The sequence below is a fragment of the Panthera uncia genome, chromosome D2 (genome assembly GCF_023721935.1).
Source record: "Panthera uncia isolate 11264 chromosome D2, Puncia_PCG_1.0, whole genome shotgun sequence".
Lineage (NCBI taxonomy): Eukaryota > Metazoa > Chordata > Mammalia > Carnivora > Felidae > Panthera > Panthera uncia.
Genome location: NC_064818.1, coordinates 65,395,528 through 65,466,997, shown reverse-complemented (window position 1 = coordinate 65,466,997; position 71,470 = coordinate 65,395,528). Strand labels below are relative to the sequence as shown.

The following is a 71,470-nucleotide window of genomic DNA, read 5'->3' as shown; positions in this document are numbered from 1 at the left end:
GAGAGGCATTAAATAACTCATCACATCGTAAGCAGGGAGTTTCTAGGTAAAGGTCAAGTGAGTTTCTATTTCCCTTCTCCCTGCACCAGGAGGGGGTTTTCTTCGAAAGGGCAGCTGTCTCCGGGGCACAGCGCCTGCTCTGTGGACGTGAGTCAGCCCAGGGATGGGAAGAGCACTCCGCCCTGAGGGACCAGCGATGACAGGACCCCTGGACTGTCCCAGGAAACTGGGCAGCTGCTTCATCCACTTCCCCGACCCCGAGGGTGCAAGAAAAGAAAACACTGAGAGCAGCCCTTCTTCAAAGAAGAAACTCTCCCTTGCTTCCTTCAGGGCAAATGTCAGCTCTCCCCCCCACCCTCCCCACCAGGAACTTCTCATTGTTCCCCACGAAATGCTGAGAAACCAAATCTCTTCTCTTGAAAGCCTTTCAGGAGCATTATGGTTTTTTCCTCCCAGGGACACAGTCAGGCACTGAGCTAAACGCTGTCCGTGCAGGCCTTCCTTGAAACCGGGCCACAGCCAGTTAGGATCCCCATCTTCCAGAGGCTCAGAGGTAGTAAGGGGCTTGCCCTAGGTCACCCTGCTGGTTAGGGGTGGAGTGGAGACCTGACCCCAGAACGCTGTGCCCCGAGAGCCTGTGCCCCTAGCTGCCCACCACACTGCCACGAGACACCTCCCTCTGTGACTTCTCTTTCAGCTTTGCAGGTGGCGGATGACCTCAGTCACTGGCAGGAGTTAGGACTTGCAAGCAGGACATAGAGTCTGGACAGGGCCTCCTTGCCCCTTGCCATGTGTAGCCGGTGGTCTTCACACGCTGCCCTCCTCTGTGTCCACAGGCTGTGGAGCCGATGGCAGAATCGGTGTGCTGACCACCTGTGCTGAGTCTCACTCCCTTGCACTTACGTCTAAGGGTGAATATGCTTCCAGGACCCACAGAAAGCTATTACCTCATTTTGTCTTAAAAAAAAAAAAAAGAAAGAAAAGTTTCAAGAGCTAGAGGACAAGAGAACCAGTATAAGTACTATATCAGGAGGGAAACCGAGGCACAGGACATGTGGCTGACTTTGCCCACACGGGTTAGCGGGCTCTCTAGCAGGATTCTTCCTCCCTGTTGAACAAAAGCCTGTCTTCTTTTGTCTGTTTTCAAAAGTGTTCTTGGCGCAGAACTGTAAGTTCAGTAATACTAAAGTGTTAAAGATGAATGAGGACCACTACTTACTGCTTCTGCTTTTAGCTTTCAACTAGTAAGTGCTTATTGTATACAGGAGTTTATGGTGTTATCATGAGAAGGTAAGTGGGACCCAAAGCCCACAGGAGCCAGCGCCCTCCAATGGTACAATTTCAAACGTCAGACGGGACGGTGGCTTCTAGGCCGTGGGGTCATCGCCACACGCAGGCCTCACAGCTTAGACCTCACCGGAGACTCAGAAGCAGCAGAAAACTTGGGTGTGGTCTGGCTGCCAGGGGATAATTCTGAGCAGGCTTGGTGAGCCAGCCCACCTTCCTCCGTTGCTCTGGCCCCTGCCCTGTCTAGAGCGACCTTTCCAGATGCCCTGATCCTTGAGGAAATGGTCCTCCTCTAGAACTGCCAGCTTCGGAGCCCTCGGCCTGCTGAGCCCTGCCTCTGGGCCTGGCTGCTGCAGAGGCCTACGGTGTCCCGGCCTGCGTACAAGCTGCTGTCTCTGGACCTTGGCTCACCTTGATAAAGGTGTGAGCAGCCTGGGAGGAAAAGAAAAGCACAGAAGATGGGCCCCTGAGGTGTGGCCACAAGGAGCGGCCAGAGAGAAGAAGGAGGTGTGAGCACAGCCAGCAGTGGGGAGGGGAGCCCTGGCTGTGCCCTGGGGGGTCCACTGGCCCAGGAGGGCGAGGAGAGGGCTCAGGGCCAACAGCCTCCGTGCAGGGAGCCTCATCCTTCCCCAGTTTCCTGCATCAGCGCTGGCTCTGCCCAGCCCACACCCGCTCCCTTGGGCTCCTCGTGCAGTCGTGGTACTATTCACAAGCTGACTTCTGTTTTCTTTTCAAAGCCAAAAAAGACATCAAGCTGTCAAAAAAGAGGCTTTTCCAACATTCTGGCTGGTTGGGGGTGCTCGGAGAGAGTCTTTTGTTTCTTTGTGCCGTGGGGAAATGACCAAACGCAGGATTGAAATTCACCCTTGAGGTGGAAAAGTGGGGTCCTCCCTCAGGGGTGTCAAAAAGACACAGTTCCCTAAACAGGGAACAGGTCACCCCCACAGGCCCTGCATCATTTCCCCTAAAGAAGAGGACAGCTTTGAGTCACAGCCACAAACATGTCATTGTACATTGAGCACCTGTGTGGGAGGGAGGTGTGGGGGGCAGGGAAGAGCCAGGAGGCCACCAGCAAGAAGGGCTAACATCTATTAAGTGCTCACTGCTTTTCAGGAAGTCTGTTGAACCTTTGTATCAACCATCTCATTTAATCCTTCGACACAAAGAAGGTATTGTCATCTTCCCATTTTATGGAGGAGGAAGCTGAGGCTCGGAGGTCCTATAGCTGTGAGCAGCAGAGCTCGGATTTGGATTCTGGTCTGACTTCAGAGTCTGAGTTCCTAGCCATGGAACCAGGATTCTCACAGTGGAGTCCGGAAACCACCTGCCTGGGGATTTCCCAGGATGCTTGATAAAAATGCAGTGTCCTGAGTCCTGCCCCGGTTTACTGGATCAGAACCTCAGGGAATAGAGCCTGGAGGCTGTGACTTTGACAATCTTTCCATCAGGCATTCTGATACATGTGAAGTCTGAAACCCCCTGTGTGCTGGGCTCCAATGTCCACTCAGTGGGGACATGGGGGTGGGGGGTGGGAGGTAAGAAGGTCCCGAGCAGCAGAGGGTCCTGCATGATGCACCAAGCAGTTTGGGGTTAGTTCAGTGACAGGAACATCTGTTGGAGAGCCCCCCAGCCCCTGGGGGCTGTCTTCTCTCTGCACCTGCATTCGCTGGGGCCTAGCTGGTTAACTCCCAGCCCCAGGCCTGAGCTTTGCGGGTCTGCAGGAGGAGAGACCTGCATGGTGTTCCCATTATTTTCGCCCAAGTTCTTGCCAGGACTGTGGCCAACTCATCTCAAGGATAATTCAGCTTCCAACCCCCCTAAATCCTTCCATTACGAGACGCTGCCCCCAGAAGGCTCCTTTCTCTCGCTTCCTGCAAACCTCACCTCCACCAGCCTGTGCCATCTGTCCTACTCTTCCAAAGAGGTCACTAGTCCAGGATGATCTTCTCTAGAATGACAATTACCAGAGTTAGAGACAGTGATTTCCTGGTGGGGTTGTTCGGTGGTACAGCCATCTTCTGAAGCTTGGTTAGAAACAGAGACAGGAGGGGTGCCTGGGTGGCTTAGTCGGTTGAGTGTCCAACTCTTGATTTTGGCTCAGGTCATGATCTCACAGTCGTGAGTTCGAGCCCTGCATCAGGCTCTGCATGGGCATGGAGGCTGCTTGGGATTCCCTCTCTCCCTCTCCCTCTGTCCTTCTCCCCCCGCCCCCCGCAAAAAAGGAAAAGAAATAAAGAGGGGAGGCATGTGGCCAATGCTAAGTCACATATGCTAAGCCAGGCAGGCCTTCCTGACTCACAGAGGCGGCAGCATGTGACAGGAACACAGTGAAACAGAACGATCTGTCCTGGCCTGGGAATGCCAGCAGGTAGGGGAGGGAGAGGCTGCTGCTAATACCCGGGGGTCACATGCCCGTCCACAGACTCCATAACCTGCTCCTGCCCCTCACATCACCCTGGGAAATGTGTGGGACCTACTTCCTCTGAACCCTCGTGACTCAGCTGGTCTCCGCAGCTGCTCTGGATGTTATTTTTAACCCGACTTCACCTGGGTGGGGTGGGGACCAGATTTGCCTGGACGATTCCACCAGTGGGGCAGCAGAGAAAGATGACAACCCCCCCCCTTCTAGCACTTGGAAGAACCTCCGCCCTGGAAGCAGCTGCCATGCAGCCCACCTGCAAACTGACCGGCCTCCCTGCCCAGCCGTGTTTTGTCCTGGAGCGGCTCCTGGCACCCCTCGGGTAGGTACATCCAGGCCAGGGTGGACAGCAACCCCACAGGCTGCAGAACGACCAGAGATGGAGGCTGCTGGGCAGGCCAGCAGCGGCCCGGACCTCTTTCCTTCTGCCACCTGAGCCTCCTCCCCGTCCTCCCTCTGTGCCGCCTCCTCTGCACGTCCTCCAGGAGAAGGGCAGCACAGATGGACAAGCACTCCGTCTGTTTGACGATGGCTGGTCCAGACAGCAAGTCCTCCTCCTTCTCCATCTGGCTTCGTCGCCGAACTTTCTGCTGAACGCCTTCCAACCCTATCGGCAGCTGTCCTGCCGGGAGGAGCCCGTGCCAGGGAGAACAGAATAATTGCCTCTCATGTTGTGCATGCAGAGCCTTCATTAACACATCCCCAGCGTGGCATTTGCAGCCCTCTGTCACAGCAGCCCCATTGAGTAGCGCACAATTCATCACCCCCAGACTCTGTGCTGTCTTGAAAGAGCCAATTAGTCCTGTGTTTCTGCGTGTTGCTTTGGCACATTCAGAAAGTCATGTCATTGCTGCTGTTGTTACTTAAGGAGAGGAGGTTTCTCTGCGGCCTCGCTCACTCAGTGGTGCATAGAAGGGACCTGGCTTAGTCACTCTCCGTCTTTCTTTTTTGGCACAAGGAAGCAATATTGGTAATGCACAGAGGACATGGAAGGAGGAGCATGGGGCGAAGGGGGTCGGGAGACTTGGCTGTTAGCAACGGCTCTGCCAGTGGTTAGGTATGTCATCTGGAGCAAAACATTTCCAAACGTCACTTTCTTCACGTATAAAATAAGGCATTGGCATTGGCTCATGGCATCTTAGAGCTCCCCTAGTCTACCTCTCATTTTACGGAGAGGTAAACGGAGGCACCGATTGGCCATTCGACTCACCCACAGTCATGTTAAGACTTGAGACCTCAGTTCAGGCTTTCTGTCTCCTGAACTGGGCTGGGGCTGGATGAAAAAAAGAAGCATTTAGGAGAGCAAAGACACGATGAAGGGATTCCATCCTTTGTACATGTAGGCAGCTACAGAAGGATGACGTTTCCTTCACATCAAAGATTCCAGGGCTTAAAGGAGCGGTTCTCATCTAGGGACCATTTTCCCCATAGGGGACATTGGGCAAATTTCTGGAGACATTTTGGGGGACAGGGTGAAGGGACATCTAGTGGGTAGAGTCCAGGATGCCACCAGCACAGGACAGGGAATGATCTGGCCCAAAATGTCATTAGTGCTGAGACTGAAGCCCCAGCTGGACACCCGCTCCTTTCTCTATTGCCACCTGCCCCGGGGTTTTAAAAATTCTCGCTTCCTTGTTTTTAGCCTCAAAGGAACTACCTTTTTCTGATTTTGCTCTTGATGCTTATTTTTAAAAATAATGACTTTCCTGCATGTAAAAATCATCCATGCTCCTTTTAGAGAATTTAGAGTATTCAGGAAGGTACAAGAAAAATATAAGTCAATCCCACCACATAGAGGTAAATAGTAAGCATGTTCTGATACTTGGTATTTTTTCCATATTACCCGAGATTCACTGAGCACACTCTGATTTCTCCTCTCTTGTGGCTTTTCTCAACAATCCTCTTTGCCCTCTCTCCAACCCCCACTGTTGAAATCATATTCAAACCTCCTCTGGGAAGCACGGTGTGCCACTTAGGACCCCACCCAAGCCGGAAGTGAATTCTCCTGTCTCTACACATCTCACAAACATTGATTTTGACATTTTGAGTTTTGTTATTCTTGCTGTTGCTGTTTGGTATTTCAGTTCTCTGTAAATGCCTTGAGGGTGGGGACTAAATTTTAGTCTACTGAGTGTATGTCCCCTTCCCATTTGTGCGTGCGCACACACACACACACACACACACACACACAATGTGGTCCAAGAATATCACCTAACATGGATCTGTCCTCTTTCTTCTCCTGACATCACCGTCCTCTTACTTCCAGACTAAATAACCATCCTTGGTTCTTAGTCACCGAGAACATTTCAATCAGTGGCTTTTGTTGCTCCATCATTTGGAATTATTCTGGAGCTCTTCTTTCCAACTGCATGAATCTTGGAGACATTTAGTATTGTAATAAAAATCCAGAGCTCTAACGTAAGGAGTCCCTACTATGTTTCAGGCATTGGGATAGATGCTTGTGTAAATTTCTGATTCCACCTAAGCCATGGAAGAGGTATTGTTGACACCTTTTTACAAATGTATATGCTAAGGCTTAGCAAGGCATTATAGTTTGCCCAAGGTCACCTGGCTGCCCAGAGGAGGCACTGGGATTTAACCCAGGGCCACTCGGCTCCACAGCTATGGGCACCTTCTCGAGGTTTCTCAAGTCCTATGCAATAGGCCTGCTCCTGCCCGCCTCTGTTTTTACAGGGAGAGGCGGCAGGTGGGTGCATCAGTGCCTGTGGTCTGGGTGGTGGCTCCAGGCAAGGCGTCTCCCTAAAGAGAAGTTATGCAGCCCAACCCAGCTCCTTGGCCGTGGGAACCTCGGGCTGGTGGCAAGGTGAGCTGCTAGGGAGCCTGGTGGACAGCTCGAGTGCAATCCGAGCTCCCAGGAGGCTGAGCTGGTGGCATCCGGAAGTCTAGCATTTCCTGATGCTTTGTGCTAAGTGCACTACACAGGAGGCTGGCGATGGGTGGCTTGCCCTGCAGACACCTGTCTGCTGGAGGGCTGGTGTCCACTTTCCCTTTGTCAGGGGGCTGACCAGCTAGTCCGAGCAGGGGAGGTCTGGGGTTGAGCTCTATCAGAGGGTGGCACACCTCTCCCTCCCTGGCCATCCCCTCCTCCTTCTCAGCCCTCCTCTCAAGCTTCCGGTTGTTTCTGCTACTTCTGAGGGTTTCTTTGCTTTCATGGTATGGCAGACCAAGTACAGGCTCGAGATCAGGGTGGGCTTTTCGGCCAACAAAGTGAGCTTGTATAAATCACTTGTCTTCTTGGGGCCTCAGCTTCTCCATCTATAAAATGGAAAGAATGATGCCTAGCTTCAGCAGGCTGGAATGAAGATTAATTGGATGACAAAGACAAACTGCTGTGTTGTACACGCTCAAAAATCTCTCTCTTCCTTTCTGGTATACAGCAGAGGGTGGTGGGAGGGTGGCTGGAATACGCGTGGGAAAGGAAAGTGGGTTGGATTGGGGAGGTTGGGAGGGACAGGCAAGGAGTGGCCCATTCCCTCCTGTTTGTTTTTCCACCTGGAGCCCCTGTGGAGGGGAATCCCTCTGTGGCTGCTGGTAGCCTTGCTCAGTCACTGGCACTGATGAAACCTCCTGTTTAAACCTCCGTGTGGGCTCAGAATCAGCTTCACTCCATTCCCAAGAGACAGGGGAGCACAGTGGTGAGAGGAACAATCTCCAGGCGGCCTGGCACACAGGCTCTGCCACCGTGTGGCCTCAAGCAAGTTGTTTAATTTTAGAGCCTCAGTTTTCTTAGCTGTAAAATGGGGATATCAATACCTGATTGGGTTGCCTGGGATAATTAAATTCGATCCTACATGGGTTGTGCTTGGCTGAGCCTTGTGCATAGGACGTGCTTTAATAGGCTAGCTATTATTGTTCGTTTTGGAGGTTGTTGTGATCACTCGTAGCCACAGACTGTGCCCTTTCCTGGGGCTGCCTGAGTTGGAGACATGCTCACTGGGAGAGGGTGACTGGTTCACCAGAGCACCCCTGGCCCACACCTGGCAAGCCGTGTCATCCGCTGGATGATGGGTGAGCCAGCTGGGTCAGCCTCGTGGCTGAGGACCGGCAGCCCAGGTGTCAGCAGAGGCTGCATTCCAGCGACGTTCCTCCTTGGCAGAAACTTCAAAACCAGAGGAAGATATTACTCAGACAGATTCGGAAGGCATTCCAGGATGTCAAACCCAAGGCTTATGATCCAGAGCAGCTGATGACAATATGGAGCGCTATGAGAAGCCTGGACTATTGCCTGGCCTCCTCGAAGCAGAGGGCATGTGGGGAAAGAGGGGCCCCAGGATGGAGGCTGACCATGACCCCACTCCACGTCAGGCTTTGCACAAAGCCTCTGAAGACGGAATTCTGGTTCCTGCCCGCAAGAATGGGCCTCCTGAAGCTCTGACTTCTTCCTCCAGCTCCTCCTCCTCCCTCTTAGGAGAAGTCACCTGTGGTGGTGGTGGTGGTGGTGGTGGGGGCTCAGCTGACCTTTCTGGCCCTCATCGTCCTGTCCTGGGACAATGAGAATTCCTGGGGCCTCCGTGTTGTGATGGGCAGGTGGGCGGAGGCTGGATCCTTCATTTGGGGACTTTGGTCCCTGTTGTGGGCCGGACCCCATGCTAGGTTTCCTGTCCCCAGCTGAGAAGGACCCCACGGGAGCTCACAGTGCAAGGGGAGGGGGGCAGGCATGTGAACACGGCAGAAAAAGTCCACGAGCTGACAGAATGGCATCACGCCCACAGGCACCGAGCCACGCCAAGCAGGTGGGACGTGGTTGCTGAAGCGTGGCCCAGAGACACAGCACCTGGGAGGGCGGTAGGTCTGGGGAAGAAACAGGGGAGTGGCACGCAAAAGCAGGATGAGCCACGGGCCTCTGCGGCTGCTGAACATGACGGTGACGGGGAACTGGCAGGACCCAGAGGGGAGACAGTGAAGCCAGAGGAAGAGGAAGGGCCCAGAAAGAAGGGAACGTGGAGGGACGCGCTGAATATGCCCTGGGCACCTTAGCCAGACACCCTGCTGAGGAGCGTTCCTTTAATCCTGCAAACATCTCTCCAAGCTGGGTATTAGAGTCCCCCCTCCCCAAACAGGAAGGTGAGGCCCAGAGGGCATCTGTGACTCAACCCGGTTCTGGGGCTGCAAGTCTCCAACCATCCCCCGGCCCTGCCTGCCTATCCCTGGGCCAAGCAGGAGGAGAGACCTGTGCCTTTGCGGCGCGAGCGCAGCCTTGCAGAGACTCCCCTGCAGGGTGACACGATGCAGACGGACGCCGCCTCACATGACTTGTACATATTTTCATGGATTTGCTTATTTTAACTCAGCCCAGAACTTCAAGGGAGCATCATTCCTGGAGGATTTGTTCATCGATGTGTCACGGTCTAGCGACTGAGGCCATGGGCGAGAAGGAAAGGGGCAGGTTCAGAGGCCCAAACATCCGTCCCCTACGCGTCTTGTCAAGGTGGGGAGCGGGGAGCTCTGCGGCCCTTGGCTGCCCTTCGTCTGGGGTGGGAGAAGGGCTGGCGGGAGGTAAGCCACGGCAGGAAAGTGCTTCGGCAGCTCGGCCCTACGGCAGCACCGGTGGTGCACCATATTCCCAGGTCGTCCGGCCACCCCAGGCGCAGGCGGCTGCAGGGTGCTGCCCCCTGTCCCACGCTGGGTACACCCCACAGAACACGCAAGTCGCTGTCACTGTAAGGATGGGGAGGCAGGGGCGCAGAGCAAGTGCTACTTGCCAGGCAGCTTGAGAGCAGTGTTCCTCCAGTGACCTACTGGAGGTCACAGCGTCTCACACCCGTCACTCAGTCCGGACAGCGACAGCGACAGCGGTGCTTGGGCCTCTTAGCCAAGTCTTTATTTGTTTGAAGCCCGATTCTTCTCAGGGGGTGTTTTTGTCTCCTCCCCCCCGCCCCCGCCTTTTCTTTAGACTTCGGGGGCTGGGGCGGGAGACCGAAGGTGGAGATGTGCTGTTTTGCACAACCAACTTGCCTGCACATCATCCAAACACCGAGTTCCGTTCACAGAGGAAGTGAGAGGTGTCCGATTCGGTCACGCAGAACGCAGCTGGGCTGCCTGAAACCCAACGCAGCGGCTGCTCTGAAGGAGGTGTCGTCCCCGTCCCGGTAAGGGGCTGAGTCACAGCAGACGCCACTCCCACGTCAAAAATACCGGGCCATTGTCCCGGGGAGTTCGGCCCCTCACGCAGGTCATTTCCGATCCACTCCCTGGAATCACATTAAAGGAAAGAGAAGGAAAGGAAAAGAAGCAGAAACCAGGATTGGCGAAGCAGGCCGAGGAAGAGGAGAGCTGGACAGTCAGATCCGCCCCCAAGGGTGGGACCCCACCACGCCCTGGGTCCTCTTAGCCTGGGTCACACTGGGGGCCCAGGAGCCAATCTCGGTTGTGTGGCACCCAAAGACTTAAAGTTTGGGGGCATTGCTTACTAAAAAGAATACAAAATTCTGAAAACAAAGTACAAAAGTGAGTATTTATTTAGATGGGAGGGCCGGGGAGCACGGGAAACTGCTGACACTCCACAGATTCGGGTCTGTGTCCTCAGAGACCTCCTTCGCTAGGTTACCAGAAATGCAGACGTAGAAACGCTTCCTGTTTGTAACCTGCACGTCTTCCCTGCCTGGAACCCTCCCAGCCTCTCCCCGGTCTGGGGGCCCCAGAAGCCAGTGTCTTGTCAGCTTTACAGTAAGCGCACCTCTGATGAGACCTCAGTCGACAATCTGAGGATTTTAAGAGCTGTGGGCGCACAGACCTCCCCCAGCACAGGTGTTCCTGACCGTTTTGGGTGTCCTGGTTTCCTTTGCGAATTAAATGACAGCTGTGGACCTTCCCCAGAAAAATGCATAATACTCACGCCCACTAAATTTTGCATCTAATTCCAGGGATTCTTGGACCCCCTTAAAGCTTACCCCAGGTAGGGATCCCCTGACCTAGTGCAACCCATCCATTCAACAGGTGGGGCAATGAATTCCCAGAGTGGGGAGTGACTTGCTCAAAGGTCACACACAGTCAGTGGGGGGCGGGGGACAGAGTCAGGACTCAAATCCAACTCCCCCCCCCCAACTCCATCCCCTCCTGCACTGTCACAGCCTTGCTCCCAGGGCTGGACGGAGAATGGGGCCTCCAGGGAAGTGTCCTTTCCTTGTCTTTGGTGTCTATCCTAGACATGTATTTTTGCCCAGTGTAGTTCAGACAGGGCAGGAGTGATGGCGTTGAAACAAACACGGACAGGAGGAAAAATGTTGTGTGGTCTGGGTTTAAACGCAGTGAGGAATTGAAAGTTGGGAGAGAGGGAGAAACAGTAAGTAAACAACTCCTGAATCTCCCGAGAGAGCACCGTCTGTGCTGCTATGTTTGGTGCCTGGAGACCCGAGCCCTGGGGGGAGGTCCCAGCAGGAGTCACATCAGACTGGGCCCTGCCTGAGCCCCATCCCCTTCCTGTGCTGCTCTCTCCCCTTGTACTCAACTTGGGTCATCGGTGGCTTCTTGGTGGCCTGAGCTCTGTGCTTTGCAGGGGTGGTTTCTTCCCCCTGCGTCACTCTCCTCTCTGCCAGTCACCACTGACACTTCCTCTGAGCCCCCAGCTAACTTAGGTCTCTCAGCACCTCCCCTCTCTGCACCTGGTTCTCCTCTTTCAGAGCACATAGTGGCCTTTACGGTTCTGTATTTATCTGCTTCGGGGCTGTGTCCCCCCCCCCCCCCCCCAACCAGTCATTAAGCTCTGAGGGCACAGGGTCTGGACCCTGGGCACAGCATATGAAGGCTCTCCGTAATCACATGCTGATTTCAATGGTGGTGGTGCATCTGCCGTTTGGACCTGGGCATCTGCAACAGATGCCTGTGGGGCAGCTCATTCCTGAGATCCTGACCAAGCCGGCACGCAGCTGGAAGCTTCAGCTCCAGGCACAAAGGGAACAAGAGCAGGCAGTCAGTACCGTGAGTGGTGCCCAGCTCCTCACAGCAGAGGCACCAGCCAAGCAGAGGCGCACGGGGGAGCTGACATACAAGCCAGGCTCTGTGTGTCTCCAAAGTGGGTCCTGGTCCTCTGCCTTTTGCTCAAGGGGCCCACCTGTTCTAACACTGAGGGTCCCCTGATCCTCAGCCAGCCAGCTCACCCACAGTTGTGCCAAGGACCGTCAGCAGAGGTCATGGGCAGATGGCTGGGAATGACATCCCCTGAGGGCTTCACCGCTCTGGGAATGATTAAGGAACTCAGAAACAGTTTTCTCTCCTGCCTTCTGGGCTCGCCTCCAGATAATGGAGCTATCTTGAGAGGGCAGCCTGTTATTCATACTCAAGTATTTTTTCTTTCATTCCATTTCGTTTGGGGTTGAGTGTATTTTGAGTGTATTTTTTTTTTTTTTCAACTTGACACCTATGAGTCCATGACTGATGCTGTGTGTGATACTTCCCAAGGGCTGGGAGTCTTGACCAATTCTTTCTTCTTCTCAGTATGGGGCTGTGGGGTGAGGAGGGGAGGGATTCATGTGACAGAGAGGCACTGAGGCCCAAACTGGTCTTCTTCTACCAGTCTTGCTGCCTGGAGAGCAGGGGTTGTGGGGGGAGAGGGCGGGTACTGACTCTAGACAGTTTCTCTTCCCACTCCCATCTCCCCACCCATTGGGGGCTGAACGGCAGGAGGCCAGGGACAGATGCATTCACCTCTGCAGATGGGAACCTGCTCCAGTGTGCCCCTTGCTTGCTCTTAAACATACCCCAACAGAGCAACTTTCTCCTTCCCCCCATCTCTGATGAAATAATCGGTATGAAAATTTGTGTCTCCTGATAAGATGCCAGATACTTCCATTTTCTTGCACCAATCACCTTTGCAGGGGGTGAGAAATAAGCCACAATAGGATGTTTAGGCCGCTGAGCAAAGCTGATTGGTGCGGATGGGTCGGGGTGCAGTGTTGGAGCTAGCTGACTTGCCATCCTTCTCCAGTTAATCACGATGCAGCTTGCAGCGGAGTCCTGAAGCTTTGGTGGATGTAAGACATCCTCAAGGCCAAGATGACTAGTCTCTGGGCGTCACGACAGGGCCTGCAGCCTCCCTCCTTTCCTTACTCAGCTGGTGACTCTGTCTTTGATCACTGCATCATGGCTTTAGCACTTTGTCTTTGTTCCGGAAAAACCTTTACATTTGCCCTGTCATAGCTTCCCTGACCTCCCCAGGCCAATGCATCAAGAGAGAGTCACCATAGTGTTTCTGCTCCTAGGTGAGTGGCAAGGTGTGTAGGCTGTCAGGAAAATTGTCAGATATGCCCAAGCAGAAAGAAACAGCGGGCTCTTACTGAGCACCAGGCCTACATCACGGTGGGGCTCCATACATTCTTGTCAAATGAATTAAGGATTCCTAAGGGTGTGGGAAGCAATATGGGGGAGGTTTTACACACGGCTTCTGGCAGGTACTACCCAGCACTGAGCCCTAGTTCTGCCCCCATGCTAGCTGGGCATGCTTGGGCATGCTACTTGATCTCTCTGTCCTATTTCCTCATCTATAAAATGGGGATTATGGTGATGATGATGATGATGATGATGATGATGACAATAATAACTGTTGTTAGGTGTAAAGCAGTTAAAATACTGCCTGGCTCATAACAGGTACCAGATAAGTGTTTGCTATTATTATTAAGACTAGAAATGTAGTTATTCCAAGGAATTGAATGTTACTTTTGGTTTTTAAATTTTTTTTTTAAAGTTTATTTATTTTGGGGGGGTAAGGGGCAGAGAAAGAGGGAGAGAGGAATCCTAAGCAGGTGTCCCGAATATTACTTTAACCAGAAGCTATGGATTTCCTTATCTTGCAGGCAATCTCTGCCCCCGCAAGCTCCTCCCCCACACATGGAACCATATATTGCAAGGGCCGGCAAGCTTCTTCTGTAAAGGGTCAAACAGTAGTTTAGACTTCACAGGTCACACAGTTTATGTCACAACTACTCACCTGTGCTGTTGTAGCATAGAACCAGCCATAGACAATATGTAAATGAATAAGCAAGGCTGTGTTCTAACAAAACTTTATTTACAAAAATAGAAGGCAGGCCAGATTTAGCCCATAGACCACAAATTGCCAACCCCCAATCTACTGGGATTCTATCATTTTACAAGAAACTGTAAAATGAATTCTACCTTTTCTAAGAAAACTGCCTGGATCCCTGCTATGAGATTTCACCTTCCTCTCCCTGAATTTCCAAAACATTGGGTCTGAAGGGAGCTTACTATCATGGAAAGAATAAGTAGGAAATCTGGGTTTAAGCTCTGCCCTACTGCATGACTTTGAGTAAGCGAGGCACTTAATATCTGTGAAGCCTCAGTTTACTCACCTGCAAAACAGGTATAAAATATGTAAATATAATATAAATAATATTAAAATATAAAACATAAAATATTTTGCACACCTTACAGTGTGGCGTGAAGACCAAATAGTGCGCATGGATGTGATTTGCAAACGGTAAAACACTACATAATGGAAGCGGGTCTGCATGTGTCCCTTATGCTTAGGACAGTGCTGCACCAGATCCCAGCAGTGGTATTAAGTACAGATTTTTATAACACACATATTGGTATGTGTCTATATCTGTATTGATCTTCTCAGGCAGATGGAGAACTCAGGGGACACAGGCCCAGGAGAGAGAGGACAGCATTCTTGGGTAGAAGCTACAGAATGCTTGTCAACTTGAGATATAGGTTGGGGTCGAGTGCAGCAGGTCTAGATTGCCATGACAGGCTGGAAAGGGAGGAAGGCTTCTAAAGGCATCTATGGCTAGAAACCTGTATTAGCGTCTTGGGGCTGATGCAACAAATTACCACAAGCTTGGTGGCTTAAAGCAACAGAAATATATTTTCTCACAGCGCTGGAAGCCAGAAGTCTGAAATCCACGTGTTCGCAGGGCCGTGCTCCTTTCAAAGGTTGTAGGGAAGAATTTGTTTCTTGCTTCTTCTGGTTTCTCGTGGTTGCTGACATTCCTTGGCTTATAGACACATTACTCCAATCTTTGCTTCCATCTTCACATTGCCTTCCATGCTTCTTTGTCTCTTATTTCTCCTGTCTCTTATAAGGATGCTTGTTACTTGATTTAGAACCTGCCTGGATAATCCAGGATGATCTTACCTCAAGATCCTTAATTACATCTGCAAAGGGTTTTTTTTGTTTTTTTTTTTTTTTTTTTTTTTTTTTTCCTAAATGAGGTCACACTCATAAGCTCCAAGGAGTTCAATGTGACATATCTTTTAGGGTCACCATTCAACCCACTATAGAATCTTATTATTTTCACTCAACTTTTTATCTGAAGTATTTCCCATGTCATTGAACAGTCTTCCAAAAACATTATTTTGATGGCTGATAAGATCCCATAATGTGGGTATAGCAAAATTAGTTCATTTCCTCTTGCTAGACGTTTATATTGCTCATGATTTTCCACTGGCATAATAAGGATGCAGTGCATGGGCCTTGGAGTCAGATTCTGATTCTTTCATTTACCAAGGATGTAATAATAGTCAAGTTCCATAAAATTTTCTGGCCTCAGTGTCTCATTTGTGAAATGAAGATCATAATAGTTATCTCATGGGGTGACTCAGAGGATCATAGGAATGAATGTATATAAAGTGGCCAGCAGTCGAGGTTTGGCACATACAAGTGCTTAGCAGTTTAGTAAATTGCAGACACTTTTGTTTTATTCATATTGATGGCATGTCAGTTAATTTACTTAGGATGGATTTATAGAAGTACGATTCCCAAGTCAAGGGATGTAGACATTTTTAAGACTCTTGGTTCACATTGTCAAATTGCATTCCAGAAAAAGCATCTGCAAAGACACTCAGCCTTACCTAATCCTACACGGTAACTACTCTCTCTGGACTGTGATGGCTGGCTAAATCAATGGACAAGAATTTTACAAGCACCTGTTATGGACCCAGGGTTAAGGGACCCACAGGGATAAGGTGGTCAGGGGATGCTTCAAGAAGGAGCGTCTTCCCAGAAGTGGACCTTGAAAAAGGAGCAAGTACTAGAGGAGAAGTAGTAGTCGGGCATGGAGGCTTGCACCTCACTGCTCTCAGGTGTCTCATGAAGGGCAGAAGTGGAAAAGGCTGGGGAGACTCCACTGTGAAAGACTAGGACAGTCTTGAGCACTGGCCTGGCAAGGGAGGTCACATTTTTTTTTTCTTTTGCTTTAGAAAACTAGAAATTCATAAAAATTTTTGAGCAGGGAAAGGCTAATGAAAGGCATTTAAAAAGAGTACAAGGGTCTAGATGGATTAAGCCTGGAGCCAAAAGGCCAGCCACAATTGGAGCTATAAATCTTATCCTGTGTCAGAAGCAAGATATGGTAGCATGACTTGGTGGCAGGGCTCACGCTACTTAGCACATGGAGTTCTGAGCCTCCAGCCACCATCTCCTCCAAATGTCCAACACCGAATCTTCAAGAAGCTCCAAGCTTCTTTGAGCGGCTGCCATTATTTCCTGGGGCTCTGGGATGAATGGCTCCTAGTTGCTATGGTTCTGGGAGGTATTAACCTGATATTTTATTATTAACTGTCCAGGCCGTAAGTGTCTTTGAACCAGTGACTCTTCCAGGAATTTCTTCTCTTCCACTATGATGTCCTCCCCAGGGGAGGGAAAATACTTGATGACTGACCAGCTCTATGTCCCCTTTGGTGATTAATATGCCTCTCTGGTCAGGATAGGGGTATGCAGGAGGAGGAGACCTCCTCACACTTTGGGCCTGACCACACTGACATACTCTAGTCCATGGTGGCAGGAACTGAAGGAGGGAAAAGTATATGAAGGACCCGGAAGGGACTGTGGGGAGACTTCTGTGTAAGCAGAGAACACTTCTTCCAACCCAACAACTCATAGTTCAGGCTGCTATAACAGATTACCATGGACTAGGGGGCTTAAACAACACATGTTTATTTCTCAAGTTTCTAGAGGCTAGAAACTCAAAAGCAGAGGCCAGCATGGTCAGGTTCTGGTGAAAACCCTTTTCCATGCTGCAAACATCCAACTTCCCATTGAATCCTCACATGGTGGAAAGAGAGTGAGCTAGCACTCTGGGATCTCTTTTACAAGGGCACTGATCCTATTCATGCACCCCTTGTGGTATGCCCTTGGACCCTGTGTCTGTGTGGTCTTTCCCCTGAAATTCTCCTCCCTGCCATCTCAGTCTTTTCATTCGTTCACTCTCATGACCTAATTACTTCACAAAAGCCCCACCTCCTAAAACCATCACATTGGGGGTTAGGATTTCAACATATGAATTTGGGTGAGGAGACACAAACATGCTATCCTTTAACACCAACCATGAGGCACACTCCTGTGTCACAGGCTCAGGGGGTAGAAGTAAGAGGTTGGTTCATTTAAAGTCTTCACAGAACACAGAAAAAGCTGTTTCTCTAATCTCTTCCCATTTTTGTAAATGGGACCTCACAACACACTCCCTACCCAGACAGGCACAGCGGCTGTCCTGGGACACAGATAGGCCCATCAGAGGCTGCCACCTGGTGACCCATGCCCTGGGGTTTTCCTGGGCTTCAGTGCAGGGGGAAAGAGTGACATCCACTGACCCTGAGCTCAGGGAGCCTGGTGAGTCATCACAGTTAGAGGGGTTTGACCCCCTCAGAATGCAGAGTTGGCACAGGGCCACCAATGAGGGGCTGGGGTCAGAGCAGGCTCAGCACCCAGAAAGGAGCCCCTCCCCCACTATGTTAGGCTTCCAAAAGGTGGTCTGTCCTTCTTGAAGGTGATTTGCACCAATGGAGATGGTTTCGATTTGCTATTACTTGGCACATCCCTCTTTTATTTAAAAATAGCAAAGTTCCTGAATGGGTCAGAAAATCTATAGATGCATTTAAACCTCAAACAAAAACAATTCAGGTAAAACCAGAAACATTTAGAAAAACTTTTCCTGGGAAGACTGCTCACCCTATACCATTAAATAGAAGTGCTGCTGAAGGCCAGAGTTGAGATACAAAAAAGAGAGAACCCAAGGAAGATGTCACTAAATGGCTTTCATTCCAAGAGGGAATAGAGTGAGGGGTTTGCACAGAGCAGGGAAGGTGAGGAAAGCTTACCAGAGGGAATGCAAAAGGGGACTTACTGGGGTCAAGTAAAAGGGCCCACAGAAGCTGGGAAATCCTCTTCAGTAGGCTGTTGGGGCCCAGTGCTAGGGAAAGAACCTGTTCCGAGGTGACTTCGGGAAGCCAGCACATTCTCGGAGGCTGGGACTTATGAATGAACGAGACTCCCCATGGTACTGTCATGTGCCCCTTGCAGTATTCCCTTGGACCCTGTGTCTGTGCGGTCTTTCCCCTGAAATTCGTCTCCCTGCCATCTCAGTCTTTTCATTCATTCACGCACTCACTGATCAACATGTAATGAGCACTCAAATTGTGCTCCTTTGGAGCTGGAGATAAACTATGAACACAACAAACTGAATAACTGTCCTCCCTGAGCTCATGTTTGGGAGGTGGTGGAGTTGGGCAGGTGTTGGGGTGAGGGAGGAACACAGGTAATTACTGCAAGACAATCAAGGCAAATGCCGTGAAGCAGAAATACAGGGTGTTTGGGGCTCAGTCAGTTAAGTGTCCGACTTCGGCTCAGGTCATGATCTCATGGTTGTGGGTTCAAGCCCCGCATCGGACTGTCTTGCTGTCAGCAGGGAGCCCACTTCGGATCTTCTGTGCCCCTCTCTCTCTGCCCATGGCCCGCTGTGCTCTCTCAAAAATAAATAGTTTTTTTAAAAGTTTTTTAAAAAGACATACAAGCATGTGATGGGATCCATCTTAGTCTGGGGCTGTCAGGAAGCCTCAGGGCTTTCCTGAGGAATTCACATTTGGGCCGAGCTCTGGAGGTAGAGTGTGAGTTAACTAGGAGGGAGCTGGAAGTCATGGCTGGAAGAGGAGACAAAGTGTGTGCAGACTCAGAGGAGGGTTGCTTATTTGGGGACATGGAACACAGACTGGGAGAGTGGGAGTCTGTGTGTGGCTCAGGGAAGCAGGAGAAGCATGGGAGGGGGCATACACTCAAGACTGACTCATTCCTCAGTGACTGCTTATTTTAGAAAGAGAAAGGAGAGAATTAAGGTGATAAGAGTGAAAGGGTTAATGTGTTACCCACTAGCTGAAGGTCATTCAGAGGCCTGTGAAAGGCAACAGGGAGTAGTAGGGACTGTGGAAAACTCCAGGATTATATACATACACATATATACACATAGACTGTACTCAAAGGCATTTACATTTAAAATATGTTAAAACCTGTTACTGGCCAAACAAAGCAAAATCTGAGGGTCAGCACAGTTTTGGGTGCACGTTGGCTGGAAATAAGGAATGTGGAGGAGGGAGCTGGGAACTGCTTGTCCAAGAGCTAGAAAAAGAGCCAAAAGAGCCCCTCTGGTCCTGTGACTCCCCTGTGGCTGTCAGATGGTCTTCTCTGTGCCCACGCTCCTTGTGGCCCCTCCGGCTTGCCTCCCAGGGCTCACCTATTCCACAGTGACCCCATTCTCTCCAGAAGCAGGGTCGAGGGTGGGATAGTACCATTGACTTATGAATGGTGGGGTGGGGAAAGGGCTCCGAGCAGCTATCCGTAGCTCAGGAGGGCCTGGCTATGGGTTACAAGCCCTACTGGGTTCCCCTGGGCTTAGTGAGACTGGCAAGCTACGGCATGAAGATTTGAGGGTGAGGTAGAGAAGGGAAAAAAAACAGATGATGCAGAAAGGAGCTGTTGTAGCAGATGTATCACCTGAGAAGATAAGACCAGAGAACTTACACACTTATCAGTTATTCTACCATTAATTTCCTAGCCCAATTTTGGGTCATTTGAATCTCATAATTGGCTCTTTCAAAACTTGAAGGCAGGGAGCTTATTTGGCAACCTCCTCCACTTTCCTTTTGTGACAGGAGAAGCATGGCTGAGCTTATTTTAAATGTAATCACGTTTGATCAAAAAACCCCCCACAATGATTGGTTTTCCCCTTCTTTGCTCTGATTTCAATGACCTTGCATGTATTGGGGTTTTTTTCTGCATTTAATCTCTTCTCAGGTGTGCAGAGGGAAGATGCTCAGCCTTTGTGTTTGCTTTCCCTACAATTCTGATTAAGAACTACTTTAATGTTGCTAGACCTTTGTGAGGCAAACCTCTTTACAAGACAGGAGGAAGAGCTATCTCACTGAAAAAGAAACACTTTTAAAGGCCATTTCAATATGCAAACATTTCTCTCACCACACACATGCATCTAATTGCTTGTTTCTAAAACAAAATGCAGAGACATTCCCTGAAGGAAACTCAGCTGAGCCAGAATTTTGAAATGACAGGTTCATGAACAGCAAGTCGCTAAATGCAGTGAAAATTTGTGGCTTCTTGATGGCCCAATGTTCATTTCACTTAATGCCAGAATAGCACTGAGTTTATGTTCAGGGATTTACTTTTTCTCAGTCCATAGGATTCTAGTGGAGTTGACTTTGTCTTAAGTCCCCCCAAATTGTTACATCTGGGCTGAGACAACCAGAGAATCAGATTCTCTGGCTGGTTCAGCGATGGCCACCTGACCAAAGACTGGCCAATTAGGGTCAAGAAGACTCAATTTGGGACAGGTTTCAGCCACGAGGGAGGAAGATTCTTTCCCTTTCCTGCTGTACCAAACCCTGAAAAGACATGAGGCGTGAGCTGCCATGGACATCTTGTCTCCACAACAAGACTTATGAGAGCCAATATGTCAGAAGGCAGAGCCAGGAAAAGAAATCCTGTCCTTGTGACATCGCTTGAGCATTTGAATCTCATAGTGCCTGAAGCCAGCCTACCCCACAGACTTCTACACGATACAGTACATTTTCAGTTTTTCCTGGAGTCTGTCTGAATCAGGTCTTCTCAGTCTTCTGGGTATCATCTGTCCAAACATAAAGCAATGTGGCTGGTTCCAGTATATGATTCCAGTGAAATCTGTCCCATTACTTTATAGTCACATCTTATTGTTGCTGTATAATGCTTTCAACTTCTTGAAGCATCTTGACCAATGTGTTATTGCATTTCATCCAGGCCATCCTTATGGGAATTTTCCCACATCACCTCCATATACTAAGCCTCTCCCCCAAGATGATCTGCTAGTACAAAGAAGAGCCCCGATTTCCCCGTAGGCCCACAGAAGATCCTCTCTGCCCACATCCTCTTTTCTTGAAAGAAAAAGTTAAACATTTTAATAACTACCCAAGGAAACCCAGGCTTGGAAAGGGTGATTAAACAGAGGTTCTTTTTCACCGCAGTCTCATAGTAGACAAATCCCAGGAAAAATCCCAAGTGTCCAGCCATTAGCACCTCTATATCATGAGTAGTAAGAAACCTTTGACAAGGCAGACCTACATGTCCAATTGCCAAAAAAATACAGGTGACAAGGCCAACTTTGTGCGTAGTATGCCATGTTTGAGGTTTTAAAAAATTGCTGAGAGGGAGTTGATTTTGGGGGTGCTGGAAGATGTGGTTAAGGAGTGGCATTGTAGGAACCTACAGCTGGGAAGGAAACGAGGTGACTGCTTGTCTTCTGGAGGAAAAGGCAGATCCCTAGTTCTCTGCATTCTCTCAATGTCTTAACATTTTCATTACGTGTTTTCTACCCAGTCATCGATCTGGGCTATGTCTGCGGAGGCCAGGGCCAGGATGGCCTCATTCTCCGATGCTTCTGGGATTAACCTTATTTTGCACAATGGGTATATGGCTTGAAACCCCATGTGAGAAAAAACAATGAAAAATACACCAAGCTCGAGGCACCTGGCTGACTCAGTTGGTGGAGCATGCGTTCTCAGGGTTCTGGCTTCAAGCACCATGCTGGGTACAGAGATTACTTAAAAATAAAAATCTTTAAAAAAATGTACCAAGCTCAAGGGGCAGGAACAGAGGAGTGAAGGCTGTAAGAACCTAGGCATTTCATGGGCCTTGTGCCTTCCCCAGACCCCCGAGGAGGTGGCACCAGGAACACAGGGTCCACAGCAGGGACCAGGAGCCGGGGAAACACTTTGAGAGGGGCAGGTACTCAGCCTATGAGGAGCAGGAGGGACGTATGAATCAACCAAACAAGCACCTATGATGATTCAAGAACCAGCAGGCCAAATGTTCTCAACAGCATCAACAAGAACAATCACAGCAATGCCCAGAGGAGTGCAGGATTCCTCTCATCCAAGACCCTTTCAGGGACCCTCTCTCACTCCCAAGATGTCTGGGAATCAAGTAGACATGGGCTCTGCAGACAGGACTAACTCCAGCACTAGGAAGCTACTGAATTTACAGGAGAGTCTGACCCTGGAGTGTCTTATGTCCGAATGGATGGATGGTACAGTCTGTGAGTCTCATCGATGTCATTGTCAGAAGCTGTGGCTCAATGGTCTTTGCTGCTGTCAACTATTCCATAGTGTGAATGGCACACCATCTGTTTATCCAGTCCACTATTGGCGGTCATCTGGCTTATTTTCACTTTACAACCATTACAAATCATGCTGCTTTCTTCATTGGGTTTGTACCATGTTTTCAGTTCCTAGGACTGGGGCTTGGAGTAGAATTGCTGTTCATGGGTCAAGCTTTTTATGTTCAGCTTCAGAGGATGCTGTCAGTGTTCCAAAGGCAAGGCTCTGAGGAGTTTGTCTTCGCACCAGAAAGTCCCTGATGCTTGGTGTCCTCACCAACATTTGGGATTATGACACTTCTGTCAATCAGAAGTTTTACTCTCTATTAATAATCTGTGGCTTTTGCTGTGATTTTAATATTCATTTCCCTGCTGATAGTGAGGTGGGGGCACACCTCAGTTGTTCACCAGGCATTAGGATTTCTCATGTAATGTATTCATTTCTTGGCCCATTTTTATTTGAATTGATTCTTAAAGCTCCCTTAACCATTAGTAGGCTGCAAACATCCCCCCCCGCCCCCGCCCCACCATCATGTGGCTTGTTTTTTCATCCTTTGCGTGTCTTTTCATGAATAGAATTTCTTGGCTTCAGTGTTGTTTATTTAATTGTTTCTCAAACTACCTGTGGGTGATGGAACAATTTTTTTCCCCATTTCCATCAGTGGCAGATTGATAGGTTCTGAAATAAAGTCTGATTATTAATGTAGAGGAAAATTTTTTAAAAATAAGAAAAATACTTTGACTTTTAATACTCCTTATTAGGTTTTCTTCAAGTGAAGCACCTATATTGAGCCAGACACATTCAGACACTCAACAGATGCTTTCAAATCTAAGATGGAGAGGATAAAGACATCTCACAGGCTAGGGATGCTGGAAATGGCATGTGACAGAAAAGAATATTGAACTTCCAGACGTGACAAAGAGGAACACAAAAAAACCAATATAATGACAAAATGTCCTCAAGCACAAAAGTCTCAAAACAATTGGATTAAGAATGGAATACATTCTTCCCTAGCATATTTCTTGCCATATGAATGGTCTACCAGAATCAAAAACAGGGAACATAGTGATCTAACTCATTTACATGCCATTACCAAGAATGTTCTAGGGGTTTATCATTTTGAGGAAGAACTCTGCTAGCGTCAGAGTTTGGAAATGAAAGCAAATTAATTTTAGATGTGAAAAAGATGTGTTTGTGTTGAGTCTATGTATTAAATATATGGGGGTGAGTTGAGTATGGTGTATAAGTGTGTTTATATGTTGAATGTGTGTTGAGTGTGTGTGTGCATGCCTGCAGGTGTGCCCACAGTAGGAAGGTGTGTGGCAAGGACACCAGGAGGAGAAAAACACACCTGCTTTAGGTCACATGTATCGCATCAGAAAACCAAAGGGCTGCTTCCAGAGACTGATTTCTTTTGTGTAATTTGCAACTTGGCCCAAATGAAACAACAGAGCAGCTATTATTTATTTGGAGGGGATTACTTTCAGTAGTCTGGAAAGGCATGGAGGACATAGGGTCAGTGTCTGTCCTCAGCCCACATGGTAATCTCATGGTTGGAAGCTTCTTAGTCATCTCTTTCTTCAGTGGGACTTACAGCCCACTTCTCCCTTTCAAGTGAAAAGCTAATCCTTAATTATCTAGAGAGAATCACAGAATGGGATGCAATCCACCAAGAAAGTGGGGGGGGGGTAGAGGGAGGGGTGATGACAACAAATATACCATTAAGAAATCGGTTTGTGGGCTCTCATTCAGTTACCTATGTGACGGGTATAATCTAGACGCTCAATAGGCTGAAAGCTCTTCAAGACCTGCGACTTTTAATTTGCCTCCCTATCCAGCCCCCTCCCCCTCTTTCTCACACTCGGCACTGTGAAGATCTTAATAATAACAGTGATAATAGCTAACACTGAGCACCTGCTCTGTGCCAAGTGCCATGCGGAAGCTTCACTGCAGTTGACAAGGGGCCATATACTTTGGCGAAGAAGACTTTGCCTTCTCAGCTCATACTCCTCCCTCTCTGGGCTCCAGTCACACCAGCCTTTGTTTAGTTCTTGAGCCCACTAAGCTTTTCCCCCTCTGAGAGCCTCTGGGCTTGCAGTTCCCTCTACCTGGAAGCTTCTCTCTCCAACCCTCAGCATGGTCGACTCTGTCAAACGCTGCTGAAAGACCAACCAAGTTCAGAGCACAGCAGTAATTGCTGGACTGGGGCAAAGCAGACACTCTCAGTTGTCTTGACAGGTGTGGTCTCGGTGGCTTAGGGACAACAGAAGCCCCAACTGCAGAGCACAGAGACCACATAGAGTGAACAAGTAGAGATGGTAATTACAAAAATGCCGTGAACAGAGGCAGAAAAATAAGGTAATGGCAGGAGAGTGATGTGGGGTCAAGGAGGGTTTTTTGTTTGTTTGTTTGTTTCCTTTTAAAACAAGAGATAAGAGAGTGTGCCTCTATATGGATGGAAATGGCACAAGCCTCTGGTACACAGGGATAATTTCTGGGAAGAGACGTTTTGGAGAGGAGCCAAGTGAAAACAGGGTCTGATAGGATGGGAAAATTGCAGATTGTCAGGCAATATTGAGTTTGCTCAATAAATTTAATGCTCACAAAAATCCTATGGGGTAGATTCTGTTGTTTTTCTTATTTCATAGATAGGAAATCTAAGGGCCAGCAGTGTGAAATACCTTGTCCAAGGTCATATTCAGGCAGGTACAGGAGCTAATGGTGACGTGACACAACATTCTGACCCCTGGTTTATCACAGGATCCAAGTGCAAGAGTATGGAGGGTGAAAAGTCAGAGAGAAGCTCGAGAGTTAACAGGGATACACCTAAAACCCAAGGCTTGCAATTCAAATCCTGGAGAAATGGAACAGCTCCAGTGGTTTATAAACATGGAGATTTTCAAGACTTTGTATATTGCAAAAAAAACAAAAACAAAAAACAAAAAACCCAAAAACAAAAAAACCCAAAACGTATGTGTTTGCAATGTTCTATGTTGATGCTTGGGTGTTTGCTTTGAGCCACATTTCCATTTCATATGCTTTTCTGTTTGTGTGTTACATTTCACAACAAAAGGTTTAGAAGGAAGCCTGAGCTGCCTTGTTGATGGTTGATAACATGTGACTATCTCCCCTCAAAATGTGGCCCAAGTCAGTAATTAAAAAACCTGGTCATCGAAACCACCTGGGAAAACTTCTAAAATGAAGATTCTCATCCAAGACCAGGGACTCAGAATTCCCCGGCACACAGCCCAGAACATGTATCATCGGAAAGCTCCCTGTGACTCTAATGCTCGGCTAAGTTTGGGAACTGCTCACCTCAAGCACACTAGGTTCAGTTAAAATCAATGTTTTCTGCAGTGTTGTTTCCTATGGTCTTTGGAGATGTTCAAAATATGCCTCCTGCCAGTCGGCTAATCAACTCAACAATGTCGTCTGTTCTCTTCTCCTGCCCTGTACCCTAAACCTGACCCTACCTATTTCTTTCTGATCTTTCCACTGCTTCATACATGGGATAAGAACATATATGCAAACACATGGTGTTTACCTTAAACACTGAATGATCATAAAACCAATCACGTCTCTTCTCTCATTAGCATCCCTCTCCCTTGACAACTCAGGGGAAAGACTCCATGCCACCCTGAGGAGAGAGCTTTATAGGGAGGTCGGAGCCATAGACAGTGGCACATACACTCATGTGGGAATTAAGCAGCTTCCTGACTGAGCTAAACCTAGCAGCGGATAGGGGGAAAATCCACCAAGAAGCCACAGCAGTGTACTGGTCAGGGAAGGAGAAACTGTCCACACTCATTTTTAATCCAGAGCCAGCTGACCATGGCCATTCCTGGAAAGGAAGGCAGAAATGCTCGGGTGGGGGTGGACATTTTAGAAGGTAAGAGCTGAAGTGGCCAAACCAGCCAGGGTTCATGATCAAGACTCACAGAGGCCCTAGAGGAGCCAGCTCTGGGAGTATTACTTTCCTTCATTCTCTAACCCAGAAAGAACACAATCAAAATACAGTTCCAAAAAAGAGAAAGAAAAGAAAGAAAGAAAGAAAGAAAGAAAGAAAGAAAGAAAGAAAGAAAAGAAAAGAAAAGAAGAAAAAAAGTATAGCTCCAGTTGCCACCATTCCCCAAAAAGAAAGAAGAAAAAGAGCGTGAGTTTAAGACTTTGCTTTGCCATTTGAATCTCAGGAGTGCATAAGAAGTAGCAGTCAGAGCAGAGATGCTCTATTAAAGCCTGACTCATCCTTGGAAATTTATTGTGCCCCCCCTTCCCTGTGACACAGAGGAGTGAAGTGAGTAATCCTCTACGCAGCCAGAGAAAAATAGATCCCCAAATGCTTTCCATTATGCTAAAGGCCTGTGTCACCAGCTGCTGCGGCAGGGGGTGTGGTCACCATCCATTGCTGGGGAACTGTCACATCTTCTGACTCCCTCTCTCCAGGGCTATTTGTGGTTCTAAAAGTGCAACAAGCAGGGACTAAAAACTGATCGGCAGAGAAGTCTAAAAGCCCTACTGAGGGTCTCATGAGAGCCTTTATATGCAGGAGTCCACAAGGCCACACAAAAAGAAAACAGTTGGATCCACTTTCTGCTGCTTGATGCTTCCCTGCCCCTTCCCCACAGGCATAAGAACTACCTCTTTTTCCCCCAGAGTAAAAATAGCTACTATTTACTGATTGCCTGTTGCATGTCAGGCACTGAGCAAAGTATTTTCCTTGGGTTATGCAAACTAATTCATGTGTGTGTGTGCACACATGTGTGCATACATTACGAACACATACACCCTGAGGTGGGTACTAACAGAATCTCCTTTTACAGTAAATTTCCACAATTGGCCCCAGAATTACCTGGTTAATGCAGGACACAGACCCAGGCAGTCTTCAGAAGAGAAGAAAGCTCTAAACAAACACAACCATATTACATTACCTGCTTGGCTAAATGCAGTTATTTGAACAATGAACAAGAGAAGTAGAGGAAAAAATTTCTGTTGCTTCATTTATTTGTTTCATAGAGTCCCCAGGTCTTATCCCAGAGACTGGAATACTGATCAATAACCCCAGATGTCCTAAAAGCATTTTTTCTTACAAAAGGCCTTCTAAAAGGAGGAAATGGAGATGTGGTCATTGCCAGAGCTAGAGGCTTGCTAATAAAGCAGTAGTGGGTACAAATCACAGGTAATTACGTGAAGCTTCTTCCTCCCTTACAAAAACTTAAAAAGAAAAAAACCTGAAAGCCTCTATCTTCCTCTATGCGGCTCTAAAAACATATATTAATTTCCAATATATCAGAACCATACTTTCCCCTTCTGGAATTGACCACATTATCCTCCTACCCAGCTGGAGCTGTGCTAGGGAGAAAAATAAATGTTTGTCTCAATGGCATTTTCTTATTCAGCTAATTGATTTTTTTAAAAATAACAATAATGCTTGAACATCCAGCCGTCTAATTACTAGCAGCTTTTTATTTGCACTATCATTAACTTCACAGCTGCCTTGCCAGTGACAAGTGATACCACAGAGACATCAGCTGCAACACTTAGTTTCTGAAAGGAAGAACATGAAAAAGGCTTGACTCTCCCTCTGTCAAGGTCAGTGAGGGCTGCAGGCTGATTTCAGTAACACAAGTGCCCGACTTCAAATCAAGGAAACTGCATGTGGAACCATGTTGGGTGGAAGGAACCTTGAAGGGCATGTGGCTCAATGCATTTACAGTTGAGTCAATTTGAGGTCCAGAGAGGTTAAGTGACTTGCACAGGATTACACAGCTACCCACCTTCTGCACTGGAACTGAAGCCCAGGCCTCCTGATTCCTTAGCTATTTTTTAAAACATTTAAATTGAAGCATACTAACAGAGAAGTATATCTATCATGAATATACAACTTGAATTCAAGTATCTTGAAGTGAACACATCCATGAAACAACTACCCAAGTCCAGAAACAGACCACCTCAGAAGCCCCCCTGGTGTTCTCCTTCCATTCACTACAAACTCTCTCCTCCCCAAAGATAATCATGATGCTGACTTCTAACATCACAGATTACTTTGGCTTGGCCCATGTTCTTTCAATAAAGAGCTGTTTTATTATGTGGCGTTTAGCTACTCAGACCTAAAAAATAAATGTTTACTTGGAGCATATTAAATGATATATTAAGAAAGTATATGCCAAAAGTTTCAAAACCCCATACCATTAAGGAGTATGGGGTCTCCCTTGGGAGTGATGAAAACGTGATGTGAATTTTACCTCAATAAAAAGACCTCATCACTTAGGGCATATACATTTCACTGTATGTAAATTTAAACAAATTGTAAAAATATCTTGACTCTTAAAGACAGCATCTCCCTAACAAAGGCTTATCAATACATTCCATGTGTCTGCCCTACAAGCCTTAAGTTACCACCTTGGTGTTCTCCTTTGGCTCTCTTCTCTTCGTTGCAGTACAATGTGACTTTTGCCCTCATCTCTCCACTAAACAGTCCCATATCTGGGTCATCTGGCCCAAGCCAATGGCCAGTTCTCTGTCCTCCTCTTACTTAATCTCAGTGTCAGCATTCAACCTAGATGACAACTCTCTTGTTCTCCAAACACTTGTCTAAGCTTCTGTGTCATCATGTTTATCTGGTTTTCTTCTTACTTCACCAGCCGTTTCTCATTTCCTTTTGCTCCTTCTCCCATTGGTGCAGGCCCAGGGCTGTTTTTGATCATCAATCTTTTCCTCTTTAGTTGAGTGTCCTCCCCCAGTCCATCCATATGTCTATGACATGCAAATAACTATCTCTAGCCTAAACATCTCTGCTGAATTCGAGGTGTGGCTAACCAACTGCCCACTTGACCTCTACTTGAATGTCCCACAAAGTTAAGACAGAAGTATGGATTCTTTTCTACCCCAATTCAGATTTCTCCTTTTTGTAAATGACACCATCATCCACTTAACTGCTTGGACTAAAACTTGATCATTCTGCTTGCATCATCCCTTTCCTCACACCTCACTTGTAACCCATCAGTATATCCTACTGGCTCTGCCTCCAAAATGTATCCTAAATCCACCACCTGTCTCCATTTCCATCTTGGATACTCCAACCCTGGTCCAGGGTCCCTCCTTTATTTCTTGCTTGGACTACTGTGTTATCTCCCAATAGGCCTTTCTTCCTTCCCTCTTGTCTTCCTTTAGTCCAACCTTCACCCAACAATGGTAAATTCGATCCTCTTAACACTCCAGTGAGTGACCACTGCATTCAGAATAAAACCCAAACTCTCAGGTTAAGGAACTGCCCCAGCTTACCTGTCCAGTCTCTTCTTTCTTCACTTGTCCCTCACTCAGGACACTCCAGCCATACTCACTGCCTGTCTCCCGAATAGGCCAGTCTTATTCATATCTCAGGGACTTTGCATTTGCTCTTTTTTTTTAATGTTTATTTTTGAGAGAGAGCAAGTAGGGGAGGGGCAGAGAGAGAGGAAGACAGAATCCCAATCAGGCTCTGTGCTGACAGCACAGCTGACATGGGCCTCAAACTCAAGAACCGTGAGATCATGACATGAGCTGGAATCAAGAGTGGGATGCTTAGCCGACTGAGCTGCCCAGCTCCCCCACTCTTCTTTATGTGAGAGCATTCTTTCCTAGTCTTTGAGTGGCTGCCTCTTATTATTATGACCTCATCTCAAATGTCATCACATCCTTCAAGAGACCTTCCCTGGCTTCCCTGCTCATGATCCTATGTAATATTCTTGATTCTATCTATACCTGAACTTTTCTTATGTATTTATTGTTGATTTGTTTAATAGTGGTCTCTTCCTGCTGGAAGTTAAGTTCCTCAAAGGCAAGGTCTCATTTGTATTCATGGTTTTATCCCCAGTGCTTGGAACAATATTTGGCAATAGAAAGCACTATATAAGTTGATTGGCTGGATCTCATCAATTTATCTGAGAAGATGGGAAAGCAAGTTATCATAATATGGTCTCCATTATTTATCATTTCAGGACACCAAGTTGCAAGTAACAGAAACCTAGTTTAGACTATCTTAAGCAATAGTAAAAGAGAAGACTAGGAGTAGGCCTGTCTTTAGGCATAGCTGGTACCAGAGACTCAAAATTATATTGCCAGAATTATTGCCTTTCAATCTTTCCTTACCTCTCTCTTAGCCCTGCTCTCCTTTGGATTGGTTCCACTTGGCAAGCCCTCTTCATGCAGTGGCTCCTGCCAGCTCTGTGCTTAGGTTCTACATTGTACAGTTCAGCAGCCCCAGCAGAAAGACAGCTGCCTCTTCCAGCCTTTCCAGCAAAGATCTCAGAATTGACTTCATTGGACCAACCTGGATTGTATGCCCATCCCTGAACCAATCACTGTGTCTAGAGGGAAGTAATATGCTAATTAGTCAAGTAACCCACTCCTAGATGGGAGAGTGTGATTGGGAATTGGCATCACCTGGGCCCCATGGTTTGGGGGAAGAGGAGGATTGGCCTCCCCCAAAAAACTTCAGGGCTATCACCAGGGGGCAGAGATGAAAGTTGTGGGAGGAAAAAAAAAAAAAAAAGATGTCCATCACAATTCTTTTTGTTTCACAGAGCTGAAATTTTTGCCAGTTCCAGAAGAACCTGTACTTTCAATGCTTAAGGAAGAAGAATGGTCTGGCTGCTGCCATCTTACAGGGCAGCCTGATGAGCTCATTCATTCACTGAATATTTACACTACACTGAGTACCTTATCTCACAAGGCCTTTGTGACACCTCCTACCCCGGAAGGGGCCATGCTTTGTCAGTCTCCTGTCAGCTGGTACTGAGTTTACTATGAAGGCCTGACCTCAGGACAGGAGGGTCAATGTCCTTGACTCTGGCCTCAAAGTTCCTGAGCCCTGGTCCATGAAGCCCTCATCTTTCTAGGTCTAATGTTTCTCTTTGCCTTGTGTCACTGTTAAGTCTTCCGGATTTTGCCCCTCAACTCATTTTGTTGGATTGCTCCTTCCTACCCACCCCTCTGAATCTGCCTTCTGACCAAGCCTGTTGCTACCCAAAGTCTGCCTTCACATCAGGCATTTCCCTCAGCAGGTGATTCCTCCCTTAATCTTCAGCAATGGGCATCACACAGAGGGAAGAGCTAGATGTGAGTTGATGCTCACCTACCTTGTGATTACCTTTCATACACTCACAGACTGATACTCAGTAGGTCACGTTTTCCCTTCTTCGAATTCCATTTACTTAGTAAAATAGAGTTTTCCTAACCCTTTCAGATTGTTACTCCCATTTGGTCCTCTGCAATTACGTGTCTTATGCTCCGTGGCTGAGATATGGTAAGAAGAGCACTGTAGTTTTTCCTCTGAGTCATGAACTTGGGGACAAAGCATTCTTCATGATCCCACTTGTTATTTCCTTTTTCTTTAACTGCAGAAAGTCACTCTGGTGGTCAGGTGAATTCCTAAGCAGTGAGCCTTTGGCACAAGTGTTCCCATTCTAACCACTTATGTTGGTTGAACCCATCTACTTGCACAAACAGAAACAAAGTTTATATCTCTACAGAGGTTGCTAACCTGATCCACAAAAGGCAGTTTTATTTCCACCAGAGTATAAAATCCATGATGACAGGGACTTTATTTAGTTACTACTTCATCTCCAGTACTTGGCATATATAGGTGCTCAATGACTGTGAATTCATTCATTCAACAAATGCTTATTGAGCATTTACTAAAGAGGACATTGTGCCAGGTGATACCTGGGATTGAAGGAATACAAACAAGAGTATCTAGGAGAGTATTTCAGCCACAAGTAACAGAACTGTCTTAAACAGTGAGGCACTTATTAGTGCACATAAGTGGCAGTCCAAATTTCAATGAACTCAGGTTTGCTTGATCTACCACCAAGGATCCAGATTTTTTCACAGCTTCATCCTAAGACTTGTTCCCTCTGGAGGAGAGGGAGAGGAGGGTGAGAAAGAGCACAGAGTGGCTGCCAGTAACAACTAGTGTAACAGCAGGAAAAAGTAAAGCTTCCTACAAGAGAAAGACCCTTCCCAGAAGTCTTCAGCCTTCCTCTTGCTTCTCTCAGAGGCTACAGTTGGGTCACATGCCTATTCCTGAATCATGGATTTAGCTTCAGATTATTCAGCCCCTGACCTCACACTTAAGGTGATGGGGGCTTCCTCTGAAGCAAGGGAACTATGTTGAGGAAGGGTGACTCTCTGAACACAAGGAGGTTCTGTAAGAAATAAAGGGGGTAGGAGCTAGTGACCTGGAGATGGGGTCAGGGGGCAGCCATCACAAGATTTCTGATGCAAATCTAGAGTCTATATACAGACAGCCTAGACAGACAGCCCCCAAGTTACGATGGTGTGACTGATGATTTTTCAACTTTTCAATGGTGTGAAAGCAACATGCATTCTGTAGAAACCATACTTTGAATTTTGATCTTTTCCCAGGTTAGCCATATACCATACCATCTCTCATGATGCCATCAGCCATGTGGTGATGAAAATAAACAGCTGCTACACTTGTAATCAATCTGTACCCATACAACCATTCTTTTTTTTTTCACTTTCAGTATGGTATTCAATAAATGACATGAGATATTCAACACTTCATTATAAAATACACTTGTGTTAGATGATTTTGCCCAACAATAGGCTAATGTAGGTGTTCTGAGCATGTTTAAGATAGACTAGACTAAGCGGTGATGTTCTGTAGGTTAGGTATATTAAATGCATTTTCTACTTGCGATATTTTCAACTTACAATGGATTTACTGGGATGTAACGCCACCATAACTTGAGGAAGATCTGTAATTTCACCTAAGTAGCAATTCTGATTCAGAAGGTCTGTTATGGGGCCTGAACATTGGTAATGTCTTAAAAGCTGCACGGGCGATTCTGATGCCCAGCCTACATTGCACACCAGTGCTGTAAGCTAAGCACTTCCATCCCATAAGTGTTCAAATAAGAATACAGCACAGTCCCTACCCTGGAAAGCCTACACCAAATGTTGTATAAGAGATTTTGGCATATGTGCCAGAGCAGTTCAGGGGAAGAAAAGCTCCCTCTGAGCCAGTAAGTTGGGAAAAGTTCCTGAGAGAAAGGGGGACCTCCAAGGATGAATAAGACTTGAATAGAGAAGCCAGGGAAACCATGTAGTCAGAAGGGCACAGCATGAGCTGGGGTGGAAAAAGCTGGTACACGTGTCAATTCATGTCTCATGTTTGTCAGAGGACAGGCTGATCTCTTCATTGCTGCCTCGTTGGTACGTGAGAAAGGGAAGTTTTCTCATCTTGAACCCATAATTGGAGAAACTGAGGTTTGTTTCCAAAACTCGGTGAATCAGTGCTATCAGATATTCCTGATACTTTGCTGGAACTATTCACCGAGCTTCCTCTTTGAGCACAAAGGGGATTTTAAGAGGCAATGATTGGGGCTTTCACATATTTGTTTTAAAAATCAGAATCACTGGGTGGAAAAACCCTATGAGATCACCTCTCTGCTCTACCTGACCTCTGTGAGGGAGAAACAATGATCTTCTTAGAGACGGGAGATATATCAATTCCTCCTCAAAGCAAACTAAGATAAACCCAATCAAATCCAGCTAGGCTGCAAAAGTGATCGGGAGGAAAGTTAGAAATAACCTGGAGAATATGGAGGAAATTTGTAAATTGGCTGGCAGGTGGATTACATTTAAAGATGCAATTAATGACAGATTCAGAATAGAGTTTCCTTTTAGTGAGTCTGTTAACTCCCAGGCAAGAGGCTTGGTGGTTTGCTGATAGCACAGAAGGTGAGTCATGCAGCACTGGCTGGCTCAGCTAGGCTGGGACAAATGTCACCCACTCACTTTGATGGATGCACCCCATGCATAGAAATATGTGGAAAGATATTGATTTTTTTTAACTCTACCATTACTCACTGTTCTTGACAACTTATTTTCCTTCTTTGGTATATCTTTGTTGTTGATACTTCTTCTGCATCTGAATTGCTTTTTAGTGAACTTTAAAGGGATCTCTGTCATCCTAAAGGAGTTTCTGAGAGGTAGAGAGTTGGCAACAGACTTGCTGTGTGTGGCTTGGGTTGGACATTCTGGAGGAATGTTGCCTCTCCCAGGTTTCAAGAACCCTCCCTATGTTATCTGTTAAGTGGGTTCAGAGCAAGAACACTAAGTAAATCAAGAAGTGTCTACAGAAAATACTAATCTGGTCATTAGCTTCAGCAATGAAAACACCCAAAATATGTGCATATTTTTCAAGTAGGGGACATACTTTAAACTTTGTAAGAGAATAATTTTTTCTGGAAGCTCCTAGAAGGAGAACAGTAGGCCAGCGAGAAGAGGACTGGTATAAAGCAGCAAGAGCAGAGGTGAGTTCTGGCTTGCCCACTTTCCAGTCCTTTACCCAGCCAGCTCTGGCAAATGGAAGGTGAGCAGAAGCAAAGAGCAGCTGATGTAGGGGTGTGGCAGGAGCAAAGGCCTCTCTACAAAGTTACGGGTGACTCACACCTGTACAGCTGTGAGAGTCCAACCATTCTGCGGGTCCTGGCTTTCCCAGTTTGAGCTGGTCTCTATGTTCAGAGAGAACCATCTCCCTACATGGTGGATCTGAAATCAGTAACTGCTGATGAGCTGAAAAGGACTGCAAACAAAAGATAATATTTTGGAGAAATTTAGACCTTGTTTTGGCAAATGAGTTGCTAAAACCCATTTTAGATAGACTCATAAAAGGGCCTACTAAATCTAGCTCAGAAGCAAAGGCCCTAGGAATATGAATGGTGGGCATGAGTACTATTCCATAAAAAGTGGTATAAAAAGCAAATAAGGGTAGTCTACCACCTACAGTTGAAAAGAATCCAAAAATAATTTCACTGAAAAAGACTGCCCTCCCAATTTAAGCCAGCTGGTCTACCCAAGTGCTAATGATCATACAAGAGCACTGATCATACCCAGTGCTCATCCCAACAAGTGTCCTCCTTAGTGCCCCTCACCCCTTTAGTCCTTCCCCTCATCCAACACCCCTCCAGCAACCCTGTTTGTTCTCTGTATTTAAGAGTCTCTTATAGTTTGTCTTCTTCTCTGTTTTTATATTATTTTTGCTTCCCTTCCCTTATGTTCATCTGTTTTGTATCTTAAATTCCACATGAGTGAAATCATATATTTGTCTTTCTCTGACTATTTCACTTAGCATAATACACTCTAGTTACATCCACGTTGTTGAAAATGGCACGATTTCATTCTTTTTGATTGCCGAGTAATACTCCATTGTATATATATACAACATCTTCTTTATCCATTCATCAGTCGATGGACATACTTTGGGCTCTTCCCATACTTTGGCCATTGTTGATAGCGCTGCTATAAATATTGGGATGAACATGCCCCTTTAAGACAGCACTTCTGTATTTTTTGGATACTTGGTAGTGCAATTGCTGGGTCATAGGGTAGTTTTATTTTTAATTTTTTGAGGAACCTCCATACTGTTTTCCAGAGTGGCTGCACCAGTTTTTATCCCTTATAATAGCTAGTTTAAAAGAACTGTGTCCTAATTCTGATTTCTGCTCATCTTAGGATCAATTTCCATCTATTGTCTTTTCTCTTGATTATGGGTCACATTTTTCTGCTTTTTTGCTTATCTAGTAATTTTGTATTGTGCTTGCACATTGTAAATGGCACATTATAGAGACTATGGTTTTTGTTATGCTAAGCTTTGAATTTTTTATTTTACTAAAGTGCTAACTTGGTTACTAAATTTTTCTCCTCTATGATTGAAATTTCCATTCAGTTCTTTCGTCATTTGTTGGACTGACTGAAGTCTGCCCCCACATGTGTGTAGTTCAGAGATCAGCCAGAGCTTGGGAAAACTTAATGCACAGAATCTGGAACCTCTCCTCTGCAATTCTCTCCTTTCTAGGGTATTCCACTACCACTGCCATTTTCCAGTTGCTGTGATAGCCTCAAACTCTGTCTGCTAATTCCTCAAATAAATTCATCAAAACTGTGGGTTTCTATCCATATTCTAAGTGCCCCAGCATGACATTTTCTGGTGCTTGCCCTGAGGCAAAAAGCTATTTAAAAAACAAACAAACAGTAACTCATCTAGTGCCATTCTCTTCTCCTAAGTGTCAACTCTTCTCTAGTTTCTAGTTTGGTTTCTCTTTAATGCCTTTAGGTAATTTTTTTCATCCAGAGTTTATAATTCTTATTTGCAAAAGGGTTAATCCAATATAAACTATTCTGCTATTAACAGACATGAAATTCCAGGTGCCCAACAAATATTTCTTAAATAGGGGCAGCAGCGTGGCTCACTCAATTAAGCATCGGACTTTCGTTCAGGTCATGATCTCAAGGTTTGTGAGTTCGAGCCCCACATCAGGTGAGCTCAAGCCCCACTTTGGGTGAGCACAAGCCCCACATTGCATGGGCTTGAGCCCTGCTCAGGCCATGATTTAACGGTTTGTGAGTTTGAGCCCTGCTTTGGGTGAGCTCAAGTCCAGAATCAGGTGAGCCCGAGCCCCATTTCGGGTGAGCACAAGCCCCGCTTCAGGTAAGCCCCGCTTATCTCTCTCTCTCTCTGCAACTTGTGGAATTCTCTCTCACCCTTTCTCTCTGCCCCTTGCTTACTTGTGCCCTCTCTCAAAACAAAACAATTTCTTAAATAAATTCAAGTCCCTACTTACATCTCCATGTTGATCTTTAAAATACTATCACTTAACCTAGTCCAAATTAAACTCTTGGTTCACTCTCTCACACTTCTAACAAACCTGCTCCTGCCCAAAGCTACTTTATTTTATATATATATATGTATACACATGTATATATATATATATATACATATATATATACACATAGGTATATATATGTATATATGTGCATATATATGTGCATATATACATACGTACGTATATATATGTATATATATACATATATTATATATATATATATATATATATATGAAATGACTATCATCCATAAAGTCAGAAAGGTCCTCTAAATTTTAAAGACAGAGCCACTCTGCAGTCCCTCTACTCAATCTTTGCAATATTTGACACCTTCCTTATGACATTATTTTCTCTTGGATTTCCTCCCTTTAGCTGGTGGGACCTTGGTCTATTTTACAAGCTCTGTTCGAATGGAGCTTATGTTCTAGAAAGGATATATCTATATCTATATCTATATCTATATCTATATCTATATCTATATCCTTCCTGGCATTTCCACTTAAATGTATAATAGGCCTTTCAAACTCAATATGTCCCAAACTGGAACACTCTCACTCTGCATGGAATGATCTTCCACCAAATATCCACAGGCTCACAATTCTTACTCCCTTCATGTGTCAGCCCCAAAGTCAATTTTTAATTGAGGCTCTCCTGACCTTTCGCTATACAACAAATACAACTGGTCCCTTCCTTTGGCACATGTATCCCCTTACTTTCCTTTATTTTCCTCCATGGAATTTATCACCATGTAAATATTATAGTTCTATTTTTTCTTTTTATTATTATTATTTTAAATTTTTTAACGTTTATTTATTTTTGAGACAGAGAGAGACAGAGCATGAACGGGGGAGGGTCAAAGAGAGAGGGAGACACAGAATCTGAAACAGGCTCCAGGCTTTGAGCTGTCAGCACAGAGCCCGACGCGGGGCTCGAACTCATGGACCGCAAGATCATGACCTGAGCTGAAGTCGGCCGCTTAACCGACTGAGCCACCCAGGTGTCCCTAGTTCTATTTTTTAAACCGTTGCTGTCAGTCTCCCCTCACGGGAATGTTAGCTCCGTGAGGGCAAGGCCTTATCACTGCTGAATCCCTAGCACTGAGAAAAGCGCCTAGCATCCAGTAGGGGTTCAATAAATATTTGTTAAGTAAATGTTGAGACTGAGAAGAAGCAGAGGTGAATTAGGAACACTAGCATTCAAAAGCTGGGAGGTAGAACAAGAGCCATGAAAACAGACTAGCAGCCAAAGGAAGGAAATGCAAGAGACAATAATGTCACAGAAGGCAAAAGAGGAGTTTTCCAAGGAAGGTGCCAAATACTGCAAAGATCAAGTGAGGCAAGAACTGCTGAGTGGCTCCCTCTCTTTGAGGGTTACAGGGCCTTGGTGAGTTTATGGATAAGAGTGATTTCAGTGATGTGGTGAAAGAGAAAACCAGACCACAGTGGGATGGAGTAGCAGCAAATAGAAACACAGGGTCAAAGGCTGGGAGAAAGAGCATGTAGGGAAGCAAGGCTGGAGCTGCAGGGATGAGGGGTTAAATGACAGAGGGAAGTTGAGGAGAAATGAGCCCAGCTCAGCCCAGCTGGAGGGATTTGCCTCCGGCAGAAGAAAGATCTCACCCTTTGACTCCGAGATGCAAGGAAGGAGGAGAAGATGGGTTTGTTTGTTTGATGTTGTCAGGCTGGTACATACACCCACAGTCATACAGATTATGTCCCGTATGAGGACCACGGACTGAAGGGGGGCATTTGGCTCCAAAGTTATAAGCCCTGATGTGGGGCTGTGTTGGCATCTTCTAGTAATGTGGTATCCGAGCCACGCCTGTGAGGTGTTGGGTACATTTTCCTAAGGTTTACAAAGGAGGCCTTGAGAGAACTTACATATTTTAAAATAAATAAATGTATATGTTAAATATTACAGATGTAGTGGAAAGCCTCCTGCGTACTACTCTCTGATCCCAATGGCCCTTTCTTCTTCCCCAGATAAAAACACCATCCTGAATTTGGTAGTTTTCATTCCCATGCATGGTCTTACACTTTTACTATACATGTGTTCCTGTAAACAACATATTTTTGCATGACTTTAAAATTTGTGTAAGTGGCCTCCTGCTATACATATTACTCTGTAATTTATTTTTGCTGAACATTGTTTTTGACATTTATCCATGTTGATACATGTACCTCTAGTTTGTTTTTACTAATTTCATGAATATTTATTCATCCCCTAATTTTTTTTCTCCATTTCTTTGTTAGTGGACATTCAGATTGTTATTTTTAAGGTTTCTGTTTTTAAAATCAAAGCTGTAATACATTTTATGTGTCTCCTTATTACATATCGAGAGCTTCTCAGGGAGTGGAATTGCTGGCTTGGGAGAGGTGCCCATTCACTCTCCACATGGATAGAACCACATGTACTCCCATCAGCTGTGCATAGTGTTACCACTGTCTGCGCTTTTTCCAGTCTTTTAAATTTTCTCCCACTTAATGGGTTACAGTTTTTGTTGACATACGCCTGACCCTGATTATGCATAAGTTTGAGTATCTCCCATATGTTTATTGGTAATTTGGGATTCTTTCTTTTGTAAATTGTTTGTTCGTATCTTTTCCTCTATCTTCTTCTCCTCATTATTTTCACCATTCCATTAGGCTGTTTTCTTAATGATTATGTATCATGTATAGTGTGGTTTTTGTTTTTGTTTTGTTTTTTAAATTCTGGTTACTGATTCTTTCTTTCTTTCTTTCTTTCTTTCTTTCTTTCTTTATTTTTTATTTAAAAAAATTTTTTTTAACATTTATTTATTTTTGAGACAGAGAGAGACAGAGCATGAACGGGGGAGGGGCAGAGAGAGAGGGAGACACAGAATCGGAAGCAGGCTCCAGGCTCTGAGCCATCAGCCCAGAGCCTGACGCGGGGCTCGAACTCATGGACCGCGAGATCGTGACCTGAGCCGAAGTCGGACGCTCAACCGACTGAGCCACCCAGGCGCCCCATCTGGTTACTGATTCTTAAATGCAAATATCTTCTTGTGCTTTGTGGCTTGCCTAATTTTTTGGTTATATACATTATTTATATTTTAATATAGTCATATTTTTTCAATCTTTCCAAGGACGAGTCAACACAAATAATTTTTAGGTGTATGTGCTGGAGGGGGGAGCTATCAAAGGAAATTTATGCTAGATGACCTTTCTTTTCTCTGCAAAGTAAAAGAAGTCAATTTTGAAGAGATAAAACTGGAGTCCCTGAGGTTCCTCCTATAGCTGACATGTATTAATTGAATCCACAACAAATGCCTAGATCTAGGAGTTGACTGAGGGGGGGTGGGGGGAGGGGATGAGATGGGATTTCATGCATGGAATCCTGCTTTACAGGAGCTTACCATCAGAGGACTAATACAGGTTAGACTGTGTAACCCAGGTATACTTCCTTAAAAACTCAGAGAAAGGAGAGATGGGGGTAGGATCAAGTTAATTGTCTATGGACTGGATTAATCAGGAAAGACCATATGTCAACTTTCTTTTTTTTTTTTTTTTTTAATGTTTATTTTTGAGAAAGAGAGAGACAGAGACAGAGACAGAGTGTGAGTTGGGAAGGGGCAGAGAGGGAGGCCCAGAATCTGAAGCAGGCTCTAGGCTCTGAACTATCAGCCCACAGCCTGACGCAGGGCTTGAACACATGAACTGTTTGATCCTGACCCAAGCCGAAGTCGGACTCTGAACTGACTGATCCACCCAGGCATCCCATATATGTCAACTTTCTTGACTCCCCATAAACCTAAGAAGCACAAAGTCTCAGGGCCACAAGGAAACATAGATAAGGAAATGCAGGCTGACCCAAGTTAAGGTCTCTGAGCTAGTGAGAGGCAGAATGCACACTAGAACTACAGATCCTGGGTCCAATGTACTATTCCACCTGCCAGTCAAGCATGTTGACATGCCTTCTTTGGATCATAAAACAGGGGTCGGAGAGTGATGCAAAGCAAAAGCCAAGTAAAACGAAACAAATTCAATTACAGCCAGAAGAGGCCCAAGACCATTTAATCTGGGCTCACAAACTGTTACAGGCAGCTATTATAGTCACACAACTTGTTTGTCTCATGATGATGCAGGGAGCTATGTATCCTTTTTTTTTTTTTTTTTTTTTTTACGTTGGGACAGAAAAAGTGACCTAACCTGGGCACTTTACAAGTCATAGCAAAAGAAAGTCAAAAAACATGGGCTCCACATTCAATACTTCTGCCTTCCTAAACCACAAGATGAATGGCCACATATATCTGTAAATTATAGTCCCTTTCTTGTCATACTTACATTAGTTTTATTCTTCCATTGACTATCAGGTTAACTGGTTCTAATTCCCTCTGCCTATGGAGAAAGCAACAAATTAGGCAGCTAATCAGTAACGCTAAAAAAATAAACCAGAGATACATGGATTAAATTGCTCATCATCAAGCTATTACAGTCCTGTTTTTCCTATCTATATCCTTATCAGCAAACGTGAATGTAAAAATCAATTTCAATTGCCTGCAGACACACCATTAATTAGGATCAATTAAAAGTTCTCTCCAACCAGAAAATGCTTCAAAACCTTGATTCCTTAGTAGTAATAGCCTTATGAAGAAACTAGTGTCATGTGGTTATATGCCCATGTCAGAGAAATATCATAATGCTAATTACAAGAAATCTTTAGAATATTCTCCAAAGTCAAATATAATGTTCACTGCTGTGAAAAGTTTGCTTCTTCTATGTTCTCAAGGAGATGGAATTCTATTAGTGCCAGACGCACCTTGCCCCTTCCATATGATTCCTAAAGGAGCTGTTCTTTTTTTTTTTTTTTTAAGTTTTATTTATTTATCTATTTTGAGAGAGACAGAGACAGCACAAGTAGGGAAGGGTTAGAGAGATAGAGAGTGAGACAGAGAATCCCAAGCAGCCTCTGTGCAGTCAGCATAGAGCCCAATGCGGAGCTTGAACCCACAGATCTGCGAGATCATGACCTGAACAGAAACTAAGAGTCGGATGTTTAATCAACTGAGCCACCCAGATGCCCCAAGGAGCTCTACTCTAAACACCAGTAGTCTAGGGTGTTCTTACTATATGTAAAAATACTAAAGGAAGCAGATGAGGGAAGCAAGAAGCCCTGTCTGAGAAAGGTGGTGAGCAGTCACAATGCCCCTTCGGAACTGGATCTTTTTTTATATATATAATTTTTTTTAATGCTTATTTATTTTTGAGAGTCAGAGAGAGACAGAGCACGAGTGGGGGAGGAGCAGACAGAGGGGGAAATACAGAATCTGAAGCAGGCTCCAGGTTCTGAGCTGTCAGCACAGAGCCTGACATGGGGCTCAAACTCATGGACTGAGAGATCATGACTTGAGCGGAGGTCAGACGCTCAACCAGCTGAGCCACCCAGAGCTTGGAGCCTACTTTTGGATTCTGTGTCTCCCTTTTTTCTCTGCCCCTCCCCTGCTCGTGCTCTGTCTCTCTCTCAAGGATAAACATTAAAAAAATTAAAAAAAAAAAAAGATATTCTTCCAAACAGGGAAGTGAGGAAAAGCATGCGACATAGAACAGAACCTAGGAGCAAAGCAGTAAGGCATGAAAGAGCAAGGTAAGTTTGTACCTGGAACGTGTGGTCAGTGCTCAGGACGTGAAGCAGGCTGTGACCATATCACCAGTGGCCTTATATGGTGGGCTAACAGGTTGGGATTTCACAAGTAGGTGTGGGTATGCTTAGACTGGTGTTTCCAGAAGATCAATCTGGGAGCCAAGTGTGGAAGATGAATCTCAGGGAAGGAACCCCATTCTTAGGGACTATTACATCAGGCTAGGAGAGAAAATGATGACAGCTTGGTCTGTATAGCACTAGGATGGAGAAAGGGAAATACATCCAAAAGACATTTGGGGGTCAAATTAGTCAAATGACTATAAGGGAAAGAAAGTAATTCTTCTAGCTGAAACTGGAAAAAAGTTAGTAAGCATCAGTGTCATAGAATACAAAAGAAGACAAAATCAGGCAAAAATATAAAATTTAAAAGATTTTAAAACTTCTATATAAATAGTTGATCGTTTTCTACCCATGAAGAGGCTATTTTAAGGGAAAAAATTACGTATTCCTTTTTTGTAAAAAATAAAATTTACCCTAATGGCTTTTCTGTTTATAAATTTTACCCTATTGGATTTTGATGTGCTGGAGTAAATAATTACCAATTGTGCCAAAATTTTTTGGAAAATTTTTCAACGGAAGAAATACTTAATCTGTATATCTGAGTTGCTTATGCATAAGCAAGCTCTCCTATAGCATTATATATATATATTATATATATATATATATTAGCATTTATATATTAATTTCTCTACACACACACACACACACACACACACACTCAGAAATCGATTTAAAACAAACATGACATCATCTGCAGGAAGTACCAAGACATTTTCTATTAGCTTTTAATGTTGGGAAAACAAAATGAGAAGGTGACATTGTTTCACAGTTTCTTTTTTTCTTTTTTGAGGAAAAACTATACCTTTTTTTTTTTTTAAGCTGAACCACTAGGAACATATATTACAACCTTGAAACACCAAATATTGGCTATGTTATCATTTCAAATAATAAATTGGTGAAAAAAATAATGAAATGATAAAGGGCAGAACACTGCTTACTGCAACGGCCACAGGCAAAAGTGTTATTTGGTAATGAGGGGGTGGCTGTCCATCTTTTGCTTTAAAGGAATCACAGCTCACCCGAGTTGCTTACTTTTTCTCCTTCAGCCTTCCTGTTGCCAAGGGATTGTCTCAATAGGGCTCTGTTATTTCAGGGGGCTAAATAAGCAATACTGAGTTTAGGCTTTCATTCCTTCTCTTCTATAAAAACCAGGTTTTTCCAAATTCAGTACCTAATAACTCTCTTAATTAAGAAGGCAACAGTTTCTCCTTCAATGTTCACTCCTGGATACTGGTACATAGTGCAATCAAAACCCCCTTTCCCTTCAAGGGAAAGTGTTACAGCAAGATTGTTCAGTTGTTCTGCTGCAGATAGGCTCAGGGCCCATCATGACAGCCAGTGAGAGGGGAGATCTGCTTCCCATACCCAGTGTAACATCCCTTCTCTTGTTTCTGCAGGGTCTCTTAGCTGAAAGATGTAATACGTATTTCAAGAAATGCATATCCACATCTTGATGGCCAGAAATAGATACCCACGAGGAACTGTTCAAAGTTCTTACCCAAACTACCTCTCCCACCTCCGCACCTTAAATCAACTTCATATATATAAAACAAAACATTGTATATAAAACAAAACCAAGCAAAACGAAGACCCAGAAAGCTTTTTTCCCTTCTAAATTAGCGACCTCATGGACTTTGCTTTACAGCTTATAGAAAATGATTTGGTGATCCTTCTGGTAAACAGGAGGTTGGCAACAACAGAAACATCTCTGCTTGTACTCCACCAGATCATAGGCAGGTTAGGGGAACCTAGCAACCTGTTTGTACCTGTATACTAAGAAGAATCTTGTACCTTAAAGCCTCTGGCTTGGTACAAGGGAGATCCCTAGTGCCAGTGCATGTGAAATTTAGGTTACCAAAAATTCTCCTGTGCTATCTCAGACCCAAATTTTAGCACCAGTTTTTTCCATTTCACTTTCTAGGGTTGAAACACAAAGGAACCAGTGTGTAGAGGCAAGTGACACATGCCTCAAACTTGCCTGCTATCCTTAATTTCTTCATAAACTTCAAAGACCAAAATTCATTTTGCTTTTTAAATGGATTCCTGCTGGAGCACTGGGTGGCTCAGTCGGTTAAGCCTCCCGCATCAGCTCAGGTCACCATCTGAGGATTCATGGATTTGAGTCCCATGTCGGGTTCTATGCTGACAGTTTGGAACCTGGAGCCTGCTTCAGATTCTGTGTCTCCCTCTTGCTCTCTGCCCCACCTCCACTCATGCTCTGTATCTCTCAAAAGTAAAATAAACATTTAAAAAAATTAAATGGATTACTGCTGTCAGCCTTGATGGCCAGTTACAAAGACTTCAATTTCCCAGTGGGTAAGAGATCTTCTCAGTCATGGTTGGGATGAGGTGCATGTGGTCATCCACATACTTGGTCACACAAGTCTCCAGCTGCCACTTCACCTGAAACCCTCTATTTCCTGCATCTATTGAATCTTTGGCTTTGTCACTGCAGTGCATGGTGCACTGGGCCAGGCAGCCCTGGAATTTCTTCAACTGGCTTTGAGCCAGAGGCGCATGGCAGCGCTCAATGCATTGGTGCACCTGCCGCATGGCCTCCCGACTATCCTCACAACAGCTGTACCAGAACATGAGCATCTTCTGGATGTTCTCTCTCTCCAGACTCTTCACCGCAGAGTCTACTGCCTTCTGCACCTGGAGCTGCTGCAGGTCTGCCATGGTGACCCTGCACTGCATCTCTCCAGAGGGTGCCCAGATGGAGTCCGGCACTCAGGCCCGCCTGTTTCATAGTTTCTTTCTTTTTTTTTTTTTTTTAATTTTTTTAACGTTTTTTTATTTATTTTTGAGACAGGGAGAGACAGAGCATGAACAGGGGAGGGTCAGAGAGAGAGGGAGACACAGAATCTGAAACAGGCTCCAGGCTCTGAGCTGTCAGCGCAGAGCCCGACGCGGGGCTCGAACTCACGGACCGCGAGATCATGACCTGAGCCGAAGTCGGCCGCTTAACCGACTGAGCCACCCAGGTGCCCCTGTTTCACAGTTTCTAATACAGGTAGCGTCTGTGGGAGAGGCAGCATCAGAGGGACCTAAAAATAAGGGTGATGCAGAGAAAGTAGGCCTTCTCCCCTGCTGTAGATACTCTGGTGTGTGGCCCAGATTCCTCTTTCGGGACTGAGGTGCTCATTCACCCAGAATGAGGGAGTGTTGGTGGCTGACAGTGTCCAGCCGAATTATTTTTCTGCCCCCTTCACAGCGGCAGCCCACATGTATTGGCTGATCATTTGGGGTTGGGTAGGTATAAAGTCCCAAGGGGGTCTCTGAGGAGCCATCCAGCTCTGGAGCTCCTACAGGATGGGCTGCACACGTGTGGCAGCTTCTTCTCCCTCCGCCCAGCCCTGCTCCTGTCACTCTCACAGGGGATGTTCCTAAAGGCACTCCCCAATAAACTTCTTGCAAAGAAATGTCAGAGTCCTTTTCCCAGGAATCTCAATGTACAGTATGTACCAGGACCACAAAAAGCCTTTCATGAGCACTCATTACAGAGAATGAGAGTGTCACTGTAAATGTATGTATTAAATGTACTGTGTCCCAAGCAAAATGAGCCATACTCCCTACTCACGTTCTAGCTTATGTTCAAAAACTGACAACACAGAGATATTGTAAACAGCACACAAGTCATCTAAAGAACTTAGGTATAAAGTTATTTTACTGAAAGAATCATAACAAGGACAAATAAAAACATGTTAAAATCAAGAACAGGAGTTGAGTCCAGATGACCAACAGTTCCTCGTCTGTTGGATACTATAGGCCATAACTTTTGTTTGTTTTGTTTTCTCTGGTTGTTTGCCTCCCCTATCTCCTCCCCTGAAAAGCTGCCTCATGATGTCACTTCCCTAAGGCTCCATAACTGGAGGAAGCTTGGGCGGGGGCCGGCTGTAATCAGGCATCAAAAGATGCCTGTGTCCCCACTGCCACCTAATGGGTTCTTTGAGCATTGAGGCCTCCATTGTACAGTTCTTTGCAACTGCCGACACTATTATCAATAAAATGGTTAAATGTGACCGTGTCAAACTATGTGCATTAGTTTTCATGGGGCAAAAATCTGGGGCTTATTTTGGCTTCTGGAAAGAAGTTGTGTTCACTGTCTCCTTTTTCCTCTTTACATTTGGGTACATATATCCCCGGCTACTCAGGTTGTCTGGTGTAAGTATCCTAAAAAAAAAAAAAAAAAAAAAAAAGGTTGCTCTATTATGCTCTATTATTCATTGTACAATAATAGTGATATGGAATGTTCCAGGCTGTTTCTGCAATAACTAAGTTATTTTCTAAGTTAAATAAATAGTCAACATGAACATGGGGGTGGGAAATAGATAAAGAGGGTATTTTCAAGGGCTGTGATGCAGATGAATCCAATTAACTCCCGAGTTTAAAAGACCATCTTAAGACTACCTCTGGAGGCTGTTATATGAGAAAGCCAGATAGGGCCAAAAAAAAAAAAAAAAAAAAGTTCCTATCACCACATCAGAGGGCAAGGCCCATTGGACTCTCTCCTGCATGTGGGGAAGTCAAAGTAATTCATTCTCATGCTTTCCTTCCTGGCCTTCAAAGAGCTCCTGTGACTGCTTCAGCCTCCACTGCCCACATCTTCCTGCTAGACCTTGACCCATAGGCTTTCTATGGCCTTTTGTTTCTGACAATCACATAAGCTTTTGTAATCTCTCATATTACTTCTAAGCTTGTTAAACTACTTCTAGCTCCTAGAGATCTTCTCAATCTGCTGAGATTCCCCCACCATTCCCTAAACACACACACACACACACACACACACACACAGACAAAGATCACCTAAAACCATACTAGCTAGTTTACAAATACTTTTCTCTTTTTATTTTGAAAAATTTGAAACATACAGAAAAGTTGAAAGATTAGTACAATGAAGTCACATATCCTCCACAATAACCATTAACATCTTAACATCTAACACATTTTAATTCTTTCTTCCTCTCTCTCTATATATTCATACACGTATACATATATGTGTGTACACACACACACACACACACACACACACACACACAGTAGTCCCCCCTTATCTGCAGTTTCACTTTCCACGGTTTCAGTTACCCATGGTCAACTGCAGTCTACAAGCAGATAATCCTCTTCTGATGTACAGTCAGAAAGTCAATAGAAACCTGACACTATGTCACAACACCTACGTCATTCACCTCACTTCATCTCATTGCATAGGCATTTTATCATCTCACATCATCACAAGAAGGGTGAGTACAGTACAAGAAGATATTTTGAGAGAGAGAGACCACAGTCACATAACTTTTGTTACAGTGTATTGTTATAATATTGTTATAATTGTTCTATTTTATTATTTATTATTGTTAATCTCTTACTGTGCCTCATTTATAAATTAAACCTTATTATAAGTATGTTATGTATGGGAAAAAACACAGTATATATAGGGTTTGGCATTATTTATGGTTTCAGGCATCCTCTGGGGGTCTTGGAACATATTGCCCGTGGATAAGTGGCTACTACTGTGTAAATACACACAAGTATACATATATTCATGCACACACCCACATGATTTTATGAAATTCCATACAATTTTTTTTCGCTGAACCATTTAAAGATAAATTACAGATGTTATAGTATTTCATCCCTAAATATCTGAATGGGCCATTTTCCTAAGTAACCAAAGTAAATTTCACACTCAGTTAATAGTAATTCAATATCATCTAATACCCAGTCCATATTCAAATTTCCCAAAGTACCCTAAAATTTCTGTTATAGCTTTTTCAAACCAAGACCTAATCAAGATTTATCCATTGCATTTATTGTTAGGTCTTTTATATCTTAATCTAGAACAGTTCCACACTCTTTTTAACGACACTGACCTTTTGAAGAATTTAGGCGTTTTCTTATGGAATGTCTCACATTCTGGATCTGATTCTTCCATCAGGGTCATTTTATCGGTTCCTCTAACTCCATATTTCCTGTAAATTGAAATTTGGGTCAAAAGGATTGATTATAGTCAGGTTAAGCATTTTTGGCAGACTTTTCATTGGTGATGCTGTTATTTCATGTTGCATCAAGTCAAGAGGACTATAAAGTCAGGTTGTCCCACCATTGGTCATGCTCAATGTGATCACTAGGTTAAGTTGGTGACTGCTGAATTTCCTTACTCTCCCTTTGTAATTAAGTAATCTATGGCGTGATATTCTGCCACTTTGCAAACATCCCCCTTTCTCCTACTTCTTTACAAGATGGGTTTTAGCTTCTATTGATGATCTTTGCCTCAATTATTGGGGACTGCACATAACGATTTTTCCAATTCTATTATTCCATCTATAGGTATTGGCCAGCATTCTCCTACAAAGAAAAAAGGCCCTTCCCTCACCCTTGATTCTGAGTATCACTCTAGACTTAGGGATTTTAATGTTTATTTATTTTTGAGAGAGAGAGAGAGAGAGAGAGAGAGAGAGAGAGAGAGAGAGAGAACGTGAGTGGGAGAGGTGTATAGAGAGAGGGACACAGATCCAAAGCAGGCTCCAGGCTCTGAGTTGTCAGTACAGAGTCAGATGTGGGGCTTGAACTCACCAACCATGAGATCATGACCTGAGCCGAAGTCAGATGCTTAACCAACTGAGCCACCCAGGTGCCTGACTCAGGGATTCTAAAAATGCATTCAGTGCTCTGATAATCTATCACAGTCATTATTCTGTTTAGCCCAACTTGACTCACATTTGGCCACTGGAGTCAAATTGGGTTCTATGAGCTTTTGACGTGATCTTATTAGTTTTGGGATACTTCCTCGCTTTCTGGCAAGGTGCTCTAGGCTCACCTAAATACTTTTGTACTTTCTGTGCCTGAGACCTAAAAACAGCCATTTTTCCAAGGAATGCTGTCTCTTTATGGATAAATGTATCTAGATGTCAAGATATGGGCACTCTCCACTGGGAGAAATTATATCCCTTTTTTTAAAAATTAGTATTTTTAAAAGGTTTTTAAATTTTATTTTGAGAGAGAGAGAGAGAGAGTCAGACAGACTGGTAGAGATAGAATGAGCAGGGGAGGGGCAGAAAGAGAGAGAATCCCAAGCAGGCTCTGCACAGAGAGTGCAGAGCCTGACTTGGGGCTAGAACTCACGACCTGTGAGATCATGACCTGAGCTGAAATCAAGAGTTCAGCTCTAACCGACTGAGCCACCCAGGTACCCCTATGTATACTTCTAAGATGATATATATAATAGATATGTATAATATATATATAGATATATATAATATATACATATAATACATACTCCTAAGAAGTACTTACTAAGTACTTCTAAGAAGTACTTATATACATATAATACATACTTCTAAGAAGATACATATAATAGATATGTATAATATATACAGATATATATAATATATATGTCATGTATATATAGATATATATATCAATATATCCATTATATATATATATATATATATATATATACATAATAGGCAAGCCAGTAGCTTGCCCTGCAGCAAATCTCCAGGCAAACATTCAAAACATCTATTATGACTAAAGAAGGCAAAGGGCACAAGCAGCTATTATGTCTATGTACATGTCTCTACTTCATCCCTTTAGGCATTTGTCAAGATAGTAAAAAATGTGAGCAAATCTGAGGCTACCTTTTGTCAGGGAGGGATGCAGTAAAAGCTAAGCTAAAGAATACAGTCTCTCAGTTAACCAACAGTTTGTTGCATACTCTTGTGCTCTGCAGTGGGTTGGTACATTTCCAAAGGCAGCTGCTATACTTTAATTTTCTTTAGTAGTGAAAGGAAATAGTTGTATATTCTAATGACAATTTGGAGTCTTCAAATGTTATCTACCTACTAAGTTTTTTAAAAAAATTTTTTTTAACGTTTTTATTTATTTTTGAGACAGAGAGAGACAGAGCATGAACGGGGGAGGGTCAGAGAGAGAGGGAGACACAGAATCTGAAATAGGCTCCAGGCTCTGAGCTGTCAGCACAGAGCCCGACGCGGGGCTCGAACTCACAGACCACGAGATCATGACCTGAGCCGAAGTCGGACGCCCAACCGACTGAGCCACCCAGGCGCCCCCTAAGTTTTTTTTTTAATATCTATTTTTTTAATGTCTATTTTGTCATCCCACGTGGGAGAGGGGCAGAGAGAGAGGAAGAGAGAATCCCAAGCAGATTTCCACACTGTCAGTGCGGAGCCTGATGAGGGGGCTCCAACTCACCAACCAAAAGTTCATGACCTAAGACGAAATCAAGAGTTGAACAATTAACCAGCTGAAATACCCAGGTGCTCCTACTTACTAGGTTTCAATAAAATAAATATCAGGTTTAAAGAACTAGAAGTTTTACAGACTTCAAGCTGTATTACAAAGCTGTAATCATCAAGACAGTATGGTACTGGCACAAGAATAGACACTCAGGTCAATGAAACAGAATAGAGAACCCAGAAACAGACCCACAAACATATGGCCAATTAATCTTCGACAAAGCAGGAAAGAATATCCAATGGAATAAAGACAGTCTCTTTAGCAAGTGGTGCTGGGAAAACTGGACAGCGACATGCAGAAAAATGAACCTGGACCACCTTCTTACACCATACACAAAAATAAACTCAAAATGGATGAAAGACCTAAATGTAAGACAGGAAGCCATCAAAATCCTCCAGGAGAAAGCAAAGACCTCTTTGACCTTGGCCGCAGCAACTTCTTACTCAACACGTTTCTGGAGGCAAGGGAAACAAAAGCAAAAATGAACTATTGGGACCTCATCAAAATAAAAACTTCTGCACAGCAAAGGAAACAATCAGCAAAACTAAAAGGCAACCGACAGAATGGGAGAAGATATTTGTAAATGACATATCAGATAAAGGGTTGGAATCCAAAATCTATAAAGAACTTCTCAAATTCAACACCCAAAAAACAAATAATCCAGTGAAGAAATGGACAAAAGACATGAATAGAACTTCTCCAAAGAATACATCCAGATGGCCAACTGACACATGAAAAAATGCTCAACATCACTCATCATCAGGGAAATACAAATCAAAACCACAATGAGATACCACCTCACACCTGTCAGAATGACTAACATTAACAATTCAAGCAACAACAGATGTTGGTGAGGATGCAGAGAAAACGGATCTCTTTTGCACTGCTGGTGGGAATGAAAACTGGTGCAGCCACTCAGGAAAAGAGTATGGAGGTTCCTCAAAAAATTAAAAATAGAACCTACAACCCAGCAATTACACTACTAGGTATTTATCCAAGGGATACAGGTGTGCTGTTTCGAAGGGGCACATGCACCCCAATGTTTATAGCAGTACTATCAACAATAGCCAAAATATGGAAAGAGCCCAAATGTCCATAGACGGATGAATGGATAAAGAAGATGTGGTATATATATACACAAAGGAGTATTACTCGGCAATCAAAAAGAAAGAAATCTTGCCATTCACAACTATGTGGATGGAAGTAGAGGGTTAATATTACGCTAAGCGAAATTAGAGAAAGACAAATATCATAGGACTTCACTCATATGAGGACTTTAAGATACAAAACAGATGAACATAAGGGAAGGGAAGCAAAAATAATATACAAACAGGGAGGAGGACAAAACCATAAGAGACTCTTTAATATGGAGAACAAACAGAGGGTTACTGGAGGGGTTGTGGGAGGGGGGATGGGCTAAATGGGTAAGGGGCATTAAGGAATCTACTCCTGAAATCATTGATGCACTATATGCTAACTTAGATATAAATTTAAAAAATAAGTTAAATAAAAATTAAAAAGAAAAAAATAAAGAACTAGAAGTTTTAGATACAGCTGTTTTTGAAGAATAAACATGATCAGATTTGAATGAGAACGTTAGATAAGGAAAGTAGATTTTCACACTTCAATTGAGATGGTAATTCTGAACCCTTATTTGAAGTATCACTCTTAGTCAAAGTTTATATTTGCTCCAGTTTTGTTTCTATTGAACCATTGTGAAAATTAAATGGGTACATGTAAAGTGCTTAGAATGACGCCTGGTACATACAACTGCTATCTCTTGGTGGGAACTAAAATTAAAACTATATTGCTCCCCCCGCCGAAATATAATCTATGTTGCACAGAGGAGGGAGAGATTAAAAACAATACTGAAAACAAAAGCTATCAAGATGATCCAGAAATCCATATAGGACCTTCTAATAAATACTTTCCTATTTTCTGATGGGGGGGGGGGTTCCATTAAGAGTTCTCTTATTTGAGAGATTTTTACACAACTGTAAAGTTTACTTTATACTCTGGGAAGATCCTCCTGGCATTAGTTCTTAAAGTACACAGTTAGAATAAAAGCAGTTGTTAAAAACTACATTATATTTTAAACAAATTTCTATTATGTTAAGGAATTACATCCTTTCTCGTCTTCCCTCTTAATTCTAGCAACACACTGCTGCCCTCTGCAGCATTTTCAATTCTTACAAATTGCCACTCAATTATCACAAATCTAGTTTCCATCTCTATAAGGTTATCTGACTAAATAAGAGGGATAAATGTCTGTGTATGTAGAGAAGAAAAGAGAAGACCCCTTCAAAAAAGCAAGAAGGCATTAAAAGCAAGATGTCACAGTCCAAAAGAGCCCATCTGAGAGGAGGACCTTCTTGAACTGTCCAGCAAAAGACCCCAATTCGCCTGGGAAGGTTCCTTCCTGGCATTCATATAGCCTCTTTGTCACAGGATTTTCTTTTTAACTGGAAAAAAACAAACAAACGGTATACGTATGGAAAAAATTTTAAAAGGATAAACAGTAAAAAAGATAATCAGTGAAAATATTTGGCTTCCATTCCAAACATCTAGATAGGTTTATGTATCCGTCTAGAAAGAGTATATATTATTAGAAACATAGACAATGGGCATTTCTTTTTAAACATAAATGCAAGTATTCACATCATTCTGCTCATCATTTAAGGCTGTAACTTGGAGATTGTTCCCTATCAGGCGAGATTAACCTATATACAATTTACTTTATTAAAACCAAGTAGGTTGTAACAAAATAGGTTTTAAATAAATCAACCTCTTCTCCAACAGGTTCTGCTACAATTTTTTTTTTAATTTTTTTTTTAACATTTATTTATTATTGAGAGACAGAGACAGACAGAGCATGAGCCTGGGAGGGGCAGAGAGAGGGGAAGACGCAGAATCCGAAGCAGACTCCAGGCTCCGAGCAATCAGCCCAGAGCCCGACCTGGGGCTCGAACTGCTACAATTTAATTGGCTTTTGGTAAAGCGATGGCTGTCAAATTTGGGCTGACATTGGTATTACCTGGAGCGCTTGTTAAACTAGGCTGCTGAGCCACCTCGAGATTCTGTTTCAGTAGGTGTGGGATGGGTGCTGAGAATTTGCATTTGTAATAAATTACCAGGAACTAGGTTGCCGGGACCACATTTTGCGAACCAACACTAGTATAAACGCTGCACTAAACGCCGTTCCTCCCAACTCCCAGCACCACTAGTCTAAGAAGGCACACGCGATTACTCCCTCGGGAACTTAAGGAATGGCCCAAAGGCACCAACTCCTACGAAAGGTAACGTCTCTCGACTCTCAGCAGAAATTGAGATAAGCCAGACCTACATCCGGCGCCTGGCGCGGCCCACCTACGCCATTTCCTTCCAACGAAGCTCCGCCCAGTCCGCGTCCCTAACGCCAGTAAGGCTGGGCCGCCCAGAGAACGCTGGGAATCGCGTGAGTAGGGCGACCTTTCGCGAGGCTTTCAACGTTCGCGAGATTTCACCCGCTTCTGTCTTTTCCTCCTTCCAGTCTCCAGCTTTTTTCCCCTCCCCCTCATCGCCGAGCAAGTTCTGTTTCAGATCTAGTCGCCCTGTTGTTGCCGCGGAGATTTTTTTTTTTTCCTTTTGCTGCCGCCGCTGTCGCCGTCCCGACCCCTTCTTGCCGCCCTGCCCCCAACCCCACACAAGGTAACGAACCGGGTGAGGCAGACCGCGGGGCCTCGCTAGGCCTCGGCCTCTCTCGAGTTGAAGCGGAGGCCTGAGGCCGAGGAGTGGGCCGCCCTGGCGAGGCCTAGGCGCCGGCAGGGACGTTGGGAGCCCGGCCACCTCTCCCAGCTAGGGTTTTGGGCCCTGAGCTGCCCCGGGTGGGGCTCGGGCCTCGGTGTCGTGGCAGCGAACGAGGCTAACCCTGGAAACCCGTCGTCGGGTGGGGTGGGGACGCGGGAGGCCTCTTTAGGACGCCCTCGGCCGTTCTGTGCCGAGCGTGTTTGGGGGGGGGGGGGGGGGGTGTGAGGCTCTGGCCCCGCTGGGGTCCGCTCCGTTTGTGTTTTCGGTTTCCCTGGAGATTGTGTTTGCATGTCGAGGTCTGAAATAATGGACCAGTTGTGGCGGGCCCCGAGGTGTTGGGTGACTGGGAGGAGAGCAGGCAGGCTCGCCGTAGCCCCCTTGGAGCCCTTCCAAGCTTCCAGGCTGTCGTTGGACGGGAATCGTAAACACAGAGGAGGATCCTCGGAAACCCGGCGTGTTTGCTTTGTAAATCGAGAAAGGATTCTTTTATCTTACTTTCCGGAGAAGAATGAGCCAGATTTGGTGAAAGGCACGCTCCTTAGAATGCCTAACTGGGATAGTATTTGTGCGGTTTCTCTGATGGAGACGCTGCATCGACAGTATTTAAGTGACTTGGGTTTTTTTGGGGGGTTGGTTGGTTTGTTTGCTGTGGGGAAGAGGTTCTAAACACGCTAACTGAAGAGCTCGTGTACAGAGAATTTTTTATGTAGTTAATCCAAAAGCTATTTGTATTTTGTTCTGGAAGTTTTCTCTAGTGCTTCAAAATATTTTTGTCGGCAGTCTTTGACTCTTCCAACCGATTAGTGCTGCCCCCCCCCTTTTTTTTTTTGGTGAAGCTGTAACAACTCAGCCAAATACAGTGTCTTCCTTGTTAACACAAGTTTAAAAAAATAGAAATTCTCCTTTTCCCTTTTATCTTAGCTCTTATTTTCTGTTTCTGTGTGGAACTTATCTGACAAGTTTATACTCTGCAGAATTCATTGCCTTGATGTTTGGGTTTGGCTCACAGCTTTTCTCAGAACTAAGTGTAAAGGTAATGGTGAGCTGCAGCAATGACTTCTATGAAGGAGTTGGGAGCAAAACTGGTAAAGATTAAGTCAGGCAGACAGGGAAGTTATTTTTTATGGTGTTTTTTGTTCAGTTTTCATGGTCTTACCCTTTTTATTTTCCCTAGATGTCAGAGGATCTAGCAAAACAGCTGGCAAGCTACAAAGCTCAACTCCAGCAAGTTGAAGCTGCATTGTCTGGAAATGGAGAAAATGAAGATTTGCTGAAATTAAAGAAAGATTTACAAGTAAGTATCAGAGGACGCTAATAGTTATGTTGTTTGAAAAAAAGTATTTGTGTTTTTCAGATGATTTCTTGCATAGAATCCAAAGCACAATTCGGAGTGTTTCTCCCGCTATCCTCCCTTGTGTGTAAACGTGTGTATGCACATAGGTGTATATTGCTCACAGAAGTAGGGTTGCCGCTTCCTCAGTTGTATACAGCGAAATGAGTAAAGCATTGTTCTTTGTTGTGTAAATTTTATATGCTCATATAATTTTTTAAAAATCAGAGTTGATTTAACTTTACAGTGGAAAGTACTTTTATTTTTAAAGATCTGGCAAAAGAAATTTAGTTTCAAAGGTAACTAAAAGGACAAAAGTAATGTGGAATTAAAAATGTTAATTGTACTGGAATGAAAACAAATGTGGAAGAATTTTATAAATGACTAAAAAAATGAGAAAAATGTAACATGATTAGGGCTCTTTTTAATGTCACAAGGTTCTTGAACATGAAATAAGAGGGTATGTGCGTTTCAAAGCTAGCAGGTAAACATCTTATATTGAAAACACATTATAAAAATATTTAAGGAGATACTTGTTTTCTGCATAAATGTTACATAATGCTTGAATTTAAGGGTAGATTTTACAGTGTAGTTGTTGGCGCTTGTTGAGGTTAAATTGATGTGGAAAGGATATCTTAATTTGTTTTGTCATGGAAGAGTTCCGTAGGTATGAAACTTGCTTTTTAAAATTTGCACTGGGGTTTCAAGACAGACAAAACCATTATAGTAAATATCTGTTGTTTTTTAGAACATTATGTTGATTAATAAAAATACTGTATGTATGTACATGTGTATTCATTTTAAAAAATTTTGAGAACTTAAAATTTTGAACCTGATTATTTTGAAAATTTTAAAAGGTATTTTGGTTAGATGGTCTTTACTGATTCAGTACAAAACTTGAATCATCTTTATCCTATCTAAATTCTTTCCCTCCCTTTATCATCCTCTTGCCCATTAAAATTAATATTTTAGGGATATTAGAACTGCAAATGAATGAAACTTATTTGAAATGGTGTCCAGATACAGGACTTTGAAAGGATTTATCTGGACATAATTAAAATGAGTTGAATATTTTCAGGTTTAAATTGTAGATTTAGGATAAACTTGCCTGAGTTGCAATAGTATGTGGTTTTTAAAAACACAGAAAACAAGACCCATCTTCAGTATGTAGAAGTCAGGCCACTGAATTTCAGAGTGCCAGTCAATAATAAAAAGATGTTTTGGGAGCAGTTTCTCTCATTCCTAGGCCAGCTTTCTGCTTGCTTCAAAGAAGAATCCTGGCATGCATCTTGTTTTACCAACTTAAAAGCAGTCCTTTTTTTCTTTGAAGAAAATAAACTATTGTCAATATTGTGTATATTGCTTCCTGGGCAGTTGGAGGAGGGATATATGTGGAACTGGTGGAGGGGGAGTTGGGAGTGAAGGTTGAAACAACATTATTGTGAGGTCTTTTTAATGTTTCTGGAATGAATTGTCAGGGTCCAGGCAGAATTGCCGTGCTATGACATGATCTATAGTGGAAGTATTATAGGGAGAGAGACCACTGTGGTAGGCATTGTGGTAAGCACATAAATGGCTTATGTAGGGTTCAGTTAGTAATGGTTATTTATCCGTAAAATACCCATTTAGAACAGCACTGTTTACAGTAGAACTTTCTGTGATGATGGAAACGTTCTATATCTACTGTAGTACTGGAGCCACTAGGGACAATTAAATATTTGAACTGTAGCTAGGATAGCTGAAGAACTGAATTCTTAATTTTATTTTAGTAGCCACATGTGAGTACCATATTGGATAGCACAGATTTAGAAGCTTAAGTTCTAAAACTTCAGATGGTAGTAATATAGTACATTTTTCCTGTCCAGATGTGATCACGATTTCTTTTGCTCTTATTTTGTCATGAAAACAAATTTTTCATTTTGGTTTACTAGATACAGGTCTGTTTTGAACTGAAAATTACTCAGAGATGGAAGGCGTCATTGAAGATTAAAGTTCTGAAAAGTGTTTACATATCTGCTTCCACCTAGTAATTGTCTCCACTGACTATAGTTATAGCTCCTGTTTTGTCGTGGGTTTTTTAAAAATAATTTTCCTTTCTTTCTCTTCTCTATTTTCTGGGGTATCCCATACCTCATACCTTGGATATTTAATTCTGCCTTTTATATTTGCTGAAAAGTTGTTCAGACTGATGACTGAGTTTGTGGCCTTCTTTATTTTGTGTTCCTTTAGTGGAATGTCTTTATCCTGGTTTTGAATTTGTTTCCCCTTTCATTTATGACAAAGTGCTTTCCTACATTTTTTCATTGACTTCATTTTGCCAGTAAGGCTTCCACATTTATATGTACTGTCTTTCATATAGAATACAGTTACTCAGCAGGCAGCACATTAATCTACTGAAGTCCTAATTGCCTTTTTTCACTTAAAAAAGTAGGTATAGTAAAATCTAGGCTAGCTTTTACTAGCTCCCGAGGCAGTCTGTGATAATCACAAAAATAGTCAATTTATTAGGCTGTTTTGCTGAATAAACTGGTTCTAAAGGAGGCAGGGGTCAAGTCACTTGTCTCATATATTACAGTGGCTCTCTGCATCCCCGAAACGCCTTCCTTCAGTAAGCAGAGTGCTTGAGTGCACCCTTTGACCTGCTGATATGTAGATCACAACATCTGATGCTTCCTGGAATTGCCGATTACTGTAACTGCTGCCCATCTGTCGATGAAGGAGCAGTTTCAGAACTCAGACTTGGGGGAGGAAAAGTAATTAATGGTATGTACCTTTAAGAACCCCCTCATACATAAAATAGTTTCTCTAATACTTTGGTCCATATGCACATGTAAAGAAAACATTGAAAGGGTCTTCATAGTTTGTTGGGAGGGGTATGTAAAACATGGCAAAATGAAAGGACAACTAGGGATAAGCCCTGGATTTTTTTTAAAGTGTCACTTCAGTGCAGGGCTCTGAAAATTATTGTAACATGCACAGCTTTTCAGGACCCTTTGGTGAAACTGTAATTTCCTTAGGAAAATAAAATGGCAAGATGCTCTGTCTTAAGAGAGGTAGAATCTAAATCAGAGACCTACAAATGCAGAAATCATGTTTGTGTTTTAGTTAAGTGGAATTATTTAGTGATAAGGATTGTATTGGCTCTTGAGTCAAGGATTATATTCCTGGCCTTAATAGTAATTGATTAAAAACAAGACTGGACAGTTTATTCTTCTTTGTATGGTACCTGATCTATTTATTTGGAAATTCTTTGCCTTATTTGCAAAGGATTATCTAATTAAAAGGCATCTGAATGGCTATTTGGTACCTAATAAAATGTCATTTAAGATACTATACTGAATTTTTAATTCAAATCTGAGTTAGTCTTGTTTTTCTATTTACAAAACAGGCCTTTCTCCAAGGGCTTACTCCCCCCCCCTTTTTTTTGAAGGCTCAAATATTAGTTTTTCAGAAATAGCCAGGAAGATTTAGAATCTTTAGGAAAGAGGTAATATATAACTTCTTGGCTACTGAACCAGAGCTACTATTATAAAACTTCAGTGGGAGACATAAACTCAGTATAGAGTTTAACTTTGCTACTTTTTCTCCCAAAACACTGTGATGTTTTAAGGTATTTTATATGCAACAGTGGGGGAACAGGTATGTAAGTTTTTAAAATAAATCATATAAGGTAATACATAACCTAGATCTTCATTGGAGTGAAAAAAGCAGATAGGTAGCAAAATCTGGCCATTTGTACTGTATCTTTTAAGTTTTTTAACTAACCCTACCAAACACCCTTGAATGAAGCCAATAAGTGTAAGCCTGAAATAGAGAAAATATTTGCCACACAGGCAGGTATTGCCTGCCTATGTGTGTTACATTTATTTTTTCCTTTTAAATGAAGCTGTGCTAATGTGCTCTTTAGAATATTTTAAATCTGACCTGGTAATTTGCTTATCTGGATGGGGTAAGTTTTATAATAAGTGACTAGGAAGACTACTGGCTTTTTCTATATGCCTATAATACTTTAGTAGAAATATGTATTACTAATAAGGTTGCTTCAAGTGTTTTGGGTTTGGGTTTTTTTTTTTTTGATGGGGGTGGGGAACATGTTGGCTAGAGAGTTAATACTACTGCCAATAATGCCCTGTAAAACAATCCAGTTGCATGAAATACATGTGAAAAAGATAGAAGATAAAAGTGATCTTGAATCTAGTTCAGTCCCTCATAATTGATTGTTTCTCATATTAGATGTCTTTAGCTAAAATAGGCACTTAGAAGTAATGCTATGGTAGGGGCACCTTGCTGGCTTAGTCAGTAGAACAAGCGACTCCTGATAATAGGGTCAGGAGTTCAAACCCCATGTTGGGTGTAGAGCTTACTTAAAAAAAGAAAGAGAGAGAGGAAGAAAGAAAGGAAGAATGGTATAAGCTCAAGTCTGCCGCTTTCTGTTAGTATTTGAGGTTAATTGAAAGGCAACTGTGGGTTTAAATCCCAGTTCCACCACTGTATAAAATATTGTATCTTAGTTTCTACATGAGGATAATCGTAGTACCTACATCATAGTATCGTTACGAACTGCAAGTAGATTTATGTAGTGTACTTAATAAGTGCTTTATGGTGGAGAGCTAAAGTCATCAAAATAAAAACCTGTTGAAAGGTGATAAGCAAATTATAAAAATAATGCTATGGTTTTTGTTTTTTCTTTTTAGGAAGTTATAGAACTAACCAAAGACCTTCTGTCAACTCAGCCTTCTGAAACTCTTGCAAGTTCAGACAGTTTTGCTTCTACTCAGCCCACTCATTCATGGAAAGTAGGAGACAAGTGTATGGCAATCTGGAGTGAAGATGGACAGTAAGTGTAGAAAAAAACTCTAACTATAACATGAAATAATAAAATACAATGGTAAGAAGTTTTTATTCAGTTTGAACTACCCTGTTTTAATCTTTCTGTATAGCCAATATGATTTGTAAAGTCAATTTGATTCTTGGGTGGTTACCACTATAATACAGTTTAGTTTTTAGCTTTAGAATAAATTTTGGGGCAGTGGTGGGCTTGGATCCTAAAGGACAGAAAAATCAAAGCAGAGGAAAATGAATGGATAGTTAAAAAATAATCCTAATTTCTTCCTCAGATTGAAAATTGAGTGAATGGTTGGCTATCTTAGACTTACGTGAAGCACATACACTGAAGTTATTCCTATACAAAATATCTTTTCTCAAAGAGATAGACTAAAGCACATTTAATAGACATGTAGGAGACTTTCCTGACAATATTTTGATTAGGAACCCCTTTTTTTTTGATAGTAGATGGCTAACTCCAACTACTGTTTGTATTATCTTTACCAAAGAGCCAACTGATTACAGAAGTTCCATTTTAGACACATGTAATAATTGAATCACTGCAGTGTAAGTCTTATAGGTTGAGTACTAAACCTTTACTCACCTGCTTACAGTCATGATATCTTTACAGGTGTTATGAAGCCGAGATTGAGGAGATAGATGAAGAAAATGGCACCGCTGCAATCACCTTTGCTGGCTATGGCAATGCTGAAGTGACTCCACTGTTGAACCTCAAACCTGTAGAAGAAGGAAGGAAGGCAAAGGAGGACAGTGGCAACAAGCCCATGTCAAAGTAAGTGACTTTGACTTTAGCAGTTTAAATGTAATCTTCCCCATTTTGGTATTTGAGGTAGTCTGTGGAATTCACGCAGGCTAGATTAGGGTGAGAATGTTAAAATACTCCTTATCGTTGTTTTGAAGATTAGCTGTATAGGGTCAGCATTGTATGTGTATACCTAGGTAAAGTGAAGACATTTTGGTTCCCACTTAGGCATTCAGTAAACATTTATTAAGAAGATAATATGTACCTCTCACTGAACCATGTGCTGGAGTTATACCATAGTGAAGACAACCAACTTGGACCTTGTCCTGATTGAGTTTATAGTCTAGAGAAGAAAACACAAAATTAAAGGAGAATTTTAATAGTAAATTATAGAAGTTACTAAGGGAACATAATGGGTACTTTAAGGGAACAGAGGAAGGATACCTAAACTGTACTTTAGTCATCAGGGCAAATTTCTTTGAGAAAATGACATCTAAACTGAGATTTGAAAAGAAAAGGAGTTAGGAGGTAATGAACTTGAAGGTATGACCTTGGGCAAACTTTTTAACTTCTTTCCTCATTTGTAAAACAGGGTTGATAATATCTACTTTGTAGGGTTCTAAGGATTAAGTGTTAGCATTAATAAAGCATGTGGTACAGTTCTTGATAATGTAGTAAGAGTTTAGTAAATGTTTACTTAAAGAAAACAAGGTGGGAACATAGAGGTAACGGAAACAAATTCCTATAGTGAAAATAGGGCTTGAAGATGGGTGGTTTGACAAGAGCTTAGAGGTTGAGGCCAAATCACAAAGAGCTTGACAGCCACTGATGTATTTCAAATAGAGGAGATAATATGATCATAGTTGAGCTTTCAGATAATCCCTGACAGCCGAGGGAAAGCAGCTAGTGCAGTGATCAGGTGTGAGGTAATGGTGTCCTGAACTCAGGGAGCAGCAGTGGGAGGATAGAGAAGTGTATGGCTTGACCTGTATATGAGGTAGAATTAACATTTTAATAAACTTACACACATTTTCCACAGTTTTCTCTTTCTGGATTTTTCAACAGTTTTGTTGTTTTAAGTAGGCTCCATGACCAGCATGGAGCAACGTGAGGCTTGAACTCAGGGCCCTGAAATTTAAGACCTGGGTTGGACACTTAACCAACTGAGCCACCCAGGCGCCCCTCAAGACTTTAAAAAGTTGCTACATAAGTAAATATATTTGAGCTTGGGGAAACTAGATCACCTAAGTATCCCAATAAGAAAATCAGACTGTAGGGGCGCCTGGGTGGCTCATTCAGTTAAACGTACGACTTCAGCTTAGGTCATGATCTTGCGGTTTGTGGGTTCGAGCCCTGCATCGGCCTCTGTGCTGACAGCTCAGAGCCTGGAGCCTGCTTGGGTTGCTGTCTCTCTCTGCCCCTTCCCCACTTGTACTCTTTTCTCTCTCTCCCAAAAATAAACAAACATTAAAAAAAAGTAAAAAATCAGACCGTAGAACAATGTAACATCGCTCTATTTTTAGTCTTTGACATCTGTGTAAAAAAGCCACCCTTAGCTTCATAGTGATGATTACATGATACAAAGACCTCTAGATTGTATTGCCTCTTTTTTAAAGACCTCATCATCCTGTTGGTGAGAAGTCAGTATGTAAACTGAGCAGAAATTATTGAGAGAGCTTTAGGCTCTGATCCTAGATAGAGGAGTGTTTTTGAAAACCCCAGTTTTTGTTTTTAAGAATTTTAAGCTGTCATTTTCCTTTGTTCTGTACTCTTCTAGTCTAGATGAAATAGTTTTATCTGCATTGTATCTCTTTATATAGTTTTGCAAAATGCAGCATAAACTTGCTATCCATTTAGAAAAGGATAAAGGTTTAGACCTCTATTAACATTAAAACTCATTCTAAAACACATCTGGAAAAAGTGATGTAAATTTCAGAAAGTCCGAGTTTAAATATTTGATTTGAATGGGTAATAGATTATAGATATGGTTTGAAAGCTTCCAAGGATGCTGTGTATCTCAAATAACCTTACGTAGTAATACTGGGTGATTGGCACTGTTGATGTTTAGTGCTTCTATTCATGGAATGTGTAGGTTTATTATGGTTTTTTTGTTGTTGTTGTTGTTACTGTTGTTCTGGGGTTTTGTTTTTGTTTTTTGCACTGCTAAATATCTCTAAAGAAATCATCTATTAAATCTTAAGAGTTGACATTTAGCTGTTATATCCACACAGAAAAGAAATGATTGCCCAGCAGCGTGAATATAAAAAGAAGAAAGCTTTGAAAAAAGCACAGAGAATAAAAGAACTTGAGCAGGAAAGAGAGGACCAGAAGGTGAAATGGCAACAGTTTAACAATAGAGCCTATTCTAAAAACAAAAAAGGCCAGGTTAGTAAATCCTTTCATCATACTTCATAAACTTGAAAAGTGTAACTATCATTAAAATAACTTTAAAATGAAAAAGGTGGCGGGGGGGGGGGGGTTGCACCTGGGGTGGCTCAGTCAGTTAAGCATCCAACTTTGGCTCAGGTAATGATCTCACAGTTTGTGGGTTCGAGCCCTGCGTCAGGCTGTGTGCTGACAGCTTGGAGCCTGGAGCCTGCTTCAGATTCTGTCTCCCTCTCTCTCTCTCTCTCTCCCCCTCCCCCACTCATGCTCTGTCTCTCTCTCTCTCTCTCAAAAATAAATAAACATTAAAAAATAAATGAAAAAATGTGGTACATAGGTTCAAAAGATCATAGCTGGGTCTTGTTATCATCATCCTCTTCAGTCTTCCATTTGGCTTATTGCAATTTATCTCCATTAGCCATGGTCTCTGCAATAGAAACACTATGAGAGAGTTTATATCAGGAATTACAAAAGATCTAGATTGTTTACCTTTCTATAAATTAAAATTTGAAAAACTGTTTGGTACCTAACATACCCTTAGAGGGAGTGTGGTGAATCCTACCTGTTTGTTAACCTGCTTTATATGCTGGGGATCTCTGGTAGATTTTATTTAAAAGAGCACTCCAGGGGCGCCTGGGTGGCGCAGTCGGTTAAGCGTCCGACTTCAGCCAGGTCACGATCTCGCGGTCCGTGAGTTCGAGCCCCGCGTCGGGCTCTGGGCTGATGGCTCAGAGCCTGGAGCCTGTTTCCGATTCTGTGTCTCCCTCTCTCTCTGCCCCTCCCCCGTTCATGCTCTGTCTCTCTCTGTCCAAAAAAAAATAAATAAAAAACGTTGAAAAAAAAAAAATAAAAGAGCACTCCAGTTCTCTTGATGTACTTAAGTGTATCATAGAAATTTTGTTCCCCCAAAACTAATCAAAATGGTTTCTGTTTTATTTCCACTAGGTTAAAAGGAGTATTTTTGCTTCACCTGAGAGTGTAACCGGCAAAGTTGGAGTAGGAACTTGTGGAATTGCTGATAAACCTATGACACAATATCAAGATACCTCTAAATACAATGTCAGGCATTTGATGCCTCAATAATCAGAAAAACTGTTGGATTTCATCTCTGCAGGGCTTTACATTTATCTTTTTATCCTTATATTTTTCTAAAGGTAAATTATTTGTTAGATGAGTAAGGAAGATACCATTGTCGTCCTTGTTTGACTTCAATAGAATGAAACTTGAAGAAATTGCATTTGATAACTGCTATTCATTTAACTTTTGTTACTACTACCACAGTTTCCTCAAAGTTTGTTGAATAAAGCAACTTTTCTAGATAGATGCTGCATAAATACAGCACTTAGATGAATTGTTGATCTTCCTAATATCAGGCCCTTACTTAATGGATGGTGTATACATTTTGTGAAGTCCTAACTTGGAATACTCAGATCTTTGAACTTGCCACATATTGTAGCAATTCACTGGAACATCAAGGCAAAATACCAACCTGTTAAAGAGCTCTTTTATCTTCAATGTAAACCTAGCTATTGCCTAATTAAGCCTAGAAATATGTTAATTTGTAAATGGCAAACTTTGTTTTGAGGTTTTTCCTTCAATAATTTGTTTGCTAAGCCTATTAGGCTATCTCTAAAATTGATTCAGCTTTTACATTCTTTCCACTGAGTTTTAATTTTATGTAATAAGAAACCATGTTTAGGACCTGCTACCTTTTCTAAGGTGGTGTTTTTTTTTTTTAATGTTTGCTCTTTTCCTGTGTTGATTTTTCCCTTATGGTAGTGGTACCATTTTTTGGATGTGTAATGTTTATATAAGAAAACAAAAAGCTGATGTATAGCCCTGTATACAGTGTAGATACTATTTTTGTAAAAAAACAAAAAACAAAAAAACCAAGGCTAAATTAATGAACAAGAATACTGAATGTTTCATCATTAAAAATTTACTGTATTTCTTGTGCATTAATCTGACCATAATTTCCCTGTATATTATGTTCATGTAGCTGAGTTTGTAATTTTTGTTAACTAGATCAAGTTGTCAGCATTTGTTGGTTTAAGTGAACATCACAGTTATCCTGAGTTGAGTTTAAGCCAAATAATATGCATAGTAAAATGTCTTCCTATTACTGGAAGATGGTGATTTTTAGGATATGTGTTAATTTCAGTTTTTTGTATGTTTAACTTTTATTAAATAAAGTGTTTTTAAAATCTCCAGGATGTGTTAACAGAAGGGTGGTGAAGTCCTAGCTGGCAGCTTTGATCTAGTGATTAAGCTTCAGTGTACATGCATTCATCATTTCCACAGAAAAGAGAATATTGAGTGTGTGATAAAGGTTTCAATAAATCCTTATGTACTTCTTCCATTAGATATAAGAAATTGGATCTTAAAGGATAAACTATTTTTATTTTAAGGGTTTGTGCTGTGTATAGAGGTGTTTGTAAATTTTTGGTAAGGGGGAAAATAAAAATTTTAATTTAATGAATTTTAATTATTTTGGCAAATTGAAACTTAAGAGGACAGTGGTGAGAAGTAGAATTATTTATATTGCCCCTTCTCCTCCCTCCCAACCCAGGAGGATCACTGTTTTCCTTTCTATAATTTATGGCCACAGGGTAGAACTTGTAGGACAGAATGAAAGGTGAAGTCTTTCTTAAATACATGGCACAAATTACAACAGAAAGGGGCTACTTAGCCTGAAGAATTCCTAAAAATACACTGTTCTTGTAACCGGTGTAACAAGCATCTTAAGAACTAATAATGGTATCTTTAAAGGATTGCAAGGAAACTCTAAAAAGCACTTGGAGGGAAATTTGGTATAATTGTGTCACCACACAAAATGGATTTTGGTGAGATTACCTTGGCATGTTTGTTGGAATAGTAATTTCACCTGGTGTTTGTGTAGGCAAGACTCTTGTGTTGAGACTTGTATCTCCTTTGACCCAAAGAGTCACATTTAATTTCTGCACATTTAATTCTGGAGGGGCTTTGCAGGAGAGAAAAGGAATAAAGGTGACCATACTATATAAAACATTAAAAAAAAAAGTGTATAGCACAGGAGTCTTTGTGTCAAAGACCTAGATATGGCCCTTTGAAAGTCCTGGTGTCAAGATGATAACAGTGTTTCTGGACTAAACTAAAAGGATCCCTAGGGACATGGAGTACCTGTCTCCTAGTGTGAGGTTTTAATGAGAAGCATGATACCAGTGGTATTTTACAAATGAAGGTGGCTAAGTTCAATACTCTTAAAATCAAATATGACACTGTCTTATGGAGCTCTGTTATAAAATGTAATTTCCCCTCTGTCAAGAAAGGAGTCTTGAAGCTCTGATGAAACTGAATAAACCATTTGTCATGTACAGCCCCCAAGTAGCTGTCATGGATCTTCTCAAAACTTGACATTTGACTTTGTTATTGACTATTTCAAGGAAAGAACAGTCCCAACCCCCTCCCCCAGAAAAACACAAATAATTACATTTAAAATTTTAATGTCACAGATAACAAATGCTTTTTTAATTAACATGTAGAAAGGCCATAGAAGACTCAGGAGCCAGACTGCTGATTGAATCCTGGCCCATTTGTAACCTGTGTGCATAACTCTTCTTTGCCTTAGTTTTCTCAGCTGTAGAATATGAGAGTGTGTTTCATTAGGTTGTAAGGATGAGTGAGTTATTATGTGTAAAGTGCTTAGAATACCTGACATATGGTAAACACTGTAGAAGTGTTTGCTATTACTGTGCAAGCAGTAATGGTGAAGATCTTTTTTTCCTAACCTTAACAATGACAATTCAGGGGCACCTGGTTGGCTTGGTTAAGCATCCGAGTCTTGATTTCAGCTTAGGTCATGATCTCATGGTTCAACCTCTGCAGTCAGGCTCCACGCTCACAGCTTAAGTCTGCTTGGGATTATCTCTCCCTCTCTGCCCCTCCCCACCCTCTAAATAATAAATATTAAAAAAAAAATTCACATTATAATGGATTATAATGCCCATTACTTACAATTTGAAGCCTTGAGTTACAAATGTATTACTGAAGTGCTATCAAATTACCAAAGTTCTGTATTAAGTACATGCTATAGAAGTTTTTGTGTTAGAATATTTTAGCGCATATCTGTAATGGGAAGAGGTTACAAGTTTATAATAGTTACCTCTAATGCTTGCTTAAAATTAGAGGAATTCCTGGATCTGGGTCCTATTCCAGAGCTATTTAGGCCAAAGTATATCTGTTTCGAGACAAACACCACAGGTGATTGGTGTGCATCCCTGGCCTATAACCATGTTGTACGTTAAATGTAAAGTTTGATTTTTGAAATGAAGGAAAAGTTACATTAGTAACTGGCAATTTTCTGAAGAGTATGAAGACTAGACATCAAACCAAAATGAAGTGCGTTCATTTATTATAACTCCTTATTTTAAATGCTCTGTCACAATGAAGGGGTGTGCATGTGTGTATGTGCACAGGGTGTGTTTCCATTACAATGCAGTTTTAATGCTGAGTGAATCTGCCTTTTAAAATAGCAAGGGGGATGGTGCCTGGCTGGCTCAGTCTATTAAGTGTCCAGACTTGGTTTTGGCTCAGGTCATGATCTCATGGTTCCTGGGTTTGGGTCCCTTGTAAGGTATCTGCACTGACAGAACAGAGCCGGCTTGAGATCTGTCCCCCCTCCCCCACCTCCACCCCCCACACTCATGCGTGCTCACTCTCACCCTCTCAAAATAAATGAACTTTAAAAAAAATAAGGGAAAACCGTCAGGTTAACCAACAAAAATCATAGTTTTATAAATCATGTGTCTGTAGGTTGTAATTACAAAAGGTGAAAAACCTCACTTCTGCAAGCTTAACCAAAAAATATTTTTAAAGCTCTGGTTTGGCTTTTTGCCTCAACTTGGATATTAACTGAAAGATGAAGGGGGGAAAACATCTTAAAACTAGTTTTTATATTTGTTAAAATCTTTAAAGAGTTCAATAAATATCTGCTGAATCGTAATATTTGTATTTTACTATGAAGCAACCAGTTACTATAAATGGTAATTTACCTGTTCAACAGTAAATGTAAACATGCTTTATATCTAGGATTTTTGAGTTGCAAGTTAAACTGAATTTTTACTATAGTGGAGAGGAAGAGCATAGCAGACAATGAAATAGGTAATACCACAGTTTAAACACAAACCCAAGTAATTGAATCCCCTAATACTGTGTGTGTACAGTCATGTTCTTAAAAAAATACCTTAAGAGGCACAGAGACCAATATTGACATTCTAAGAATTTGTTTTGGACTAGCCAAAAGAAAGTAGTAAAAGAAAACAAGATGAAGGTGTTAAGAGTTCTGTGAGGTTCTTCAATTGCCTTTTCTGCCTTTCAGCTTATGTATATATAAAAGTGGTTCTTTTGTGGACTTGAGGGGGTAAAGAAGATCTGAAAATAATACTGGGCCTTTGGTAGTTGACAGCTGAACTAGCTAAAAATACCGAACTTTGCATAAAGTAATCTTCTAGTTCCTAGGAAATAAAAATTGACAATTTACTTACACCAAGCATTTCACCAATTCATTTTTACAAAACCAGTACAGACTCAAGCTACTGCAATTACTACAATTGTAATTTGTTTTCCCAGTTATTTAAGATCACAGCTAAAGAAACCGTAGTTAACACGCATTAGGAGAAAAGGTTGCTTTTTGTTTGAAGAGCTACTGTGTCAACCTTAGGCCCAAAGTCGTATTTATTATTTTGCTGGCTCATGATTTCCTTTTCTTGGTGAAACTGGATGTGCTTTTATTTTTTCCCCTTTCAAGCCCTGAACTGACTTTAGCAAGATGTGATGCATTTCTAACCAAAGAAAGAATTCAGGCTTGGAGGAAACACTTGATTCTATATCCTGGGAAAACTAGAGTTGAAGCCTGAGACCTGCAGCTAGGCTAGTCTTTAATAGATGGTAATTGCCCAATTGTTCATTCATTGCTCAGAAGTATGCAGGAAGGAGTAAATATCCCTTTGGTTCTTTTGCCAAGTTTTTCCTTCCAAAAAAGCACTGTCAGGTTTAGTTGACATAGCTTTCAGAGTGTGATAGTGCTAATTTAGAAGGAACTGACCTCTTAAATCTGTATTTTTGACATATATTTTAGAGATATTTTATGGCTTTTACATTCTACAATGCTGTCTGATGCCCTGATGTGAAAATCTAAGATAAATATGGCAGTTATTGCCCTACCAGTAAAGACTTGAAGCATTCCCTCCATAACAAAGAGTTAAGAGCTTGAGGAAATGGAAAAAATTTCAAAATTATAGGAAGTTAGTTGGCAATACTTTAAAAGAGCTTCATCTAAGCCATTTCCCCTAACAATTTATGACTGTATAGAAAGGTAAAACAGAACCAAGAAGTGAGGTTGTCAGCCAGTACATGTATCTTGAGCTACACTTATTATTTAAAAGACTCAGATGTATTCCACAAGAAAACCAGTTTCCTATTAGATCTAGTACATGAGCCAAGATTTTTTTCTTGGCAAGGCCAACACTAAATATTAACTAGGGCATTATGCAATGGTTACTATTAGTGTTTAACATACTCAAGCTCAGGTTAGTCTTTTTTTTTAGAAAGACCAGGTAATCACTAAAACCGCTGATACATCAATCTTATAAAGTCTTTATTTAAAAAATTCTATAGGACATCAAAATTGACTTCTTACAAAGTATAGCCTGTCATGGAATTTTGTGAAAATGAACCATTTTATTTAATAGAAATAGTCTTTTTCTGTAAGACCCAGTTATTCAAGATTAAAGATGAAAAAATTAGAAGGTTGCATTCATCAGAGAAAGCTGAGAAGTACATACCTCTTACTTTCCTTTTGGTGCTACAAATTCCTAGACTGAGTCTTACAATCTTTCAAGATAGAGGTAGTATTTACAACTTTTCAGGAGGAAACAGGCTCCATGAAGAAGTTAAGTAACTTGCCCAGAGTCCTTAGCAAATATTAGAACTGAGATTTAAATGTGACCCAAAAAACTCTATTCTTCCCACATTATGCTGTTGTTGGTAGGAAGTATGGAATTTTTGAGGTGGAAGGATAATGAAAGAAGAAAGGGAAAAGGCAGCTAGTTGCTTCAAGTGGAAGAAAACAAACTTCCCAAAGAAACTTACCTAAGAGGTTAAACAATTTTCTCATGAGAAATGACCCAGGAAGTAGTGTGGCCTTAGGTTAGAAGATTTGCCTCAATAATCCTGCCTTTTGAAATCCCTTCATAATGCTAAAAGCTATCACTGTCATGGGGACTGGAAAAGGCATTTCTACCAAAATTCTCATACCTATTCTAATCAGAAACTACAGTTTGACTTCATCAGAATCTTCTTTGGTAACAAATATGCACTGAAACAGGACTTTACCTCTATCTATTAATATATTACTTAGGCATTTTACACAAAGGGTACTTTAACTCAGGTTAGTGGGTGGGGACTAAATAACTTCCAGACTTATTTTCAATTTAAATGACAGTACAAAGTGATTCCTCTAAAAAGTTATTAAGAACAGATAATAACAAATGGCTTTGTGTCCTACCTGAAGCAGTTAAGATTATCGGGTACATTAAACCATCTGCAGTTAGGTTACATGGAGTTATCACATCAGTCAAGAAGGCACCTGTTTAAATTGCAGA

At 42.9% G+C, this 71,470-nt stretch overlaps 2 protein-coding genes across 12 annotated transcripts; one reads left to right on the top strand and one right to left on the bottom strand.

Moving 5' to 3' along the window:
• Positions 1-16,306: 16,306 nt before the first annotated feature.
• On the bottom strand, positions 16,307-64,780 carry LOC125932964 (protein FAM136A-like). 10 transcript variants are annotated; one of them, XR_007460815.1, is made up of 6 exons: positions 61,711-63,677; positions 54,439-61,420; positions 48,354-48,452; positions 42,379-42,582; positions 41,067-41,120; positions 16,307-20,586 (listed from the first exon to the last, which is right to left on the bottom strand). XR_007460815.1 is itself a non-coding variant. In XM_049645739.1 (3 exons), the coding sequence occupies exon 3, from the start codon at positions 45,178-45,180 to the stop codon at positions 44,785-44,787; it is 396 nt and encodes a 131-aa protein (XP_049501696.1). In that variant the 5' UTR covers positions 45,181-46,656; positions 48,354-48,452; positions 54,439-55,707; the 3' UTR covers positions 43,122-44,784. The 10 variants fall into 10 exon arrangements, 1 of the variants encoding a protein (XP_049501696.1); XR_007460817.1 differs by lacking the exon at positions 16,307-20,586 and having other exon boundaries at positions 39,522-41,120; positions 54,439-55,798; positions 61,287-61,420; XR_007460812.1 differs by lacking the exon at positions 16,307-20,586 and adding an exon at positions 64,164-64,780 and having other exon boundaries at positions 39,526-41,120; positions 61,711-61,788.
• On the top strand, positions 54,150-65,768 carry SMNDC1 (survival motor neuron domain containing 1). Of its 2 annotated transcripts, none has more exons than XM_049645738.1 (6): positions 54,150-54,196; positions 55,703-55,822; positions 60,553-60,695; positions 61,314-61,475; positions 63,677-63,830; positions 64,776-65,768. In XM_049645738.1, exons 2-6 carry the CDS (start codon positions 55,703-55,705, stop codon positions 64,911-64,913), a joined length of 717 nt encoding a protein of 238 aa, XP_049501695.1. In that variant the 5' UTR covers positions 54,150-54,196; the 3' UTR covers positions 64,914-65,768. The 2 variants fall into 2 exon arrangements, with proteins under 2 accessions (XP_049501695.1, XP_049501694.1); XM_049645737.1 differs by lacking the exon at positions 54,150-54,196 and adding an exon at positions 54,345-54,429.
• The last annotated feature ends 5,702 nt before the right edge of the window (positions 65,769-71,470 follow it).

Coding starts and splice junctions, on each gene's coding strand:
- LOC125932964 (XM_049645739.1), bottom strand. CDS start 45,180: ATGCAGTGCAGGGTCACCATGGCAGACCTGCAGCAGCTCCAGGTGCAG.
- SMNDC1 (XM_049645738.1), top strand. CDS start 55,703: ATGTCAGAGGATCTAGCAAAACAGCTGGCAAGCTACAAAGCTCAACTC. Junction 55,823..60,552: donor AATTAAAGAAAGATTTACAA/GTAAGTATCAGA, acceptor TTTTCTTTTTAG/GAAGTTATAGAACTAACCAA. Junction 60,696..61,313: donor ATCTGGAGTGAAGATGGACA/GTAAGTGTAGAA, acceptor ATATCTTTACAG/GTGTTATGAAGCCGAGATTG.